We start from the raw sequence: 72089 nt of genomic DNA, 5'->3' as shown, positions 1-72089 counted from the left end.
CCAGGCAAGACTGCCCCCCCAATACCCTCATAAAATAAATGATACATAGGTGAAATCATTTGACTATACTAACCTACTGGATCTACTAATGGTCTGAGGGCATAACGATCACATTACTTTGTGGCTTACTGCTATTATGTTTATACCACTTTTCAACAAACATTCTCCCAATTTGAGTCCTGATAACACTCGCCTCCATAATCTTCATATCATATTAATTGCGTCAGGGCAATGCATAATATTTTATTAGATTAATGCAGTGTAACTTCACCATTTAGTGTATTTTAGTGTATTTTACCATTTAGTGTAATTCCATGTAACTTTACCATTTTTAGTAATAGTCCAACTTATGGCAACCATTATAGTTTTAACCATTCTTAATTTTAATTCTAGCTTTTTACCACATATGAAATCATTTTCAGCTATATTATTACTATTATTCAAATTCCCCTTCTATCTTTTCGGTGCATTTTATTATGGAAAAGTATGTTTAGCAGTTTTAGTTTCTTAGTAGCTTGTTTCTTTTTAGTAGCTTGTATCTTTTAAAATTATAATTATTTTAAATTATTTTGATTTTTCACAATAGCTATCATCGTATTTGCAATCACCTCTATCAACATGTAACTTTTCTCCAGTATCACCTTCATTTAATGTGTAGTGTTATGCTGGTCTCTGACCGTAATAAAGCTTGGATGTTCTCAAAAGTGGTTTACATAGAAAAAGAAGATGATGATTCCCTGTCCCAAAATGGGCCCACAGTCTAAAAAGAAACACGAGGTGAACACCAGAAATAACCACTAGAAGGGTGCAGTGCTGGGATTGGATAGGGCCAGTTGCTCTCCCTCTGTTAAATAAAGAGAATTACAGCTTTTAAAATGTGTCCCCACTGAACTGGAGGTGTAGGGAATTAAAGCCTTTGTCTCAGAGCAAGCTCACGTGAGGAAAATAAATACTGAATCATCCTTGCTGAACTGCCTGGCTAGGTTTCTCTTAAAACTCTTCTGTATTATCAGTAGGTTCAAAAAGCTGCCACTGCCACCCCTCTTTTCAACAGAGCTTGAACCTCCCTGGGCTTTGGAGTGGACTCCCACAAAAAAAATCTTTATTTTGCTATTAGATATGTAAAACAATTTTCAATGTGCAAGCCTACACGTGGTGCAAAAACTGATAGCTGCTGAATGCCTGAAGGCGTGTTTGCACCAGATAAATCCTCCTCAGATAAATCCCCCTTGCCCCCATTTCCTGGGTTAAAAACCAACTTGGAGAGGCTTGTAAAAAGAAAAGAACAAAACCAGTTTTATTCAGTTACTACAGACTGCTTCCATCTGAGGCGTTATCAGCTTTTAGATACAGTTAAGAATACTTAGTAAGATTAAGAATACTTAGTTAAGAATACTTAGTAAGATTACAAAAATAGATCGACTTAATGCACGCTCAAATGTTTATAGAGTCTTTTGCAACATGCTAGGTATAGGCATAGGCTACTGTTTCTTATTTTTATTATGTTACAGTAAACAATAATAGAACAATATTAGGAATATGCAAAAGCACTCACCAAAGTAATATAAGTTTCCAACTGTCAATCTAAAAAACTGTTCCCTGGGCTGAATTCCCTTTTCCTTGAACTCACTCAATTCCTGAGGAGAAGCAAATGTCCTGCAATCCTTTCTTTAAAGGATCTACAGAGTTATTCCATGAGAGAAACCTCCATGCTGGCTTCGACCATCAGGTAGCAAACTCCATTATCCCTCACTAAGCCTTTCTGCACATGCTTCTCTCCAACCAAGACTGCCCTTCTTTTCCCCAGAACTCCCAGCAACCACTCTCTAGGTCCCACCCACCTGATGTCCTGATTGCCTGCCCTGGAGTTCACCAGCCTGTCAGTCAAGACAGGGTTCACTTTCAGTTAACTCTTTAGAGGGAGAGGAGGCTGGTGACTACAGTAGGAAAACTCCACTTGGTGACCGCAGATAAGAACAGGGATATTTTAGCTGCCATTTTACATTTATTGTATTTTCCCTACACTTCCCTTTTTTAAAAAAAAGTCCTGAGCTACAGAGAAAAATAAATTTGAGACAATAACATATATTGTTAGAAAGAGACATATTAATTTCAGATTCTCAATATTGGGGTCTTTCTGGATATATGTTTGCCCTTTTACTGACACTTTAAAATAAAATAATGCCAATGTGATTCCCACATTGGAAATACAAAAACTGCAAGAGAGGTAAAAATGTGAAGACTTTTTTCTGGCTTTAATTATTTTGACATGATTTTTTTTTTTCATGGAAAAAATAATCACATATTTTATTTTCTGAAGTTTTCAATTTTGTACTGCTATATAAATAACTGTAAGAAAGTGCTTCAGGGTATGAATTACAATGTAATAAGTCATATCTAATGTTTCCAAAGGGCTCAGGTTTCAGTCTTGTAGCTAATAAAGCAATGAGCCCAATATAAATTATTAAGACCATAATTCGTACCTTGTTGTATCTTATTAATTAAAGAGCAATACGAAAGAAATAAGAGAGGCTGTATGACATATTGATGTGCCTATGGGGCTATATTTGTTAAATCATTTGGTCTGGAATCAAAGTTTCTTTTTCTCATAAAACATGGGTGATGAGGGCCTAATTAATTCACTATAAACATTTGAGCGTCAAGTATTTTTTCCCCCCAAGAACTTTTATGTAAGAATTAAATAACACTTAATATGCCAAACTTTATAAAAAAAATAATGAAGTTTTGCCATCTGTGTAGCTGGATGCTTCGATAACATTTAAATGATTTACCATGAAGAAAACATCTTTTCTGATGTATATTAGGGTTAATGTAGGCTTTTGGTTAATGCATCGGATATATTAAATATGATTTAAATATTCATAAATATATTAAGTGTATGTGTCACTTCACAAATGACGAACAGAACATTATAAGTGCAGAAGCAGATTGGGAAATTACCATCTCTCAAAGTCTTGACCATTGATAGCCACTTCTGCAACTGTCAAGGATTATGGTAGATTACTGCAAAACTACTCCTGGTAGATTTCTGCAAAACTGGAAGGCATCTCAAACAACAAGATCAGGGATGGAGCTACCATTGAGCCCTAGGGTTCAAAGAATCAGGGCCACCAATGGAAAGGGCTGCACGAAATGTCCCATGCATGTGACATCAAATGCACGTGGGCATGGCCCAATCTCCAGAGGGCCCACCCTCGGCCTCCCAAATTTATTTATTTAACATATTTATATACTGTCGAAAACCTGCATCTTGTGACATCATGTGTGTGACGTCATGTGCAAAGGGCTGTGTAGCCTGGAATCCAGGGCGTCTGGGTGGACTGTACTGAGCTCATTTCCAGCCAACACTTGCTGGCTGCCTCTGTTTATTTCACTTCCTCTCCTTCCAGCAAGGGAGAGGAAGTGAGTTAGATGCACCCAGCCAGCAAGCCCTCTGGAAATCAGGCCGCACCCACATGTGTATGACATCATACACACAGGGTGTCACTGGCAGGGCCACCAGCGGGGCAGAACACAGGCTGCCATTCTGCTGGCTCTGCCAGTGAATAAGATCTAATACAACCAAAGAAAAATGGCTGGAGAGCAGAGATGGTCTCGTGGTAGCGAGCATGAATAGTCCCCTTTGTTAGGTCGGGTCCATCTTGGTTTTCATTTGGTTGGGTACCTGCATGTGAGTGATTCAAGATATTCCCCTTAGTGGGTGGGGCTCAGTGGAAGAGCATCTGCATGCATAATGTCTCAGGCTCATTCCCATGCCTCTCCAGGTTGGGCTGGCAGAGACTTCTGCCTGAAGCCTTAGAGGGTTGTTGCCTCCAAGTACACTACACTACAACAAATATGTATATACTGCTTTTCAACTAAAGTGTCCAAAGCAGTTTACACAGATATAAATAAACAAATAAAATGGCTCCCTGTCCCCAAAGGGCTCACAAACTGAAAAGAAAGAAAGAAACATAAGATAGACACCAGCAACAGCCACTGGAGGAATGCTGTGCCAGGGATGGATAGGGCCAGTTGCTTTCTCCCTACTAAATAAAGAGAATCACCACTTTTAAAAGGTGCCTCTTTGCTCAGTTAGCAAGGGATACGGTCACCTTAAGTGGCGCAGTAGGGAAATGCTTGACTAACAAGCAGAAAGTTGCCGGTTCGAATCCCTGGTGGTACTATATCAGGCAGCAATAATATAGGAAGATTCTGAGAGGCATTACCTCATACTGTGCGGGAAGAGGCAATGGTAAACCCCTCCTGAATTCTACCAAAAGAAAACCACAGGGCTCTGTGGATGCCAGGAGTCGAAATTGACTTGATGGCACACTTTAGCTTTACTAGAACTAGGGAACTACAGTAGATGCACCAATGATCTGATTGAGTATAAGGCAGACTCCTATGTTCCATTCCAGAAGTTTTGGCCACCCCTGTCATGAAAATGATGCATTCACCATTATAAGTTCCATACAACAGGCATAAATGCAAAAACAGATACTACAAATTGGTAATTTATCAAGGGGGCATTATACCTATGGATCAGTTGCAGGCCCTCCGTTTCAGGGACTATCTTCAATGATATATATCATGTTTAATCAACCTTGCCCACACCCCAGAGTTCTAAACAAATTGCCCGGCCTGGTCAAATGACGGTGCACAGAACAAAGATCAGAGCCTATTGCATAATTTAATACCAAATTCCTTGGATAAGACAGGTGATTATTAACCTTTAGTACCATTGCTTTTTTAGGGATTATCTTCAGTGATGAAATCCTGAAGTCACATAGCAGATGGTGCTCAAATGTTCCAGCAATCTGATCTGCAACACTTCCCTTTAGCAGCTTCCCAGCTACTAACCCCTTCATGCCCTCCACAAATATGAATTGCTTGCTAACTTATTTGTTTCTAACTCATTTATATACCACCCAAAACCTGTGTCTCTGGGTGGTGTACAACAAAATCAATGCAAATTAAACAAAATTTTAAAAAATTAAAATCATTTAAAACCCAACATTAAACGTTATTAGAAATATATATCTTATTAAAAGCTTGGTTGAACAAATGTGCCTTCAGTGCCTTTTTAAAAAGTTGCCAGAGATGGAGAGGGGGCACATTCCAGTGTCTAGGGGCAGCAACAGAGAAGGCCCATCCCCAAGTAGCCACCAGATGGCAACCACAAACAAACCTCTCCAGATGATTTCAACAGGCAATGGGACTCATAGAGAAGAAGGTGTTATCTTAAATACCCATGGTCTAAGCTTTATAGGTAATAACCAGAACCTTGTATTTTTGCCCTTAAACTTATTGGCTGCCAGTGTAGCTCTTTCAGCACAGGAGCAATATGGTCTCTGGGAGATGATTCAGAGACCAACCTGGCCACCAGATCCTGTACCAAGAGCAGTTTCTGGACAAAGTACAAAGGCAGCCCCACATAGAGTGCATTGCAGTAGTCCAGTTCAGTGGTTACCAGAAGATGTACCACCGTTCTGAGGTCATTCATCTCAAGAAATGGATGCAGTTGGCGTATCATCCAAAGCTAATAGAAAGCACCTCTGGCCACCACCTCAACCTGGCACACCAGGGAGAAGTTCATATCCAGACACATTCCCAGACTGGGTATCTGTTCCTTCTGGCAGAGTGTGACCCCATCCAAAACCGGCAGATCAAAACCGTCTCCCAAGTTCCCACCCCACACAATAAGTACCTTCATCTTCTCTGGATTCAGCCTCAGTTTGTTATCCCTCATCCAGCCCATCACTGCCTCCAGGCAGGCATTTAAGGTGGTTTGTTGCCTATCAGTTCCTCGTTTAGAATATAACTATTTGCATTTCTTGGTCCCTTGCTTCTAGGTGTCTGTAGTATCTGTCCTGCATTTATGCCTGTATTGGGGAACTTTAAACAGTGTTGGGAGCATGTTTGGGACTGGGGTAGTCAGGGCTTCTGGAATGGAGAATTTGTACTGAGGTTTCACTCTTGGAACCTTTTATAACTGCTTCCCTTGTAACCATGAAAAAATATTATGCTGATTTAACTAATGCTTTATCCAGAAGCAAATCCATTTTTTCTCCTTCTTCTTTCCCTCCTTTTTCTTTCTGACTCCACCTCCACACTCTTTACAAGATTCCAACTGGGACAAACATCTAAACACCAAACACAGAAGATTAATAAAAAGAATACAACAAACAGAATACTTTGTGCCTGTCATGTACAACATCCCTTCCCAGCTACTAACCCCTTCGTGTAGGATCTTGGGTGTTAAAAAAAGACCTTATTAAATGAAATTTATTTTCTAGCCAATGGATATAATCTATTTTCAGATGTTAGAATAAAAGGGAAAAGTTTAAGCTTCTACTTAAGCTTAAAACTTCAATGCTGCCTCTGCTGGTCTGTGGCAAATAGGTGCAATCCACTCCATTGAAATTATTGTCTTTATTAAAAGGTGGGTTGAATCCATCTGTTTTCTGTCTTCCAAAGGCATTTCTACTAATATCCATTCTGAAATAAATTAGCATTAGAAAAAATACAAAAGCCATTTGTAAAGTTGCTTGTAGCCTTTGTGGATTTCCTATTTTACTGATTAAATTACATGTCTGACTGATTCTTAATTACATGTTGCCCAATGATTCTGAAAGCTTTCTATCTTAATGTCGGTTAGTAAACAAAATTATGGGGAAAATATAGCCAATCCAATGCAAATAATGTAAAAGATTCATCACTGTCTTTTCGTGAAAAGAAGTTACCATTATTAGTCCAGTAAAGTAAATGATGCATTTGCTCATGCTAGGTTTGCCATAGACACTCCATAAATAACAATGGTGTAATGGATAGATTTTGTGCCACTTTCAAAATTGAAATAGCAGGATTTGGGCTGCAAATCCTGTGGAGTCCTGGATTCAAGGCAGTAGGCACCTAGGCTGATGGCTTAACAGCAAAGCTTCAGGACGTTGTGGGCTGAATTGAAAATGGCAGTCTTGAGGCTCAGTCACGTGACATTTAGATTGGGCAGTTCATAAAGATGAGGGGGTTTCTTCTGCTTCATTCCTCTCACTCTGTCCTTGCTCCTCCTGAATTCTGGTTTAACTGGGAGAAGTTCTATAATTAATTCCAGAATTGCATTTCCTTCTGTTCATCTGCAACATTTCTCCCTCTATGTTACCAATTTACCTGTGTGCAGGTAGATAGATAGATAGATAGATAGATAGATAGATAGATAGATAGATAGATAGATAGATTTTATTATAGTTGTTGACCAGTACACATAGAACAGAACAGAACAGAACTTTATTACGGTCATAGACCAATATACAAAGAAATACAAACAATGCATCATGTAAATAAAATAAAAGAAGAGAAGAGAGAAATGTATAAACTACTTATGAAATGCATTGCTAAAGATCAGATCGAGTTTTGCAGATTATAAAACAAAACCTGGCCACTATATTCATAATTTTTTCATCTGGGTTAAGTAATAAAAACGTCAAAGAAAAATCATCAGTGTGTCCTAAAAACTTAGACAATAAGGGGGAGATTAGTCTCAAGCAGGCTTCCTTAAAAAAATCACAGTGTAAAATTGAATATGTACTGGTCTCCACTTGGCCAGAACCGCAAGGGCAGAGGCAGGCAGGGAAAGGGATGCCCTTGAACCTGCCTTCTAAAATGGCAGATGGAAGGGTGTGCATTCAGGGCAATGTCAATGCATGTCTGAAATTGGGGATAATAATAGAGTACAAATAGCCTGCTGGCTTGAGATTAAGCAATTGTGCCCCAAGGTGGACGGTCTTAGAAATAGAAGCAGCTTCCTCTTGCAATCCTATATCAATGATGTGTTGTTTGATCTCCCCCTTAGCCTGGTACATATATACAAAAACAATAGTGACATCATACATTTTATATTAACATGTTGTCAACTATGGATAGCAGCTGAACGTAACTTGGCTGCATGATATGTAATGTTGAATTGGCAGTCTGACAATAGGAAAAAAAATATGTTTCATCACCTCTGCTCAGTAAGTCCTTTATTAAGGGGGAGATTAGGGTGGTTCACAAACCTCGGTAGAAATCACAATATAAACTAACATGGCCAATGCTCTCTACAGCCTTAACTTCACATGAACAGCAATGTTCAGAGTATGGAATATTCCAATATGTGTGCATATATAAAGCACTGCCAGAAAAGCAATTTTGATGGGATCACATACAATCCTTCTCTTTGTGCGCAGAGCGTCTGCACAAACAGTCCTGCATATGTCTTCTCAATACCAAAGGGAATCTTGATACCATTTATGTACAATCACATCACATTTGCTTTTTTTTTTTTAATAGCCAGTGCACACAAGTGCATGTACAGCGTACAAAAAGAATTGTGATGAAATCTGATGTATGATCAAATAAAGATTGCTCTGGGGGGGGGGAGGGTGTGTGTTAACTGTTAACAGTTATAGGATGGATAACTTGAGCTGGATATGTATGGGCCATCCCCAGCACAGTATCCATTCAGCGGCTGTTGTTGGTGTCTACCTTATGTTTCTTTTTAGATTGTGAGCCTTTGGGGGACAGCGAATCATATTATTTATTTATCTTTCTGTGTAAACCCAACCGCACATTAATCCCCACCGCACGTTAAGGTCATCTGAGGCAGTCCGTCTCCAGATACCACCCGTTCGTCTGGTGGTGACTCAGAGGCGGGCCTTCTCTGTAACTACTCCTGGGCTATGGAATGCACTCCCAGCAGAAATCCATAATCTGAATTCATCATTGGCCTTCAGGAGAGCCCATAAAACCTATCTGTTCAGTCTGGCCTTCCCGAGTTTTTAAACAGCTGTAAAGTGTTTTAAATTGTTTGTGCTAGTCTATGACAGTAATAAAGATTGATTGATTGGTTGCTTGTTTTAAATGGTTGTCCGGATTTTCCAGGGGTTCTTAACTGTTTGAATGTTTAATTGGTTTTATTCTGTTTTTATAGTTTTGATTTTAATTATTAACTGGTTTTAATTGTTTTTATTCTCTTGTAAACAGCCCTGAAGCATTTTGGAAAGGCGATATAGAAATCAAATAAATAAATAAACTGATTTGCAAACTTTTGTTGAAAAGTGGGATATAGATAGTAGTAGTAGCCACCTTAATTTGCACAGTGGATAAATGGTTGACTAACAAGCAGAAGGTTGCCGGTTCGAATCCATACTGGTACTATATCCAGCAGCAGAGATATAGAAAGATGCTGAAAGAAATCATCTCATATTGCGTGAGAGTAGGCAATGGTCAACCCCTCCTGTATTCTACCAGAGACAACCACAGGGAGTCAAAATCAACTTGATGGTTGTAGTAGTAGTAGTGGTGGTGGTGGACAAGAGAAGACTGATATTATTGTGGAGCAGTCTTCAAATATCTAAAGGGAGAATGGAGAAGGAGGAGCAGATGTTCTCTGTTCTCTAGAGCCAATAGGTTGGAATGATGAGGAGACATCCAGGTTAGAAATGAAGAGCAATTTCCCAACTGTTGGACATTCCATTACTGGAAGCCTTCAAACAGAAGCTGGATGGCCATTTGTCAAGGATGCTATAGAAGTTTCCTAAGCAAGGGGCTGGACTTGGAGGCCACCCGGGTCCCTTCTAACACAAAAATCCTATTATTCTGTGCAATGATATTAAAATCCCACCTGATAATAACTAACACCTTTTTTTCTGATGGCATGCCCCTGTTGGTGCAGAAACCAGAGGGAAAAGGTTAATTTACTCTTCCTCCAAGCAGCTCAGAGCACCATACACTGATCGTTCCCCCCAGGGGAAAGGGAGACTGGTAAAATCTCCCCTTGAGCAATCACTACTGCATTATCCATGTGCACATCTCACACAGCACCAATGCAGTATTAATCACGTATCGTGAACTGATAGCCTGGCTATCCCTACAGGACTTACAACCCCCCAGAGAGAGAGTAAACAGAAAGCAGCAACAAGACTGGATGAAGGAAAATAAAAGGCTCACAAAGAAAACAGTAAATGAATTAAGTCCCCTGAACTGAAACTAGGTACCCCCCACTAACAATAACTGAGTAATAAGTAGAAGAAAAGACAAAACAAGGAATGAAACAAGCAAAGGACACAGAACAAGGAATTAAGGGAACAATACAGGGAAGTACAGACAAGACAAACTGGAACACAGAAAAGATATAATTCCAAGAGCACAGTATCTGCTGCCAGCCAAGTTGCAAACAGCAACTCAGCCATGAGAGACTGTTGAATATATAAGGCTCAACAGAACCAGGAACCAATCAGGCTTCCCTGAGTCAGCAGTTTGGCTTTCTTCCCTGTTATCTCCTGCACCTGTGTGAGTCCCTCTGAGCCTGCCTCTTGATACTTCGTCTCACTATAGGTGGAATCCCAGGCTCTTCCCCATCAGAATTCAAGTCTGGCAGCTATTGAGAATCCTCAGGTCCCGAGTCTGGTTTCTCTGCCAAATCTTGCTGCTGTGGCTCACTAGCAGGTGAGTCTTCCTGCTCTGAGTCTTCTGATTCCGAAGTCTGAGCCATGACATCACGTCAGCCACTCTGTCTGATATCAGGCAAACTAGAAAGCAAGCTAAGGTAAAGGCAAATTGTGCCGTCAAGTCGATTCCAACTCCTGGCACCCACAGAGCCCTGTGGTTGTCTTTGGTAGAATACAGGATGGGTTTACCATGGCCTCCTCCCGCACAATATCTTCCTGTATTGCTGCCGCCTGATATCATATACCAGCTACATAATATACATTGCAATGTACTGTTTTGAGGTTTGCTCACACCAGGCAAGTTGGTAAACTCGGAAGAGGATATTGGAAATCCCGGCCCCTCACTTTGAGGAGGCAGCAGAAGGCAGGGAAATTGCCGCTTGGAGTGCGGGGTGGTGGAGGCTCTTTAATTGCCAACACAGCACTGCCATGGGGGTGGCTGAAGAGAATCTTGGGAGCATGGGGGGCAGCATGTGGGGCAGATGGGAGGAAATGCAAGATGGCTGGGTACTGTAGTTCTGCTCAGAGCTTCTCCCTAGGCAGCACATGTCCCTGCCATCTAGCTATCCCTGCATCAGTTCTGGGTTGGGAGTTAAAGATCAGGACAATTGCCCCCCATTCTGCTGCCTCCTTGTTGTGAGGGTCAGGATTTCTGAAATCTTCTGACCTTACCCACTTGTATACTATCCAGAATAAAAGCATGCAAAAATGTGAATTGCTTATTCTCTGTGAGTGTTTGTGTGGTGTTGTGGGTGGTGGTTTTTTTATGATCGTGTGTGTGTCTACTAATATGTTATTAAAGATTGCCAAAGAATCTTTGGTAGCATGTTGCTGAAAAATGTTTTGCAAATAATTATCAATTCTTATAACAAACAACCCAGAGAAAGAGGAAATGCATATTTGAATAAGGTCATTAGCACCAGCACTTTCTTCTGCTGAAAGTTATTTGTGGGCCCACCACTTTCCAGATTCTTTCAATTGCTGCCATTGAGTGTATCATATTTTATTTTAATGCCCCATTTTCAAAACTAGTTAGAGAGCATGCAGATATTCTCTGAGCAATTCATCAATATTTATTTATTCTGTCAATGGCAGCCTCCTTGCCATAATTAATTACTCAAGTAATAAATAGCCTTATTAATAGGAATAGATGACAAGAGCAGAATGATTTGCTTGATAAAGACTGATGACACATTCTACTATCTGACACGATGCACAGAATGCTGTACAGATTGAATCTAAGGCCTCCTGCATGGATAATAAATTGTTATTCCAGAGAATAAAATGATTGATACATTTGCTTGGTGTGGAAAAAAGCACCTGGGGAAAAAGATTCTACTCCCCAATTATTTAAATAGACTCTGGCGAAACTTTCTTTCCTTGTGACAAATTTAACTTTGCACAGAAGTGACAGCTCCTTGGCACAAAACTGGGAATTGATGTGTTCGTGGGTGCTTGACTTCGAGGTTTCCTCTAAAAGTCAATTTCATTTGAAAAAATCCCCCAGCAGGACCATCCCTTGGCAGCACCTGAAAGAATGGTGGCAAGAGAGGAAAGGACTGCTGGGAAGCCATAGCACATGACATCACAGCAATGGCAACTCAGAGACAAATGAAGTCTGTCACATGTCTGCAGAAAGCCTGTCATCGTTTTTATCATTGCTTGGCTGAGCTGACCCATAGGATAAGCTCCTTGTATTTTCCTCTTGGTTTGCACTTACCTTTTATGACAAAGCAACCCTAGAGACCATCTGTCTTTTGACAGCCTAGCAAAATGGTGGTCTGAAAGGAAGAAGAGATGCTCTTCTACAGAATAGAAAAAGGTCTGCTCACTACATTAGGAAATATTTTACTCATCCTTATTGTTGCAACAATTAAAGTAATCTCCTAGGAAAGAAGTGGGGATGTTCTTTCTTCTTTGATGTATGTAAAAGGAGCTGCTGATTTAACATATCACAGCACAGTGAGTCACCGTGGCTCAAGGTCATCAGTTGCTTTTCACTCTTGTGTTCGAAAGAGGTTTAAGTGTCTAAAGGAAAGAAAAGTGTGAGCCACCCAATGGCACAGTGGGAAATGACTTGCCTAGCAAGCATGAGGTTGCTGGTTCAAATCCCCGCTGGTATGTTTCCCAGGGAAACACCTACATCAGGCAGCAGTGATATAGGAATATGCTGAAAGGCATCATCTCACACTGCAGTGTGCCCATTGAGTCGGTGTCAACTCCTGGTGACCACAGAGCCCTGTGGTTGTCTTTGGATTGAGGACAGACATAGTTTTGTGGCCCTGATATACAGAGTGGAGAGACAGAGAGAGGCACGGTGGAGGGGGGAGCATAGGATGCTGCCATATAATGGGTCAGATCATAGGTCCATCAAGCTCAGTATTGTCTACACAAATAGTCTCCCTTTCATATGCAACCAGAGTGGACCCTACTTAGCTAAGTGTACAAGTCATGCTTGCAACCACAAGACTAGCTCTCCTCTACTCAATAGATAGATAGATAGATAGATAATGAATAGTAGTAGTATTGGATATTTGAAATTCCTTGAGGGGCTCCCTTATACATTTCATTGCTTATATTGACATTGGGTATTACTGATGTGCCCGGACTGGTTTGGAGGCCATTCTACAGGCCTCAGGACCGGTCCAGACATGGGGCCGTCCGGTTTGGAAGGATTGGGGTGGGGGGTTCCATTAACGGCGTATTTACAAATCAGGCAGCAGGATACCTCCCTGCCGCCCCTTTCCCCGCTGACTCCTTGTTCTTTTCAAATCGTGCAGCAGGATACCTCCCTGCTGCCCCTTTGCAGGCTTGGCTGCAAAAGGCTTTAAGAAGCCTTTTGCAGCCAAGCAGGGAAAGGGGCGGCAGGGAAGTATCCTGCCGCCCGATTTTGGAAAGCAGCCCAGCGGAAAAGGGGTGGCAGTAGCCAGGGATGATGGGAACTATAAAGGTCAAGTTGTGCCGTCAAGTCAGTGTCGACTCCTGGCTACCACAGAGCCCTGTGGTTTTCTTGGTAGAATACAGGAGGAGTTGACCATTGCCATTTCCCGTGCAGTATGAGATGATGCCTTTCAGCATCTCCCTATATTGCTGCCCGATATAGATGTTTCCCATAGTTTGGGAAACATACCAGTGGGGATTCGAACCGGCAATATCTTGCTCCCTAGGCAAGTTAATTCCCCGCTGTGCCATTCGGTGGCCTGATGGGAGTTGTAGGCATATGGCATATGTACAAACTATAGGTACATAGTCTGGGAGTATTTCTTGACCTAGGCCTCTCTCTGGTTTCTCATCTTGAGACAGTGGCCAGGGGTGCCTTTTATCAGCTTAGGCAAATATGCTAGCTATGGCCATTTTTGGAGGAGAACAACCTAAAAACAGTACTACACTTGCTGGTAACCTACAGACTTGACTACTGCAATGCACTCTATGCATTGCATGTAGTACGGCAATGCTTTACCGCCAGGGAGTTATTCGCACACGGTTTCTTGCTGTGGGGTAAAGGTTGAGCGAAGCCACTTCTAATCACACTCGCGACACTGAGGGAAGCAGCCCCTCCCCTCTGCTCTCGGTTTGCTTTTGATGCAAGTTCACGTAGTTTTTTATTTCTAGCCAATGGGGGAAGGGGAGAGAGAGATTTCTAAAGAGCTACATCTGCATTTGTAAAGAGAGTATCCCTCTTACCATGCTAATGATTCTATGTCAGTGCCTCTTCCTATTTGTTCTGGCATTTTCAGAAAAAAGTAGCTTAAAACCAGCATTTTCAATCAATCAATCATGTTTATTTACGACCAAAATTTAAAACATACATAATAATACACATGATATAGTAATAATATATACATAATATAATCAGGAACATGGACTCATCTTAATCAGCAGTTTCCCCTTTGCATAATCTGGTTTATCATCTGATGTCTAGCATTCTTAGCTGCCTCACAGAATTTAGCAACTTTAAAAGTTACTTCCTCCTTCTGATCTGAGAGCAGATAGTTGACGTAAAATGCATCTGTATTTTAAAAACATTTTAAAAACCCGGAAATACCTCGAGATAAGCTAGAATTTGCAAGACAAATCCCTATTTGTGTGTGGAGTGGGTCCAAGGATCTCAAAGGGACTTGGGGGTAAGTTTGGCTTGTGTGTGAACGCACACACTCTCTTCTGGAGGAGATTTAGGGTAGAAGCCCTGTCTGTAAAGCCTGCTGTGCATGTCGTCCAGAAACTGCACTTGATGCAAACTGTGGCAGCCAGACTGGTCTTTGGGGCAACCCAAAGAGACCATATTACTTCTGTTTTAAGAGCCATACCCCAAGTGCCCATACATTTACAAGGCAAAATATAAAGTGCTGGTGATGACCTATAAAGCCATAAAAGAGTGTCTTCTCCTGCAGGTCCCCCACCACTTGTTAAGATCTTTGGGAGAGGTCGCCTTTGGCTGCCTTCCACTCATCTGGCCTTTTCTATCGCCGCTCCAAGATTTGAGAACTAACCCCTCTTGTTAACAGTGGGGCCGAGTGGCCCAGCACTGACCACGCCCCCTACGTCTGATGTAGATGCAGGGGGCGTGGTTTGTGCATGTGCAGAAACACCTCTAAATGGGAGCCACAAGAAGGACCTTGTCCGCAGGCCATTGGTGGGCCATTGGCATGTCACAAGCTGGTTTTTTTTTTTTCAAAAAAACGTTCCTCATTTTTAAAAGATTGTTGCTATCCAGTGAAGTGGCATGAGGGCTACTGTTTAAGAAAGACAAACGCAGAGATTCTGTGGGCACTTTGAACTACTTGTATGGTTCTTAATTGGCTCTAGGACAGTATAACTGGAAAATGAGTAGCCATCACTATGTATATTTGTTCTTAATTATTATTTTATGGGTTTTTTAAAAAATGGCCAGAAGCAGTAGCCTTAATAGTAATAATCATACCTAAAGTTAAAATGATGAAGGGTGTTGTTGTTTTAAATAAAAGGAGAGAATGCTGTCTTATGATTGTTTTGCTTTACATTGACAAAGCTCCATGGCTTTGCAGTATACATTATATATAGTTTTGTCAAATGCTCATATGGCTTAATGAGATTATTATATTTCATGGAGCTTTTTAATAGCATGGAAATTCCCAGACCTCTCCTTAATACAAAAGCACAGTTATCTACCTAGAACCATAGTGCAATTTAGTTCTGTCTTCTGCTGCATTGCATGTGGTTTTCACTAGCACATGTTTAAATTATGTTAAAAGACTAAAGAGTCATTCACTTAGGCAGTACAGCTGAAAATAAAATAAAGGTTGAGGAAGGAAATATTGCTTTTTACTTACATCCAGCAGGGTGACTACAATGACCCTACTTCAGTATTCACCCTTTGTTCAGGGCTTAGACTGCAGTTCTTAGACTTTTGGAAAAGGTCAGGCATTGTGACTTAAAGCTTCCTCATATCATAGAGAACTCCAGAAAGCACAAAAGCTCAGGACTGAGATAATGGGAGGCCAAAGGCCTTCTGTAAATTTCCTAACCCTTGCTGACTAATTTGTAAGTAGTGGTTCATTTTAATTTGCCAAGGAGGCATCAAAGGAGGTGCAACCGCCTCTGTTTCCTGGCAGCTGGGCATGCTCCTCTCTGTCCCAAACAATCCGGGAGCTGCACTGCCAGCAGGTTGGCTATTCATCAGGTAGAGCTGCACAGTTCACAAATGATCACCTTGCAAGCACATGCTCCCTGAACTCACCAGCTCCTTGCCTTCCTACATGGTAGAGAGGAGAGCTGGTCTTAAGGTAGCAAGCATGACTTGTCCCCTTATAAGCAGCGACCACCCTGGTTGAATAGGAAAGAGAGACTAGAAGTGTGAGCATTGTAAGATATCCCCCTTAGGGATGGATCTGCTCTGAGATTCTGAGATTACCTAACTGGGCACTGAAAGGGGGAAGGTCTCATGATAGGTGACTGCAAAACCTGGAGCACAAAGCTGAGAGAGACAACCCTGCCATCCCCAGCTCATCCAACTAGGTCTCCCTCATGCATACCAGGTCAGCAGGCTCATCCACAATCAAATTGTGGATGAGAGATGATTTACTATTTATTGAGCTGGTCTTGTGGTAGCAAGCATGATGTGTCCCCTTAGCTAAGCAGGGTCTGCCTTGGTTGCATATGAAAGGGAGACTAGAAGTGTGAACACTGTAAGGTATTCCCCTCAGGGGATGGGGCTGCTCAGGGAAGAGCAGAAAGTTTCAAGTTCCCTCCCTGGCTTCTCCAAGATAGGGCTGAGAGAGATTCCTGCCTGCAACCTTGGGGAAGCCGCTGCTGGTCTGAGAAGACAATACTGAGCTAGATAGATCAAGGGTCTGACTCAGTATATGGCAGCTTCCTATGTCCCTATGTTCCTAAGCAGTTATAGGGGGTCCTCACAATGGATAAACCAGATTTATGGCCTTGTCCCATTGTGTGGATGAGTGTGAAACGTCTGGTGTGGTCTATGGCCATGTTCAACCATTAATTCGCATTTGTTGTTAGTGTGTAAGCCATGAGACAGCTAAAGGGAGTCTTTGAACAGCAAAACTGCACAGTGTTATATTGTAATAATATCATCAGCAACCATTCTTCCTATGTGCCTTCTCCATCAAATTATCACCCAATTACATTCCGGGAGGAGAGAGAGGGAGGGAGAGAAGAAAAATAAAATAGAAGAAAAATCTTCCTAAACAGTTTCGCCAGCAGGACTGTGAATATCTCAGAAGTTTTATTAAATGTGGCATACTATGTTCAGTCTGGTTATTATACCTAGCATATGTGAGGGGTGGAGGAACTCATTTTGTATGTATGGAATTAATAATAATATGAGTTTAAAAATGAGAATTACAGGCAATAAAAGCCATCACTGAAGTACCGATTACACAGATAATAGGTGGCCATATGAACAGTTTTCCAAGTTAGCCTAAGTAATGAGAAAGAAGGTTGCTGCCCAGCAACCATTTGCATTGTGAAGGCAGGAGAGCAAAACATCTTGCCCATCGGCATTGCAAAACTGGTCTCAATGTAAATTCTGTTTAGATGTGAGCACTGGCAGAAGGTCCCCATTCCTTGGTTTTATTGCAAACTATGCCTGATATGGTTTGTAATGTAATTGGCTTAGGGGGAAAGGCAGCTTCTGTGTAAAGGTCAAGATATCCTCTCTTTTACCGTTTTGCAGAGTCTCTCGTGACACATCGGTAAAGTTAACTGCCTGAGTTCCAAAGCGCAGAGCACGGCTAACAAATATCGTTGCAGTAATTAAGGGACCATGTGGCTTTACAGAAATAATCTGGACTGCCATAGGCAAACACACCAATATATACACCCCTGCTAACTGGGCAAAGAGGCACATTTTACCATGGTGATTCTCTTTATTTAGCAGGGGGAGAGTAACTGGCCCTATCCACCCCCAGCACAGTACCTCCAGTGACTGTTGCTGGTGTGTGTCTTACGTTTCTTTTTAGAATGTGAGCCCTTTGGGGACAGGGAGCCATCTTATTTGTTTGTTATTTGTCTATGTAAACCGCCCTGAGCCATTTTTGGAAGGGCGGTATAGAAATTGAATTAATAATAATAATAATAATACACACGTGTTGTGAATGGCCCTTTCCTCCCCAGTGTGTCGGGGGGGGCGTGGTTTTTTGCCCCAGTCTTTAGAAAGGCACGAGGCATGAGTTGGCCAGCCATTGGCTGGAGGGCCATCCAGGGGCAGGACTCGGACTGCCTATGCTGCTCCCAGCCTGCCCTAAACTCAGTTAGACCCCTCCCACCCATCTCTGGCTGTAGTGTGGGTTTCTGCTAGTTGCCCTTTTGGAGTCTGGGTAGGAATTTTTTTACCCTTGGTGAATTGGCTTTGTTTGGGTGGCTTTTTTGCGCCCAAACAGTGGGAAGTAGTCCCACTATATGCCCTAGTTAGTTAAGTTAGGTTGGTTTCCTTGGTCACAATGGCAGGTGCAGTGAGGTTTCTTGGGTCACTGAGTTCTGGTGAGCACCTTTCAGGCACACGTTTGGCATAAGGAGGAGTCTTTGCCAGTCAGTGAGCGCTGGTTGATGGCTTACTCCAACGTGCTAATGGAATCAACACCCTCTAAGGCTTTCCGGCTTGGGGATGGTGAATCCTGTGGCAGGTGCCTGCACATCAGGTGGGCTAAGATGGGCAGCAGGTGGCCTTAGGCCGGATGCTGCCTGGAGTGTAGGTGTCTCCCCCTAGGTCTTAGTCCAGTTGGCTCGCGCATAAGCAGCAAGTCTTTGGCACCACACTGTTCGGGTGGAGTACCAATCCTCTATCTTCTCATTATTTGCAATTAATAAAGTTGTGGACCTATTGTGAATCCATAATGATGTCTCATGTCTTTATTGTCCGGGTGCAATGTATATATTTGTATGAAATGTGTACCTCTAAGAACATAAGAATATAAGAACAGCCATGCTGGATCAGGCCCAAGTCCATTGACCTGTTTCTCATAGTGGCCCACCTGATGCCACTGGAAGCCTACAGGCAGGAGATGAGGTCATACCTTCTCACCCGGTTTGAAACTGAACCTGTTTGACATCGAATAGGTTTGGTTAGATGGCTTGATGTTGAACCAACCCCCCCCCCCCAACCTGTTCAGGGGGTTCAAAGTTTTTTTTAAAAAAATAAAATCTACTTACCCCCTCTGTGGGGGCTTCTCTGAGGCTGGGGGTGTGGTCTCCAGAGATTCCCCCTTCCCCACCGGCCTCCATTACTGGATCCATTGGGCATGCACAGCAGCCTCCAAAATGGCCACCGAGACAGAGGGAAGGCCCGGATCAGCCTGAAGACCACCCAAACCAGGTGATTTTGGCAGTAATGGAAGCTGTCAGGGGGAGGGGGTACCTCCAGAGACCCACCTCAGAGAAGCCCCCTTGGAGGGAGGGAGTAAGTTGATTTAAAAATGTTTTTAGAAAGAAGCATGAACCCCCCTGAACTGAACCGAACTGGAGGGAGGGTTCGAGGGGGGGCAGAATCCAAATGGCCCGGTCTGATTTGGGTCCAGTTCAGACTCGAACTGAACCATACCAGCTGGTTTTGTGCACGTGCCTATTTCGGGGGACCCAGGAGTGTGTGGAGGTTCTCAACTTCGGACCAGAAGTCCAGGGGTAAGAACACAAAGTAATCTTATATAGATTTAGCTAAGAGTTTATTCAGAAACAACTCCACTTTCTCCTCCTCCTTTGCCTACCTTTTCTTTTCTGATTCCACCCCGCCTCCCACTCTCTACAGGATCCCCACTGGGACAAACTTCTAAACAACTAAACATAAAAGATACTGGATAGAATACAATACTTTAGGCCTGTCACATCTTCCAGTGTACAGTTTCTGTGTAGCAATTGCACACAGTTGTACTATTGGTTCTCCTCCATTCTGAATAAGGGATAATGTATTCCCTTGCACACATTACAGTATAATCTCATTCATTGATTCCAGAGGCATACATCTCATTGATTGCCGACTCTGCAGTGTGTAGGTCAAAGGTCAGGCTGCTGGCAGCAGATTCTAGGATCTGGAAGAGCTGTCTGTTAGTCCAATTGATCCTGAAACAGGGTCGTGGTCCAAAATAGGCAGGGTGGTCAAGTTCCAAAGACACAAACAAAGTAGAGGGTGAGGCAGAATGCATAATACATGCCAGTTAGGGATCAAGATGCAAGGTAGCAATCAGGGAAGGGAAAAGAAGGCAGGATCCTCAGACCAGATACAAGTTGACCATACTGAGGAGGAAGTTCTTAGGCAAAGGAGTCAGAGGGCATGGTGGTCTGGAATTGGCCTGTTGAGCCATCAGGCAGGGTGCTCAAGCTTGTTTTGCAGCCTCAAAACTCAGGCTTCCAAATTTGCATTGGAAACTGATCACTGGTGGCACAAGAGGCAGGGGGTAAACTGCTGGGGCCTGACTGCTCGAAGTCCTAGTGTCACATACACACACAGAGGTGTACCTAGGTACTTTTTGGACCCAGGGGCTGTGGAGGCCCTGGACTTTGGCCCCGAAGTCCAGGGGTAAGACCACCTCTGCTCACATGGCACATTGTACAGGGAGAGAAAGCTACAACGTTTCTGTTCATTGTACTTTTCAGGGGCATAGCAAGGGCCATGGGATAAAAAATAAAATGGTCCCCTCTTGTGTCTTTGCTGCAGAAGAAGTGTAAGGAAGGACATGATGAGAAACAAAACATTCTCAGCATGCCCTTTCACTCCATTGCAGATAACATTACACATTCCCCATGCACACAGAACTTTCACATATGCATTTGCACCTGTGCATTCCCCAGGTCAGGAATATTTCACCATACTACTTACTAAGGATGTGCACAAACCTGTTCAGAGGCCCTTTTATGGGCCTTTGAACAGGTTCGAACACTGGGTGGGTTCGAGGTTCGAAGGCAGGGGGAAAGGACTTTAAGGGCAGGGAAGGTACACTTACCCATCTCCCCACTTTCCCCCTGCTGGTGCTGGAGTTAAGTAAAATCCCTAGGGGCAGCAGTGTACCTCTCTGCCGCCCCCTTCTGCTTCTTCGACTGGAAGTGGCCAGAAGTACCGGGTCCGCATGCGCATGCTGGCCACGTGCGTGCAGGTCATGATTCTGCACGTGCCCATCTGAGGTGCGATGTGAGCACATACACATGGCCGGCATGTGCATGTGTGCCCGGAATTTCCAGCCACTTCCGGCCGAAGAAGCAGAAGGGGGTGGCAGGGAGGTATGCTACTGCCCCGAGGGATTTTACCTAACTTCAGCACAGGTGGTGGGGGGAAGTGGGGGAGGGGTATGTGCACCCTCCCCCACCCTTAAAGTCCTATCCCCCACCATTTTGAGCCACCCCCACCCAGTTTTGTGCACATCCCTACTACCTACATATCCAAGGTAAAGGTAAAGTGTGCGGTTGAATTGGTGTTGACTCCTGGCAACCACAGAGCCCTGTGGTTGTCTTTGGTAGAATACAGGAGGGTTTGACCATTGCCTCCTCCCACACAGTATGAGATGATGCCTTCCAGCATCTTCCTATATCACTGCTGCCCGATATAAGTGTTTCCCATAGTCTGGGAAACATACCAGTGGTGAGGTAGCAATCAGGAAAGGAGAAAGAGGGCAAGATGGGTCCTTTTTTGGGGAACTCATCTTGGCCTTTATTGAAACCAAGATGAGTCCTCCAATCAGAAGCCAACAGCATGCCAGTGTGTCAAGGAGGTGGGAGGGGAAAGTGAAGAGTGAATTGTTACCCAGCTAGTGTGCCCCCCTCAGGGGCCCATTAACATTTGCCCCCCGTGTTCAGTTATATCTATAGCTCTGGTATTTTTTATACTGCATATAGGAGAGAAGAGAGGAAATCTGATCAGTGAAAGGATATCTGTTAGGTATGCAGGTTGTGAGCACTGTCCCAGGTATGCAGCTTCTTCTTCTCCCTTGATTTTTGTACATCAGGTGATTATATCATAAGATGGGGTAAAAGGATCATGTCACCAAGCAATCACTCCTGCCAGTCCAAAGGTCTGTATATAGGATACCTATTTCACAGTTTTATGGCTGACTGTACAATCTAGATGCAGTCGAATGGATGCCTAGCTGTTTGTGAAAATATCCAGCAGTGTGAAAGCAGAAAGCACTCACATAATCTATAAACAGCAATGCCAGCAATGCAATGCCTCAGATCATCCTCAAAATGTAATAACAGAAAGGCATTTTCATAGTGCGGTAGCCACTGGATAATTTAATATACTTTGGAAAGATCCATTAAAGCAAATATGTCTATTCCAACCACACAAAAAGAGCTGGAAATGTATTAGCAACGTATTCAACAGGAAGTAAGTTGACTGTTACTGTTATAATTGTACCGAAGGATTCTAATTGAATACATTTAAGGTAATATGGGACAGGCTCTATTAAAATGGAACCCAGTGGATTAGGTTTTTAGACTAATGGATAGAATTCCCAGCTCAATAGTTATATATCCAAATTTCAAATTCACTGACAGTTTTCATGATGGGCTGTGGTATTGAAATTATTATTTCATTAGAAATAATGCCTCTTACCTATAGTTAAACATGATAAATGCATTAGTAGAATCATCTTTTTTCATCATAACAGCTCTCCTAATACTTTCCCCCATTTCACTTTCAAACAGTTTCTGAAGTTGATGACTTAATAATTTTTTGCAAGAAACTTTTTTTTTTTTGGTCCCATCAGTTACAAGCAAGTAAAACCCATGGGTGGAAATGTGCTAGCGAATATGCAGCTGAAGAAAAATGAAAGCTAAATATGTTTTCAATTCTTAAATGAATCAAAAGGTATAAAACAAAGGTGATTTTGAAGAGATATGAATGCGTATGTCTGTTGTATACGCATGAACACATTATGCCCGAGCACAATACATATGGTCACATTATGCCTGTTCTTAAACAGTTGCACTGGCTGCTGATATGTTTCTGGGCAAAATGCAAAGTGCTGGTTGCCTTTAAAGGCCTGAGATCTGGGTTACCTGAGAGAGCACCCTTCTCTACAAGATCCCTACTGCTCATTAAGATCACCAGGAGGGTCCTGTCTTTGGGTGCCACCAGTTCATCTGGTGATGACCTGGGATTGGGCCTTCTCTATTGTTGCCCCGGGTCATGGAATGCACTCCCTGTGGATAGCCTAAAAGGCCCATCTTTTCAGTCTGGCTTTTAATATCTAGTTTTTGTTTTCGTTTTAATGAGTTTTAATCTGGTTTAATTTTTTATTTAATTTTTTGTTTTATTTTAATTGTTCTATTTTGTGTTTTTGAGTTTAATGTAAACTGCCCTGAGCCACTTTAGAAAGGGCAGTATATAAATTGATTGATTGAATGAATTAATGAACAATGCGCAAGTCTAACAGTGACAACCACTCTTCCTTGAAATAGTATTTCATATTCAGTAAGAAATGTGGCATTCTTCCTAAATTGTTTACATCAGTGTGGATACATTTTCCCCCTTTATATTTAATCTTCTTAAAAATAACAACATCCTTCATTATTCTTCCATTAAATAGCAGCTCAAGGAAATGAAGAGGATTTGATTAAGTGGTGACTGGCCAAAAATGAACCTGAGATCTTGCATAATGTGAAATAGTTATAGGCTGTATTCGCACATAACATGAACCTGCAGCTAAACGGGGCAGAGGTTGGAAGTGCATTACATCTGAATGTGTGCAACCACAAGTTTGCAACAAAAGCAATCTGAGGTTTGCCTCGCCAAACTCCAATTTGAACCTTCGTTTTGTAGTAAGTTTCACCGCCATAACCTGAGGTTGTTTTGATGGTAGCATTACGTCTGAACATGGATGGTGTCATAACCATGATTTTGTTCACTTTCTGGAGCCGTAATCATAGAGATGGCAGTGCAGACCCACCCGGGATTGTGCCCACTCTATGCCTGCAGCACTTCTCTGTGGCCACCTCTCCGTGTACTCACCCCACCCCCTGTCCTGTATTCAACAAAGCAGTTGCCCAGCAACAGGGACACCACCACGTCCCATCCCAAGCTTGTCAGCCTGTCAAATGGCAAAGTCACATGAGGACATGCCCTTTCCCCACTCTGTCTCTTGCTTTCCCTTCCTGGAAATCAGGAGTGAAAGGGGAAGGGATGGCAAGACAGGTACTACACGCTTTGGTCTATGAAAATGAAGTGAGAAAGATGTATGTTCACAAGGCAGGCAGGCGGGCAGGAGGGGAGAGAAGCAGCAGTAGTGGTGGGGAGAGAAAGTGAAAGCGATGCAGGGGGAGAGAAAGTGGTGGTGGTAGGGGAAGAAAGCAGTGGCCAGCCAGAGAGAAAAACATTGGAGGGGGGAAGAGGAGGGGGAAGGACTGAGAATAAGGGGCTGAGGGAGGGTGGGTGAGAAGAGGGAGAACTAGAGGCAGATGCTCTGTACCCGGGCCAGCTAGTTATATATTATTTTACTAACATATTTTATGTATTTTTCATTTTTATGTATGCACTTTGTTCCATATATATTTCTATTGTTCAGGTACCATAATAAAATTGATTGATTGATTGATTGATTGATTGACATCTATAAGAACAAGAAGAGATGAATCTGTGCCAAGACAGGTACTCAGGATAGAAAAATGAGGTGGTGGTGGTTGCTAGCTCCCTTGAAGTGACGTCTGAGTAGCATAATCCTGTTAATGAGTGTGGAAGATCTGAGGTGACTTCTCTGACTTTTAGATTAGTCAGAGAAGTATCTGGAAGAGAGACAGCCATGCAGATATGTAGGGTGCACAGAGAACGGAAACCTGGCAGCTATAGAAACTGCTGGGGTTAGGGGGAAGGTTCCAATGCTCAAAGAAAGCCCTGGTTAATCATGCCACCTATTTTTGAATAGGATCACCTCATCCAGATGTCATAAAATTGCCCCACTGTAACCATGTACACAGACAGCCCTGTTCTGTGCCTGAACCTTTCTCACTTCAGTAAAAAGAAGACATCCGAAGCTCCCCTGATCTTTGCATCTCTGTTGAGAACTGCAAGCTCCTGCTGTTAATGGAGCTCTATCAAAAGATGAGTGGATTGGATTTGCTCTAAAGAAAATGAGATCTCTCTAGCAGTGTTGCTTCTAAGGTAAAAATGAGTTATGGGCTACAGCCTTCACTGCATTACAAAACAGAACAAAGGGAGGGAAGGGGGACTCTGTTTCTATTACAAAATGATGTTCTACCACTATCGCTAAGTAAGCAATGTAGCTGAAATGCAACTCAAGATTGGCTACCTGTCCTTTCAGAATTAAGCCAGGCTGCAGAGGCTGTACCAGAAGCCAGTTGCTTTGGTGGAGCTGGGAGGAGATTTCATTAGGAACACTCTACTAAAGTTAAAGAATCATATCCCCTTCCTATTCTCTCACTTTCCTTGCTATATCTGTGCTCTTTTCTTTCACAGTGTGGTACTTGTGCTGCATACTGATTCAACAGTGAAATGTGAGCCAACGACTATTATTTTCATGTGCCTTTGTGAATGCCAGTAATCTTAGATAATTGTTTCCCCAACCCTAGACCATTTCCCACCGAGTTAAAAATTACCAGTACCCATGAAGCTAATAGTAGCCCCTGGGAGGGCAATTTAGATCAGGGTGATAGTATGAGGGACATTATTAAACACCCTCTCCTTGAGCGTTGATTTTCTGATCAAATTATGCCCTTCTCAATTCACAGCTGCTTTGAAGTGAAGAGAAAGACATTGGTTGGGAGATCTGATCATAGACTTTTCCACACATCGTTCTTGTGAAATAAAAGTGGGGCAAAAGGCGAGGAAGGATCCTGTCTCTTTTCAGGTGATGTAAATTTTGGAGCAGGGCTGCATAACTTCTGCTGCAACTACTTCTCTAATCATCCCCAGCCATAGGGGCCAATTTGCGATGATGGGAGTTGTAGTCCTACAACAGCTGTGAAGAGCCAAAATTGTGCAGTCCTGGTTTAAACAATGGGAGCAATCTTTACACAGGCATATTTGAATTTGTTCATGTAGTGTTATTCAGATCTTTAGGCCGCCTTCAGACATAACACAAAACCGGAGGCAACCATGACAGAGGTTCAAGAGTCTGTTCGTCTGAATGTCACCAAACTGTGGTCAGTTTTAGTCCCAAACCTGAATCGGAACCCTCGGTTACCTTTAAATTTCACTACTGAAACCTCAGGTCAAAAAGTGGCATCATGTCATCTAAACAATTTAACAATAAATAAAAAATTTGGGCTGCAGTCTCCAACTGGAGTTGAGGGTGGGGAAATCCTCTCTCCTTCCTACTCAATTGGCTGCCACGGTTTTCCTTCATGCCTTGAAGGAAGCCAGCACAGCCAGAACCTCCCCGTTTGCGGTCTCCAAGACTGCAGATCGGGGATTGTCTGGGAGCTCACGGTGGGAATCGAGGTAAACTGTGGGTCTCTACAAAGGTGGCCTTAGCTTCATAATGGGTTTATTTACACTGAAATCCTGTGTGTGTTAGGGATTGCTTCTCCATAAGGGTTCTCACTGAAATTTCACTGCAAGCAAAACTAAAATAAAGTTTCAAGGTTTTCCTAAGAGAAAACATCTGAGGAATATTGAGGGAAGTTTGAAGATGTTTTTTAATCAGATGAATGCATCTCTGAGGAAGGCTCCACACATCCCCTTGTCATTACCACATTTCACGTGAAGTGAAACTGAAAGCATTTTTGTAAGTTGCTCCACCTCAGAAAAAAACATCTGAGGAGATATGACAGAAGCCAGCAGATTTTCCATAATGTTAGTGAAAACTAACAGTGGCAGGAGGTGTTTTCTCTCATCGCTATGTTACTGCATTTACCTAATTTCCTGAGGAGAAAATTCAAAATGAACTTGAAATTTCCTCCTCAGGTGAAATGTCCAGGAAATTATGAAGGAAGTCAGAAGAATCTTTTTATAAGATTCTGGAAATGTCTTGTGGTGGGGAGGGAGATTCAGACATCCTCACTACTCTCTCTTGACAGAGAAGAGGTATAAACATACACTTGGTAGGGATAGAGAAGAATTCCCCTTTGGAATTCATGATGGGACACTATTCCAGACTTTCCCCACTCTCCAGTGGATTTTCTTTTATAAAATACAGATGTTTATGCACATTTCTGGAATATCACCATATCACCAATCTTGTGCTGAAGTAGGGAGCAGCTCTGCTCCACCTGGCCTTTTGAAAGCACCTGAGGCAGCAGATGAAGTTAGGGCAGGCACAACACTGGGGTACCAGATTTGTTGGTCATCATTTGGGGGGGGGGTCAATTGGAATTTTTGCTTTCCCACCTACTTCCAACATTTCAAAGTTTTAACCTAATTGAAGTGTTACTTAATCTACTTTATTCTGTTCCCTTCAGTTAGTTTTTAGGCCACAACTGGCAGGTTCGGTGTGGGCAGGGAGATAGGGCAAGAAAGGATCTATGATCAGTGAGCATTCTTGGGTCTGTTTAAGCAAGAGTAAAATAGTGCCCTCGAGTCGGTGAGGCCAGGCAGAACAAGTAGGTCTTTAGGGCTGTCCTAAATTCCAATAAAAACCATGTGCAAATAATTTCCTGGCAGCCACAGAGAGGGAATGATCATTCAGTCTTTAGAGGATTGGGGGCATGGGGGCTAGGATTGGGACCGCTTCTTACTTCAGGGACACCACCAACCTCAAAGGCTGAACAGTTTGTGTAGTGGGTGTGGGGAGTTAAGCTTCTGATTTTATCCTGAGCTCTTCTTAGGGGTTGGCAAGGAGGAGCATGGGTCTAAATTGCTCTGATTCACTGTTGTGAGTCAGGATGTTATCACCCAAATTGGCTTGGGAAGCACACTATCATCTGACCTCCAGCCTGAAAGTAGTGCCCACACTGCTTGGGGGACAAAGGGTTAGACGCTGCAGTTCAGAGTTATCAATGTTATTTAATAAAGTTGTGGCCCTTTCACCCAAATATACAGTAGTCTGTGTTGATACTGTCTTTCTCAGTGTGGGGATGAAAATACTTGGAAATGGGGCCTCACACCAGCTTTTGCGGGGTAGGAAATATGAGAAAATAGTTTTCATGGAATTTTCACTGAAAAAAAAATTCAGCAAGGAGGGGGAAATATTCAATTTGTAGTGCAACACATCAAAGCAAAATTGATGATATTCCAATGGAATGGAAATCTACCTACATTTAAGCTGCTATTTTTCACAGCAATATGCAGGAAAATGGCACTTGGGAGAGGTTCATTCACAAGCATGCTTTACCCTCCATCACTGAAATTCATAGCACACTAATGTGCTTAACTTTGGCTGGATTATGCATTATTTTTTGTTGTGATTATTTTTGTGTAAATTGGAAGCTTAAAAAAAAAATTCAAAAGTTGCTTGCCCCACCCAAACAGGCATGTCGCTCCTACTTTGGAACAAATTGCTTCTCTTTATTGAATGCATGAAAAACCATCATTGCAAATTGGTATTTTGAAGACTGTGGTTCAGAAATAAACGTTTCTCTGGGGGAATCAAACAGTTTTCCACAAGTAAATTTATTTTGGTATTTAATAGGAGTTTGAGTAAAAATCTTTACCTGAAAGCTTCCGCATGTGAAGGCGAAATATAAAATTGCCTAAAATTAGAAATAAGAACAATCTATTTGTATAATTGAGGTTAATGTATGGAATATCATGCTGGAGTCATGCTTTTTTCTACTTCATACTAAAAGGGCTTTTAATATTATGGGAGACATGGCAAAGCGTAAAATTACAAACACAAAGAATTTGCAGGCATGAGATCTTAGTTAATTTATTTCCTCTAAACCCACACTTCTCTCCTATAAAGATCATTTCACTCTAGCTCTTTTATCTTTTGGAATATAATGAAGGCAACCAGTGAAAATTATACTTTCTTTTTTTTATTATTTTCTGCTCTGATATGGAGTTTCATCCCTTGAACTTGATCAACATTCAGAGTATTTCTGTGTGGCACAATGTTATTTAGTATGCTGAATGATCTTAAGTCAGTAAGAGCAAATAAGATTATATTAATGTCATTACTAATGGAGTTCTAATGTCAGTGTTCATTAACACAGAAGGAAACACACTCCACTACAAGAAAGGCTTAACATTTCCTGTTAGAAAACAAAGTCTCAAGTGGCAATGCCACATTTTCCTAGCTGGACACCTATGCTTTTAAGAGCTGCATGCATGCTAGACAGAAATTCAAAAGGTGCCGTCTTTTCCAGTGCGACACAAAGCTCCCAAGTAGTGAGCTGGCAGCAGCCATGTCCACGATCACAACTGTTCTAAATATGATCATGGACAGAGAGATAGCTTCTAGTTCGCCAAGTGTGCAGCTATGTGTGTTCACATTAAAACTGCACCACATCAGGACACATTACTCCAAGTTTATTTATTTATTTATTTGATTTTTAGACCGCCCTTACAAAATAGCTCAGGGCGGTTCACAAACATCAAAGACCCTTTAAAACAATTTAAGAGCACTGGAAGGCCAGGCAGAACAAGTAGGTCTTTAGGGCTCTCCTAAATTCCAATAAAGAATTCAAATTACAGATGTCTGCAGGGAGCGCATCCCACAGTCCAGGAGTGGCTACAGAGAAGGCCCGCCTCTGGGTCACCACCAGACGAGCTGGTGGCAACTGCAGCCAGACCTCCTCAGATGATCTTAGCATGCGATGGGGATCAGACCGAAGAAGGCGCTCTCTAAGGTAACCTGGACCTAAGCCATTCAGGGCTTTAAAGGTAATAACCAGCACTTTGTATTATGCTCAGAAACATATTGGCAGCCAGTGCAGCTGTTTCAAAACAGGCATAATATGGTCTCTCTGGGTTGCCTCGGAGACCAGCCTTGCTGCTGCATTTTAAACTAACTGAAGTTTCCGAACAACGTACAAAGGCAGCCCCATGTAGAGAGCATTACAGTAGTCAAGCCTGGAGGTTACCAGCTGGTGCACCACTGTTCTGAGGTCATCCTCCTCTAGGAATGGATGCAGCTGTCGAATCAGCCTAAGCTGATAAAAAGCACTCCTGGCCATGGCCACGACCGGAGATACCAGGGTGAGGCCTGGGTCCAGGAGTACTCCCAAGCTGTGTATCTGTTCCTTCCAGGGGAGTGTAACCCCATCCAGCACAGGGAGATCTAACTCATCCCTCAGATTCTGAGCCAAACACACATGGAGGAGGTAGTGAGATAAAGTCTGCTGATCCTACCCCCGATTGTACACACATTTGGTGTGACTTGTGAAGAGTTGCTGAAGAGCAACATTATGTTCACCTCGCAATATAACATTCACACCATTGCGCAAGAGCACTGTTGCGCGAATTGCAAAAATTGATCCAACACAATTGGCACAACCATGTTCTTGCATAACTGTGTGAATGTTACATTGCAAGTTGCATAATTCATCTTTAGGTCAGCCATGTAGTCTTTTTCACGGGTCATACTGAACAGGTGTAGGGGTGAGACCAGTGGACATACGTAGGCATTATCTTGCCCCCAGCTACAAATGCTGAGCATAAGATGTGAAAAAATCCCACAGTCGCATACCCAAATTGGGAAAGTACTTCTTCACATAATACATAATGAACTAATGGAATTCACTGCCATAGGTTGTGTTGGTGGCGACTAGTTTGTGAGGAAAAATTCAGTGTTGTGAAGTGAACCTTAGAACTTGGCCCACAAATTTCAGGTAACTAACATGTTCTTGGGTTCCTAAACCTTCTGAAAAATATATTATTGCTTTTATTTATGTTCAGCATCAGTGTAATTTGTTCGGTGGTACCATTGTTATCATTATGGGAGTTGTAGGCCAACATCTGCAGGAAGGCGAAGTTGAGCAGACCTGGTCAATTGCCTTCAGTTTCTGCTTCAAATTGGCATTTGCTACTTTGAGAATCAAAGTACTGGGCTTCATGGACTTTGAATCTGATCCTTCGGATGGTATATATGTTAAGTAAGATTTCATTTAGCCATCATGTATTCTCTTCAATATTTTTAATGTAATAGAAGGAATCACATTGTTGTTATTGGGTGGACTCCGAAGGGCTGTGTTAGGTGCTCTTGTTCTGTGAAAAGCAAACCACAATGACAGGAGCAGAGGGAGACCAGCAGTGGCCCGGGTTCAGCCCACCGCCGCAGCCCCCTAGCTCCGCCCCCTGCATCAAGACGTTAAGTGTCTGATGTCAGATGAAGGATGCATAGTTAAGCCATGCCCCCTGTGTCTCAGACACAGGGGGCATAGCTTAGCTCACAAACGGGGCTGTGCAGCCCCATTTGCAAGCTAAGTCCGGCGTTCGCAGCACAAACTTTTCAAGGCAGGGAGAGTCACTCCCGGTCATGCTGTGAACATGGCGCTGGTCAAACTCACATACGGGGCCATGTGGCCCCATTTATGAGCAAAATAACACTCTTGTGTCTGACATTAGACACAGGGGCGTAGCTGGGGCACGAGGTGCAGGCCCCGAAGCGTGGTGGCCCAGGTCCTTCGAACCTGTGCACGCAATGGTGACTCTGTCCATGCACACTGATAGGCAAAAAATAAAAAATAAATCTTTTTTGAGGCTTCTCCATTTCAGAAGCTGTTTGTCATGTGTTATGTGCAGCAAATACTGAAAAACAGAAATCCAAAGCAGACAGGCAGAATTAGTTGTGAAGTTATTTAGACCCGAACCCTTTCTGCTTTGTACAGAAGGGCTTCTCTTTAGACCCATGGTCATCTTGGTTCTTATGGAACTCCATTTTCCCAAGGTGAACAGATCACCGTTGCCCTGAATTTTCATACCCAATAAAATGGAGGTAATAATTGTCATCCTGACAGATATTTGGAGTAAATAAATGGAAGAAAGCTTATCGTCCCTTTGTTTGCTGATTGATGTAGTGGCTGAAAGAATGGCTGACCCTCTTCAGATTCCTCAAGATTTCCCTTTCTCAGAGGTGCCAGACACTTAGAACCAGATTTCTGTTTGACGTTTACTCTTTAAGAGAGCTCCTACTTGTTTGTGTCTGCAGTGTTCAGCTCAGGGCTAAAACTGAGGGATCTGGAAGTGATTCAGAGCTCCTGAAAAGAGCAGGGTTCCTTTTGCTTCTGGTAGACCTTCAAAGAACAGAATATTCCAATACACATGGAGAGCATTTTTGCAGTGGATGGCATGCCAGTCAATACCCAGGGGCAGTGCAGATCTACAACATCTCCTGCAATGTATGTATGTATTCATTCATTCATTCATTTATTAAATTTATACCCCACCCAAACTTACATCTCTGGGCAGCTAACAATTCCTGCAGGAGGGTCTGGAAAGAGTCTTAAAACCAAAAACTCTGAAGTGACAGGCAGCATCCAGAGGCTTATCTAGGGAAAATAGCACCTAGGGCAAGCACTGAAATTGCACCCCCTGTACAAACATCTCACACCCATCTTTCAGATAACTTTACCATAATATCAGCTCAAAAATACAAGTCAAGCTCGTTAATCATTTCATATTTCAAAAACTATTTAGCAGTGGACGTAGCCAGACCAAAAAATGCTGGAAAACTACACATTTCAGTATGCTGGGGCTCATGAAATACCCAAATACTATGTGGAGATGTACTTGGAAAACTAAACAGAAGTGCCTGTCTAATTCTCTACTATGCATTGTAGCATCACTATTACATAGGTTTTAAAAATAAATGGAGAATTTGACTTTTCCCAGATACTCTGAAAATAATTAAAGAATATGCAGAGGAAACTGTGTCACTGCTTGGAATATATTCTAGTATTTCAGAAAGACAGTTAAAATGAGAGAAAGAGAGCAAGAAACTTGCAGTGGGCCTTACTACTAAGGATTTCACACTGATTCAAAGACAAACTCACCATTCCCCATCCCCCCGCTGGTCTCTTAATTCAACGCCGCAGCCCATCCCGGGCTGATTATAGGGCCTGTTTGGGCCTGCAAAGATCAGTGTGGTGGCAATTTTCGAGGCTTCAACGCATTCTGAAATGGCCTCTGTGAGGCCTGGCAAGGCCTAGGGCCTTGCAGGGACCATTTGAGCATGTGCGGTGGCCATTTTAAAAAATATTTGTTTTTGTTTTTTTAATGGCCACTGAAAATGGCCTAGGGCCTTGCAGAGGCCATTTGTGCATGTGTGGTGGCCATTTTGTTTTCGACGACCTTTTTTTAAATTTTTAATGATTTTAAGAAATTGCGCTCCCCTTCAAGTGGCGCCCGGGGCATGTGCCCTGTCTGCCCCACCCTAGATACGCCCCCTGGCAGCATCATTAGTAGGCCTCATTTCTGGCATATTGAAGCCCTGGCATGCACATCTTCACCTGAAAAGGTTCCTGAGAGGGGCTACCTTGCTGTCTCCTCCAACTGTTCATAGATTTCCCACATGGGATTTACATACTGTGTTAAAGGCCTTGCAGTTTCCTCCCTTTGAGCCCTTGGCTTGCATCCCCATAAGGGTTTTGTCATTTAAGCTGGCCTTTTTAATTGCCATTACATCTGTGAGATGCGAATCAGAGTTGTGGGCACTATCAATCCACAAATCATTCTGTATATCCCAAAATGACTCTGTTTGTCTCTTCTCGGATCCATTTGTATGAACTAAAATAGCATTGACCTTCCACCAGACTCAGGACATTTTTCTACCCTCCTTCTGTCCACACCCAGTTCACGTGAAGGAAAAACAGTGGCACAAATTAGATGTTCGATGTTGTCTAAAAAAGTATATGGAACGCTTAGCTACGTTCAGAACAACAGACTCATTATTCATCTCCTTCCAGCCTTGATCAATGGGAACGGCCGTTTCATCAACTACAATTGCGAGATGGATCAGGGTTTGCATAGCCATGGCGTATGAGACACAACATCTCAGACCTCCTACACACGTAATGGCTCACTCTACAAGAGTGGCAGCAACTTCAGCCTCATTTGCCACAAATGACCCTGTACAGGAGATCTGCAGGGCAGCAATGTGGAGAAGTCCATCTACATTCACCAAGCATTACAAGACAGACTCTCATGCTTCAGCCCAGGTGGCCTTTGATAGGAGAGTTTTACAACAGGTGCTTCCCCAGGAATAGACAAGTGAGCCCCTGCCCTAGTGTGAGTCAAGCTGTGGTATGTCTCAAGGAGATGTCCTTGACCCCAGCAACAGAGAATGGAGCATTGGTTCACTGACAGTGAAGGCTTCTTCTGGTTGCTTGAGTCAAGGACATCTTGGATCACCTGGCCTGGCGCGTGTGTCTGTTCCTGGTAAAGAGTATCTCTTCAGTATCAGTTGTTTTAATATGACTAGTGCAAATGTTTATAGAACATGTGGTTTCCTATTGTGTTACTGTTTTCTTATCTCATTTAATTTGTTATGATTACCTTTTCCTAACTTGGTCCAAAAGAACTGGGGTGGAATTATCCCCCTCAGGCTCAAGTAGGTGTAAGTAGGTGTGTTTTTCTCTACTTTAACAAATCAAAACTGTCCTGCCTTGGAGCTCGTGAGGGGCATGATGGATTTGAACCAACAGCCTCCTGCTATCTAGGCAGGTTACTTCCCCTCTGCACCATTAGGTGGCCTGAAAGGGGACATACCATTTGACGTTTCAGTTTGGGGAAGTCAGAGGTGACCCCAGAAGGCATGATCCTGATTGCTCCCATTTCTTCCCATTCTGACTGTCTGTGCAGGTTTTCTCTTTCTAAGGAATCAGACCCTTCTTCATGATGAAGGCAAACATCTTTAAGGAATGCTTTGGCATATGGCACCACTATATTGCTAGGTTGTCTAGAGTATGATTTTGACAGGACAGCTTTGAAAAACTGACATCAATTAAAAAATTTCCCTAGAACACATTGCATCAGATGGGATTAGGTTATGATTATACTGAAGGTGTTGTAGCTGCTGTTGATTACCATATGAGAGCTATTTTTTTCCATCTTAAGCTTTCCATTCAAGCTGCTGATGTGACATTTCAGTATGACTGTGCACAACCTTTTAAAGTTATCTAAATGTAGTTTGAAATTAAAATGCATTTCATGATCTATATATTATTCTTGTGAGCTAACGCTAGCAACTGAAGAAGCAACAGTGCAAAAAAACGCATAAGAAGGGTTTCAGAGATGCCTGCAGGTGCATATGTGCAAGCCTCATACTTTTGGTGTCCACTACGATGGACAGTAAGTTGACTGGAAGGAACTGTTTCCTTCACTGCCTTCTCATTCCCTTCCATGCTCAGCACAAACTCCTTGTGCTCCTTAAAATCTCCTCATGGCCTCACTCTATCCTATATCTGGCATGAGAAGTCTAAGTTCCACTTGGAATCCTGTGTCCAGTTCCGAGCACTATATTTTAAGAGACACATTGATCAACTGGAATGGGTTCAAACAAGGACAACAAACATGGTGAGAGGTCTAGAAGCCAAGTCTTATGAGGAATGATTGAAGTCAGTGGATATCTTTTTCCTGGAGAAAAGAAGACTAAGGGGAAATACGATTGCTCTCATCAAATATCTGAAGGGCTATTACCTAGCAGATTTGTTCTCTCCTCATGGGTGGAGCCACCAGTGTGCAAGGAGGTTCAAAGAACCTGGGCCGCCGTGCTCAATTTTGCAGAAGTTTAGCTAGCGCCAGCTTCCCAGGCTGGCTGGGAATGCATTTCCCTGCCTTTTAAAGCAGGGAGTGCCGCTCCTGGCTGAGCTGTGAGCAAGGTGCTGGCTGGAATTTGCTTGCAAATGGAGCACACAGCCCTATATGCAAGCAAAACCATACCCCCGCATCTGGCATCAGATGCTGTATCTGATATCAGATGCAGGGGGTCTGACAGGGGGGCACTGGCAGCGTTCCAAACCGGGGCCACTGCTGGCCTCCCTACACCACTGTCTCTCCTGTCACCACTGTCTATATCAGGCATCGCCAAACTGCGGCCCTCCAGATGTTGCTGAACTACAACTCCCAGCATCCCTAGACACAATTTTTTGTGGCTGGGTATGCTGGAAGTTGTAGTTCAGCAACATCTGGAGGGCCCCAGTTTGGGGATGCCTGGTCTATATGGAGAGACCTTCAGAAATTTGAAGGCAGGACTAGAACAAATGGACTGAAGTTATAGGGGGAGTGTATGACCATGGACTGGGAGAAGAGAGTGACCAGCTGGAACCAACTGGAGATTTTCCCCCCGGTTCCCCTACCTTCTCAGGCTAAGTCCTTTTATTTAAAACCTTTTATTTTTCAGGGTTCTCAAACTGTTTTTATTGTTTAATTGTTTTATGGTGTTTTGTTATCTCTGTTTTAATTGTGACTTGATTTTATTTGTTTTGTTTTAATTGTACACTGCCCTGAGCCATTTTGGAAGGGCGGTATAGAAATTGAATGAATGAATGAATGAATGAAACCTGAAGTTTGGTAAGGGTTCTCTTGGCAATGCATTTGGAGGCACTTGGAATCCTGGAAGTTTGATTTCCTTTCCTTTCTTTCCTTTCCTTTTATTTTTCTATTTTAATCAGGAGTCATTTAGTAAGGCTATGGGGGAACCTAATTAAGGAGCACAACTCTGAAGTTTGTTAGAGCTCTGAACTCTAGGATAAAAATATAACTCTCTCCTCCCCCTGTTGCTTCCAGTTTTGCTTCTTTGGTTTTTTTGGACTGAAGTTTAGGAAAAAAAGATTTAGGCTAGGTATTAGGTAGGATTTCCAACTGTAAGAGCTGCTTGACAATGGAATGGTTTGCCACTGAGCTCTGCTTCATGAGAGGTTTTCAAACAGAGACTGGATGGCCATTTGTCATGTGCCTTGTGCAGGGGCAGCTAACACCTGAGTGCTTCCCCCCACAGAACCCACAATCATGTCTGAAAGACCTGCATGGGGAGTGTGAGCATTGCCAGTTACAGTTAAACTCCCAGCAAACCAAAGGACATTGAACTCCCTGGGCGCCTGCCACTGAGGCAGCTGGCACTGCTGGAACCTTAGAAATCAAATGGCTGTTGTCCACCCTGTCTCCTTGAATGGGCCTAGCTGGGGTCATAATAAACAGCCAGAGCTCCTGATGCTGCTTATCCCAAGGTATCACCAGATTCAGTGAGGCCCTCAGGTGGAAGGAGTGATCATAATGCTCCCAGGCATTGCCCATAATGTCCATAAACCTCCTATGGATAATGTAGAAGGATTTAACCAGTGCCGGTCCCTTAGTAGGATGCATCTGCCTCACAACGCCCATGTAAATAGTGAACCCTGACACCCAATTCACCCAGTTGTGTTCTATAGGTTCTCATTTGGTCTTTTCTTTATCCTTATCCTTCTCCCCCTCCTTGTCTACTAATTCAGGTTCTTGAAAGAGGAGCTGGAAAATGTCAATGAATTCCCCCCTTCAGATCCGCTCCTTGACTGCCGGGAGGAGATGATCCCCTAATGACATCACCGTATCTCCTGGGGGATAAGGTCCCAGTGTTGAAGCAGATGGCCCCATTGCCCCTGTTGTGAAGAGTATCCCCACCACACCTTTTACTGCCCCCCCTTGCCAGACCTGGTTACAGGCAGCATAAGGTGAAGGAGCACCAAAACCACCCAGGTACCATCCATAGGGGCTAGGCGGGATGCCATATGTGTACATGCCCCAGAGCCAAAGACCCTGAGGGTTCTCACCTGTTCCTGCTTCGCTCGACTCACGTCTGTCTCCAGTATGCTCCACAGGTGTTGGCACAGTCTCGCGAGAATCAGTGTTCAGGTCAATAGGCGCCGGGCTGGGATTCAGCACCGCTCCCACCGAAACATGTACAGCACGCCCCTTATCCTCCTCCATTTCTGCCAATCTATCAGAAAGGCCTTGCATCAATTTAGCTCACTTCACCGCCCTAGCAGGATTTTTTGGTTGTGTCGGGACCCCAGATGGGCCCCCCTTTTCCGGAACCCCTTCAGGTGCCTTGCGCTCTCTGTCCAAGGCTTCCAAATGGGGAAGGGGGCTGGGGCAAACAAGCCACGCCACCCTTTCGGGCAGCAATCGGCTGGATTTTAGCCAGCACAACAAAGCCAAAAGGCCTGACTGGTCCCCATATCATTATAAACATCATCATCATCAGATGAGGACCCGAGAGGAGGAGCAGGCCTCCTGGGCTGACAAACAGCTCCCAATCACAGCCCCCAAGCCCTGTTACCCAATCTGTGTTGCAGCCCCAAACAAACACTTTCAAACCCCCATTGCCAAGGCCTCCACAATGCAAGGTTTCCCCACGGGTAGCAGAGCAACCCCTCTGCCTGCACATGCTCTAAAACTGGGCTGGGCAAGCTCGGCGAACAGTGTCCCCCGAGAAGCCAAGTCCAGCTGCCACCACCACTCTTGGGCTCCTCAAAATGCCCCACAATCCCCGCAGCTCGCGGAATCTTAAGCCGTCTTCACCGCTGAGCTCAGGGCTTGCCGCCCAAATGCTTGGCCAAGGCTTCACTGCCAAGCCCGGGTCCAGCAGCTCCCAACACCACGTCCACTCTCCTTGCCTGTGAGAGATGGATTGGTGGGGAAAACACTGCTGCGGCCATTGTGCCCCTAAACCCCGCCCCCTAGCCTAAAGGAGCCAATCAGGTATAGCCTCGGCCTCATGCTCCTTGGCGAAGGGGGCTGGGGAAAACAAGCCATGCCACCCATTCGGGCAGCAATCGGCTGGATTTTAGCCAGCACAACAAAGCCAAAAGGATCACAACAGCAGCAACCACATATGTCAGCTTCAGTAAGCCTGGCATCAGTGGATCAACCATCCTCAGTATATCCCACAGGGACTTTTTTGCTGGTCCCAAGTAGAAATATCCTGCAGCAACAGCAGGAGCCAAGATCTTGGCTTGTTTGCTCTTCTCTGGGGTGGGGGTGGGGGACCATTTTTTTTAAATCTCTGGAAACTGCCTTACAATGCCCTCCTCTGCATGTGTACTCAGATATACATCCCACAGTGTAACAAGTAAGACAGACTCCCAAGTGAGCATGCCAAGGATGAAAGCAACAGCATTTTAGGGAGGAGAGGACTCGGCATTTGTTTGGGGCTGGCATGCACTCCAAGTCCCCCACCAATTGAGAAGGTCAGGGCCTATTTTTGTCCCTTTCCTTGGTTAAAATTGTGGGTCTTATGATGGGTGGAAAAGATTCACAAGTGGCTAATAGTTGCTTTCATTAATATTGTTAATGAATTTTGATGTAACAACTAGAGGCTATTCTCATGATCAGTTAAAATTGGACTAGGGGAGCCTAGCCTGATTTTAGCCGATCATGAGAAGCACCGGGCTCGCAAGTGAGCCCGGTTGCCACAAAGTGAGTAACCCGCTTGTAAAGCCCTCCCCTAAGCCCAGGTTAGCAGAGCAAGCACTCCACTAACCTGGGCTCTACGATTGTGTGTTGACGCGGAGCGGGTCCGCGCCATAGCAACTCAGGAGGACACCTCCAACCTGGAGGCTAAAAAGCAGCCTCCCGGCTCAGGGGTCTTACCAGCATGCTCTGTGCACTCATGCAAAGCATGCTGGAACTTCTGGGGGCCGCACGGCCCCCAAACTCCCAAGCCCCCACTGGCTCCGTGACAGAGCCGGAAGTCATGTGGGTAGCCAATCCGGCCGCCTGGGGAGGGCTTCGAGATGATCTTCAGGGAGAGCGGGCTTAGTTCGTTCTTCCAGCAAACCCTCGGGAGGCGGGTCTCACCGATCATGAGACCCGCCTCTTAAAGTGCTGAGAAGGGACCTCAACCCCTGCACACCAAGTCATGGTCAGTTCCGGTCCACTGGGGCATTGGAGTTGTGCATCCCATAATCAGGATTTTGAAATAGCCATTTCCAAAGGTTTTGGAGCAAAGGTTTCTCCAAACTGATTGTAGGGTGAGAGTTTGTTTTTCCAGGTTTGTGGGGTTTTCAGCATTCGGATTTGTGCTTTTGAGTGCAATTCTGTTTTTCTGGATTCTTTTCAGCTAGAGCATGTCCCTAGGATTCATGCTCAGCTACCAGATGTGCTCCTGATGGTGCATTATGCATGAATGGGGCAGGGCTTTGCCAGGCAAGCACATTCTCTTGGTGAATTGAGTCAGTACAGGCAGCAGTTGTCTATCAGATGAGGAGTGGATTATTCCCTAATATTTAGTGAACTGAGTTCTACCTTTGCCATTTACTCATCATTTTATTGCTTTTCTTTTCTACTCAGGGTAGTGATCAGTTATTTCCTTGTCCTCTCTCTTTAATCTTTCCCACTGGCATTAAAGGATAATGAACAGCTCAGTTATTATCTATTCAGGTAATCCATGATACCAAATTTCATACCACCTGTACAGATGGGGTGGAAAAATAAAGCATGCTCCTTACTCAGGAGTCTTTCAGTTTATTCCCTTAACAGAATCAAGGAAGTTCTTAATGAAAAGACATCCACCCAGCACAGGGGGTGGGGGTGGGAATCTATTTGCTTACACAATTGATATTAACATCCAGAAACCAACCTGTACAATAATGTTCTTGAAGGCTTTGATGGATCGTTTCTTAAGACAAGATTGCTACTGAGCAGTAGCGTTGATCCAGTAACACCCTGAAGCAAGGTTTAGTTTGGTTTGGATGCCAAGCCAAAGAAAGCTTTGGCTTGAAGCCTGTAGGAATGAAAAATCATTTCCACACAAAAAGTCACTGCCACAAGATGTGGTGATGGCTACTAGGTTAGATGGGTGTCAAAGGGAATTAGACTGTAGAGGAGTGGTGTCTGTAGCTCAGTGGAAGAGCATCTGCTTTGCATGCAGAAGGTCCCAGGTTCAATTCCTGGAAGCATCTCCACCAGGTAGGTCTGGGAAAGACTCCTGCCTGAAACCTTGGAGAGCTGCTACCAGTCAGAGTAGACAGTACTGAGATAGATATACATAGCTTACTTCCTATGCATGTGTACTCATAAATGCATCCCACACCGTACCAAGTAAGGCAGAAGGAAATACTTGTGGAGGAAAAGATATCTACCTTGTATCATGGCTCTCTGATCCTAGAGAGTGCCTTCTTCTGCATGATCCCCACTGCATGTTAAGGTCATCTGAGGAGGTCCGTCTCCAGTTACCACTGGTTCGTCTGGTGGCGATTCAGAGGCGGGCCTTCTCTGTAGCTGCTCCTGGGCTGTGTAATGTACTCCCGGCAGAAATCCATAATTTGAGTTCATTACTGTCTTTCAGGAGAGACCTTAAAACCTATCTGTTTGGCTGTGCCTTCCTGGGTTTTTACACTATTGTAAACTGTTTTAAATTATTTTAAATGGTTGCCCTGGTTTTCCAGGGTTTTGGGGGGTTTTTTTTAGCATGTTTGATTGGTTTTATTCTGTTTTTATTGTTCTGATTTTAATTGTTAACTGGTTTCAGTTGGTTTTATTGTGTTGCAAAATGCCCTGAGCCATTTTGGAAGGGTGGCATATAAATCAAATAAATAAATACATGCATAAACAAACAAACAAACAAACAATAAATTAGCCATGGTGGCTGCAGAGGCAATGAGGTTATTCATACGCATGTGCAAAACTGGGGTAAGGGAGCCCAGCCCGGTTTTGCACACACATGTGAACTGCCGGGATCAGGCCTGATCCTGATGGCACCATGGCAGCAAACCCACCAACAAAGCCACCCTTCAAAACATTGTTAGGAGAGCAAGCATTTTTAAGTGTGTTTCAGCCACGGCAGGCAGACTCAGGGAGCGGAGGAGGGATCCCCATAATGCACCACACTCCAGGGGGTGGTGACACATGGTGACGTGTCCTGGCAGCCAGTGCTCATGTGGGTGGGCAATCTGCCCACCCAGGGACATCAGATTGATCGACATCAGATTGATCACTCCCCGCTTCGGGGGAATGATGCTTCAGGCAGATGCCTGATATTAGGTTGGCTAGGAAGGACACCTTCCACCATAGGGCATTGGGGTGGCCTGCAGCCAAGGCACGTTGCCACCACTGGTGGCAAGCCCATAATTACTACACTGTATGGGGGTGGAGAGACCACCCTCTTCCATTTTAAATATAAGCAATAAAGCTTTGGTCCTTTATTAACATAGTTACTACTACTACTAAGGATATTTATACACCAACCAAAGTTCTCAAAGTGGTTTAGATAGGAAATACCTAATTCAGATGGTCTCCTGTCCCCAAAAGCCACCTAATGGTGCAGCAGGGAAATGACTTGACTAGCAAGCCAGAGGTTGCCGGTTCGAATCCCCGCTGGGATGTTTCCCAGACTATGGGAAACTCCTATATTGGGCAGCAGTGATATGGGAAGATGCTGAAAGGCATCCTCTCATACTGTGCGGGAGGAGGCAATGGGAAACCCCTCCTGTTTTATACCAAAAGAAAACCAGAGGGCTCTGTAGTCACCAGGAGTTGTCACCGACTCGATGGCACACTTTACCTGTCCCCAAAGGGCTCACAATCTAATAAGAAACATAATTTAGATACCATCAACAGCCACTGGAGGGCTGCTGTGCTGGGGTTGGATAGGGCCAGTCGCTCTCCCGCTGCTAAATGTAAGAGAATCACCACCCTAAAAGTTGTCTCTTTGCTTGTTTAGCAGGAATTCATGTCTCGTGTCTTCATTTGTCTGGGTGCAAACACAATATATGCTACCGTGCATTTACAAGCTCTCAGAGCTGGTGGAGTCATTGCTTTCTCCTTGAAACCAATTGCTTTGAAGTTACCTACAGTAATAATTGAAGAATAGCTTTTTAAAAATGTATGACTTTATACCCTACCTTCATACCAATGTTATAATTAATATTCCTACATTCTTTGGGTGTTGCATTCGATATCTTCTTCAAGCACTTGAGGCCGTAGAGAACCTTGCTCCAAAGAGCACACTTTCATTCTAGTCCGTGAGAACTTTGGTACTTTGTTCTGTTGTTTTATTCTTATGAGCTACCCTGAGCTGTGTTGTACTGGACGGGCAGGATATAAATATTTAAAATAAATAATGAGGTTATTCTCACGATGGAGAGAAACTGGTCTAAGGGAGCACAGCCCAGTTTCCCTCCATTGTGAGAACGGTGGATAGCCCACCTAAGCACCCCTTAGCGGATAGCCAACTATCAACTGTGGATAGCCCACCTAAGCACCCCTCCCCTAAAACAAAGTTAACGGATCACTCGCTCCCCTAACCCTGTTTTACTGATTGTGTGCTGCCGTGGCACAGATTCATGCCACAGTGACACAAGAGTAGCCCCCCGACCGGGAGGCTATAACAAGCCTCTTGGTCTTGGGGGTCTTCCCAGAATGCCCTGTGTACTCATGCGGGGCATACTGGGACTTCCACGGGCCGGATGACCCCCAATCCCCACTGCCCCTACCAGCTCCATGACAGAGCCGGTAGTTGTGTGGGTGGCGGATCTGGCCCCCCAGGGATGGCTCTTTGCTTGTGTGCGGGGAGAGCAGGCTAAGCCCGCTCACTCCACCAATCCCGGTTAGGCTCCAGACGTTGATCATGTGTAGAGGCTCAATAAATAGTCTAGCCTGGCTCTCCGGAAGGTTGTCAATTACCACAGTTTTCTTATGTTCCTTAATACACTTATTCTTTATTTTTGAAGAATCCATGCTTGATTTTGTTACTCCCCTTTGGGGCACCTTAACACTGAAGTACCTTTATCCATGGCCAGCTATCCCAAAACTTACTCTTGTATGGACATTTGCAAATATGCATACATAGTCACAGGGCATCATAACAAAGACTCACCTGAGCAAACATGGCAATATGTCATTCAGGATCCTCCAGTGATCTCAACAGGTGGTTTGTTTGATCATAGAGATTGTCTTTACCCTGTCCTAGACCAGGTTGCCTTCCCACGAAAGAATCAAGATCACAGAGCCACCGTGGTACCCGAGTTCAAATCCCCATTCAGCCATGATACTTGCTGGGTGACTCTGGGCCAGTCACTTCTCTCTCAGCCTAACCTACCTCACAGGGTTGTTGTGAGGAGAAACCTAAGTATGTAGTACACCGCTATGGGCTCCTTGGAGGAAGAGCGGGATATAAAAAATATTTTTTAAAACACCCCAAACAGTTTGGTCTTTTGGAGAAATCCAACATCTTCATTAGAGGCCCAAATGGCTTCTAAAGTGCACACAATCTCTCATCAGCTAAAACAGGTGTGCCGGCTGTAACTACCACCACCCCAGATAGACAGTGATAGCTTGGCCACAGTTATCCATGCCCAGACAACCTTCAGATTAGACTGCACTCTAATCTGAAGAAGGCTGAGAAGCCTCTGAAGACTTCTCAGACAGTTCTAGGCTCACTGACTGGGCTACAATAAACATATCTCGCTGGTTCTTAAGCACTTGCATTAACAGCCAGTTCATGTCAGGACACAATTCAAAGCCGATGTTGGTAATCATGTTTGTATTGCAGAATCACTTGGGACTCAGCTCAGAAAAGCCATACATTACAAGAGCCCAAACATTCCTACCATCTACAGAGACCCTCCTCTGAGTTCCTCTGCTTTCTGAAGCTATGGGGGCAGCAATGGGAGAAGAGCTTATTGTAGGACTCTTATATGGAACACCTTCCCCAGGGAGGCTCACCTGATACTTTGACATCTTTCCAATACCAAGCTAAGATGCAGACCTTTGGTCAGGCCCTCCTGCTTATTATTGAACCTGATTTTAAGGCTCTGCCAGATATTGTCATCTTCTATGAATAGTGGTATGTTTTATTGCATTGTACTTTGCCTTTAAAAACAAACAAACTTTGGTTAGCTTCCTTGAGAGTTTTTAACAGAAGGTTGGCATGTAAAGTGTCTATGTAACTAAATAAGCACACAAACAATCATGTATCCATATATGATGAGGATGGCACAGAAGCACCCATTTTTCTGTGAGCTATTTGCCCAGCTAGATTTTTATTCATTCATTCATTCATTCATTCATTTAACTTTTATACTACCCAAACTTTTGTCTCTGGGCAGTTAACATAAAAACAGTTAAAACACATATTAACGTTAAAACAATGCAACAATCTAAAAACAGCCATAAAATTAAAAACAGACACTTTTTAAAAGCTGGGAAAGCTTGGGTGAAAAGATGGGTTTTCAGGTGTTTTTTTAAAAAATTGCCAGAGATGGGGAGGATTGTATCTCAGCAGGGAGCGCTTTCCACAATCTCGGGGCAGCGACCGAGAAAGCCCGTCTCTATGTAGCCACCAGATGAGTTGGTGGTAACTGGAGATGGACCTCCTCAGATGACCTCAATGGGCGGTGTGGGTCATAGTGAAGAAGACTCTCTCTTAAATACCCAGGGCCTAAGCTGTTTAGGGCTTTATAAGTTATAACTAGCACTTTGTATTTTGCCCGGAAACCTATTGGCAGCCAGTGAAGTTCCATCAGCAGAGGAGTAATGTGGTCTCTCCGAGATGACCGAGAGACCAAACTGGCTGCCACATTCTGAACCAACTGGGAGCTTCCGGACTACATACAAAGGCAGCCCCACATAGAGCACATTACAAAAGTCAAGTCTGGCGGTTACCAACAGATGTACCACTGTTTTGAGGTCATTGATCTCGAGAAATGGGCGCAGCTGGCGTATCAGCCGAAGCTGATAGAAAGCACCTTTGGCCACTGCCTCAGCCTGAGAAATCAAGGACAGGTGTGGATCCAGAAGTACTCCCAGACTGCGAACCTGTTCCTTTTGGGGAAGTGTGACCCCATCTAGAACAGGGAGATCAAGGGATGGCTTGGAGACCTGGGATGGGAGACCTGGGATGGCTGAATTTTATCATCAATATTGTTGCTTATTATAGATATCATCGCAAAATATAGGCTGTTCCCAGTAAAGTTGCTTTTTGTAATTGGATGATGGTGATTTCTGTGGCCCCTATGGTGCTGAGGTGCTCTTCAATTTGTTTTGGAATTGCACCTAGGGTGCCAATTACCACTGGGATTATTTTGGTCTTTTTCTGCCACAGCCTTTACTACTACTACTACTACTACTACTACTACTACTACTACTACTACTATTATTATTATTATTATTATTATTACATTTATATCCCACTCTTCCTCCAAGGAGCCCAGAGCGATGTACTACATACTTGAGTTTCTCTTTCACAATAACCCTGTGAAGTAGGTTAGGCTGAGAGAGAAGTGACTGGCCCAGAGTCACCCAGCTAGTTTTATGGCTGAATGGGGATTTGAACTTGGGTCTCCCCAGTCCTAGTCCAGCACTCTAACCACTACACCACGTTGGCTCTAATACACCAGGTTTTGTCAACCCAAAGGTTTCATACTGATAACAGAGTCCACAATTTGGCTGTGGGGCCATATGTTCATTAAGCAAGGTAAAGCCCTGAGCCATTTTTGGAAGGGTGGTATATAAATCAAATAAATACATTAATTAATAAAATAAAGCAACCTGCTTTGCATGTAGAATGGCCCAGATTTCATCCCTAGTCTCTCTAGGTAGGGCTGGGAAAACCCCTCCCTAAAATTTAGAGTAGACAATCCTGAGCTAGATAAACTCAGTCTGACTCAGTATGTGCAAAGCTTTCTATGTACGTATATATCATGCATACCCCAGTCCCTTCTTCACCTAGAGAGCTCCAAGTCTCTCCACACAGACCCAGGCTGGGTCCTGTCCTCTGACCATGGGTGTCCCATATTAAAACCTCAAACTCTCTGATAGGCTGAGGCTCTTCACACAAGCAGTGTGAAGAGCCTACAGGGGGGTTGTGGGGAGAGTGGGTTTTTTCCACTCTCTGCACAGATGCTCACCTAGCCCACCCTACAACCTAGAAGATTACCGGATCTGTCATGGAGCCAGTTGGGGTGGTGGGATTCGGTGGGGGGGCTCCCAGCCCCCAGAACTCCCAGTATGACCTACACAAGTGCATGGAGCATTCTGGGGGGCCTCCCATTGCTGGGAGGCTACTTGTGAGTCACTGTGGTGTGAAGCCGCGCCATGGTGACACACAATCTTTTAACCTGGTTTTCGGGCACTCTCGTGGGTTAAGTGGCAGGCCCCCTTAGCCTGGTTCCTGCTACTCATGAGAATAGCCTCCCTTTGACTCAGGCTACAGTTATTGGACTGATGGAAGTATATGCACTTGGGTAACCCACTCTATGCCCTCTTTCTATAAAGGCTGTGTACTTTAGTCTTGGCTACTATTAAGCACCTGGCAACATTAAAATGGTATTTAAGAGGTAAATGTGTAACCATATACGAAGAAGCCTAAACATTAGAAAATGTCATTCACCTGCGGTAACTGATTCGGAACCAAGCCCTTATGAAACCACTGTTAATGCTGAGCAAATTGCAAAAGAGAGACAACCAAGTTGCAAGATGCACTGTGGGAGCTATACATAATTAGAGTTTTATTTTTATCACTGGATGAAAATGACAGGACTGTGCTTCTAACATTTCCATATAACACAGAAATAGCCTCACTAACATGGCACATGTATTTTGTAAGACAGCATGTACTTTAAAAAATACAAGTTTGGCTACAATCCTCGCTCTGCTGCTCAATTCCTTTTAAAGCACTGATTTTCCTGCATCTTCAAATGGCTTAGGAAGGGATATTTGATAATATGCGTTCTCTGTGACATGTGGAATGTATCTCAACTTGCTCCAAAGTTAGTCACTTCTGGTGGAATTCTATCCTCCCCTTAAACTGGTTAGATAAAGAAAGGATCTCACTGAAACCCTTCAAAGTCATGCTGGGGGAATACTGCTGTTGCAACAGTGTCACACTAATGACTGTAACCTTAAATAGAATCTCAGTAAACGTCTTCAAAGTTATGCTGGCATACTCTGCTGTAGCCCAATAAAGACTACAGGATGAAGTTGCTGGAGAGAGTGCCTTGTCCTTATGTCCCGAGTTGAACCTTAAGATCTTCTTTGGAGGTGCTGCTCCAAGTTAGGGATGTGCGAACAGGTTCAGAAATGAACCTGTTCGACATCAACTGGTTCAGTTTGATGGCTTGATATCGTACCAACACTAACCTACCCAGTTCAGTCTGATATTGAGCTGAACTGTCCGGCCTCCAAAATGGCCAGCAGTGGGGGAGGGGAACTTTTGGAGGCACCCCCCTCCTGCAGCCTCAGAGAAGCCCCCAGAGCGGCGGCGGTGAGTTTGAGTTTGAGTTTGAGTTTGAGAGAGACTCACAAACCCCAGAACCCAAATTGAACCGGAGGGGTTTGAGGTGCACAAAATTGAACATGCCTGGTCCAGTTTGAGTCCAGTCCAGACTCGAACCAAACCAGGTAACCCAGTTTTATGCCCCTGCCAAATTAAGTGAAGTGGGTATCTACCAGGGAGAGGGTCTTTTTGGTGGTGACACCCTGTAAATAAACAACAACAACAACAACACAACAACAACCACACCGGCTCTTCATGGCCTCCGTGACCCAGGCCCCACAGAGGCCCATTGCAAAGGCACAGCAGCCTCCAAAATGGCTACCGCACCTGGAGAAAAGGCCCAAACTGGCCAAAGAATGGCCGAATGGGCAAGTTTTGGACAAATGGGAGGCCGGTGGCAGGAGGGAGAACCTCTGTGGGAAACACACACCCCACCCGCTGCCTAGGAAGACTCCCAGGAGGGGATAAGCTTAAAAAAATTAAACATTCTGTTTTGAAAACGCTTACGAACCCACCCACCCTGTGACCGAACCAGGTGGGTTCAAGGGGGTGCCAAACTGGCCAGGTCCAGTTTAAATAGCAAGTCTGAACTGAACCATCCAGTTCCATGCACACACCTAGTTCTTTCTTGCCACAAACAGCTTGTGACAGGAGCACTGAGCCAGACTTTGCCCACTGCTCGACTCCTTGAGAGTACAATGGGTGAGCTTCAGACCTCACTGACCACTGGGGAAGCAATCACCTTGACAGGTCAGCTGAGGATTGGAGTGGTGGATCATCTCAGCAAACCCTTGGGTGCATTGACAGTGCAAATTTTGTCCTGCCTATGTGACCCTAGGATTCAGGGCAAAGCTGCCCAGCTGCCCAGGTGGAAGGACCTCCTCGTTGAACAGGTTAGGCAAGCAGAAGAGAGGAGGCTGGGGCACAATCAGGATGATGATGCTGGAGCACCTACTGCTAGTGTGCAGTCCACCCCTAGCAGCCACATCACCGACACTTCCTAGTCCAGCAGCGTGGTGTCCCTGGCAAATCTACGAGAAGCAGCAGTTCCACCTCTGCGTTCCATGCAATGGTTCGTGGAGGGGTTCCTTGGTGCCCTGCCAGAGAGATGGGAGGAGCCCACTGAGCCCTGCAGCAGTGCTGAGCAGTGTTTGCTGCAATGCCTTCAGCAGCCGATGGCAGGACAGGAGATGTAACCAGTCAAATTTTGGGCAATGTGTCACCAAGTCTGTCTGTACTTGACAGCAGTTGCTGGATAGTTACTGGAGGTTACTGAATGGTTCCTCTTGTGCCTCCAGCCAGCATCCAAAGTGAGAGGGTGTTTTCCATGGCTGAGGCGTGTAGTGACACCTCATTACTTACACTTGGATGCTGACATGGTGGAGTGGCTGGTTGTCCTGAAGGCCAACATCTCCCTGCTGGGTTATCCTGAGCTAGCCATGGAGAATGAGTGACTCGTAGTCATCTCTACCCACTGCAATGACACTGGCAGCTTAGCCCACCCTGGCCAACCTCAAACCCAGATGTGTCACAGTCTGCCTATTAGAGCTGCTGACACACAGAGACATGTATGCATATCACTACCACAGCCAATGATGAGATAGGGACTGGTGTGTCCTGACCCATGTGTCAGGCTGTCAGCCAGGGCCCAACACCAATCTGAAGCCATGGTGTTATCCAGACTCAGACAGGAAGGAAGGAAGGAAGGAAGGTGTGCTTATGCTAAAGAAGAAGAGAGAGAAAGAAGAGAGAGAAAATTCTTATGGTAAAAGTCTAGAAACCTTTTTCCTTGTCCGGCCATTGGTCCATGAGACCATGACTCCTCTGTCCTCTGTCCTCCTGTCTCTCTGTGGCAGGCAGGATGGAAGGAAAGAAGGTTTGATTGTGTGGTTTTCTCAGCATTGATAACTATAATATGCTGCGGTGCTATTGCTTGATGTTAACTGTCTGGTTTTCCTGGATCTCAGATTGACAAAGGCAGAACTTGGGTGCCTGCCTGCCTGCCTTGAGTTTTGGTCTGGTCTGTCTGTGAGATGGTGTTGTGGTGAGAAATGGACAATGGCAGCTCCCTTTGTAATATTTCTTGATGATTGTTGTGATGAGCTCCATGTCTGGTCTTGAGACTAACTTGTGCTCCTCTCACTGCTCTATTCTGCTCTGCTATCTGCATTCTGCATTGCAAAGTGTACCCAGTCAAAATGTGGCTGAAATCATTGTTCTAGCTTATGGCTATGCTTGCTGGCTGCTAAGGGTGCTGCTGTGGCAGCTGTTGCAATGCTGAAGTAAGGAATCATGGTTATGTGTGAGAGAGCAACTGGTGTCAATGATGTTACTGAATCACAGGCACTATGGATTCACGGTCAGTGATACATTTTTGGCCATTTTTGGACTATCTGTTTGGCAAAATGTGGTGCTCTGTGTTGGGAGGGACTGTGTGCTTTTGTTCTGCAATGTTTTTCAAAGACAGAGTTGTAAAATGTGCACTCTGTTTCTTTCAGCCATCAGGGATAATGGGGAACTCAAAAGACTCCATTGTTCCCCCTGGGTGGGTCCTGGGACACCAGAATGAGTTGTGTGTTACAGTGTGATGGGTTCTACCTACCACCCAAACCAGAAATGAAATGGGCAAGTGGGTGATTTAATTTTTTAAAAAAATCTTGCCCCCGCCAACCCCCATAGGATGCTATGGGGTTTTTTTTGGTGGGGGGGGGATTAATTATTTTTATAAATAAATGCCTGCCTGCCCACTTTGCCACTTCCATTATCATGGTGCTCCCCCAAGAGATGTATGAGCTGGCTGTGAGTCAGGTTCAGAATCAGATCCAGAATGGATTCAAACGAACCCGGCCTGGTCTGGGCTCGGTCAAACCATGTCCGGTCCAGTTCAGTGGTGACCAGGTGGTGATTTGCTCATGTGAATGCACGATGAGAGATCAAATGACACAGATAGGATTTCCAGGTAATGTCAAATGAGATTCAGTTCATAAATTCAACTGTGGCTCATCAGCTGTTGAATAATCAATACTTTATTCATACTTTGTGGCAGCTTATGCACAGGTGTCTTCACTGCTGAGATTGTCTATCTGTCTAACTATTTTGTATATTTGTATAATGCTCCAAACTTTATGTCTCAGGGTGGTTTACAATATACAACAGACATATGTAATAAAAACAGCAATTAAAACAGTGTGAAACAATTCAACATTAAAATCAAGTTAAATGATTTTAACTTGATTAAAATAAATGATTTCTTTTACATGATCCCCACCTCATGTTAAGGTGATCTGAGGAGGTCCATCTCCAAACCGGTTTGTTTGGTGGCGACTCAGAGGCAGGCCTTCTCTGTAGCTACTCCTGGGCTGGGAAATGCACTCCCAGCAGAAACTGGTAATCTTAATTCCTTACTGACCTTCAAGAGAGCCCTTAAAACCCATCTGTTTGGCCTGGCCTTTCAGGGTTTTAATTAATTTTAATTGTATTAATACTAACCTGGTTTTCAGGGTTTTAATTGTTCTGATAGTTTAATTGTTTTTAAAGATGTTTTTAAATTGGTGTTCATATTTATATTTCTGTTATAATTGTTATTGGTTTTAATGGTTTCTGTTTTTAATTGTAAACTGCCCCGAGCCATTTTGGAAGGTGGTATAAAAATCAAATAAATCTTATTTATTTATTTATTTCTCTGTGTAAACTGCTCTGAGCCATTTTTGGAAGGGCGGTATAGAAATAAAACAAACAAACAAATAAATAAATAAATAAATAAAATGCTTGGGTGAACAGATGTGTTTTAAGCATCTTAAAAACTGTCAGAGATGGGGAGGCTCTTCTTTTATTTAAGGATTTTGCAATTGTTACCTGCATTATGTTGCATTTGCAGAAAAGGTGGGATGAAAAATCAAATCAATAAATAAATCTACCAGCTTGCTTGGAAGTTAACCCCACCATTTCAGTAGGGCTTCCTCTCAAGTTGGTATGCTTAGGTCATAGCTTTAGGCTGTAATTCCTGGAATTCCTTCAGGCCAGAATATCTGCTCACACAACTGGCTTCTGTGCATGTATGTATGCCATTTTAGTGACCACACCTGCGCAGAGACCTGAACTGGGCCCGAACTAGCCCTGCCTATCCTGTGGGGGGCTGGTGGGTGTGGGGTGGAGCCACCGCTACCCCTGCTGCCTCCCATGGCCTCTGCCATACCACACCCGCTGCTCCCCTCCATGGCCAACACTGCCACACAGTAGTGACCGATGAGGGGCGGAGAGAGGGACCTTTAAGAGTAAATGAATCACCTCAATGCTGCTTGGAGAAGCAGCCTGCCTCCCATCAACCTTGGGGTGCAGGATTGCCTCCACCACTCACCTGGCCGCAGGTGGGGGATCAGCTCTGTGGAAGCCAGGTGAGTGGCGGAGGTGATCTCCCGCCGCAGGGGGTGCTGGGCTGCTTCTCTGAGCAGTGTTCAGGTGTGGCGAAAGCAGAGGTAAGCACCATTTTTTTTAACTCTTAAAGGTGCCTCTTGTGCCCTCCACCAGCGCCCTCACCAGCGCCCTCACCGCAGCTGGCAACACTCATAAGTACTTTTCTTAGTCCCCTCCCGACTGCTCTATGGGGAATCCTCACAAGATTCTCCTTTACTAGTAGATCTTCAAGCCCTTTCAAGCCATCTCAGTTTGAACTTGAACTGGGTACAATTTGAGTGTGCACAAAATTGTACTGGGTCAGCTCAAATCCGGTTTGGATTCGAATCAAACTGGCAAAACTGATTTTGTGCACATCCCTACTCAATTATTTTCTCAGGAAGGAATGGCCAAATTGCCTTTGAAGAATAATATGAGAAGAAATTGATGAGAATGAATAGTTTTACTGCTGCAGTTCCTAAAATGCTGGTTCGTTTGAAAATGGGTGGAGATTTTTTCCTTTAACAAGTCCAGAAAATTCTCTTAAGATATAATCTTCAGGAGACAGCAAGTTCAGGTATGTCTGCTTTATGTGGTGCAGTGATGTTTTGATCTGATCCGTTCTTCTGTATATCTTCTACTAATGAGATGAGTACAAATTCCTATGGCAGAAAGAACTATCAGGAGTTTTTTGGTGGCTTTGTTCCTCCATATTCTTTGAATTTCCATTACTAAAGTGAGATACCTTTTTTTGTTACCTTTAATATTTTCCCCTCTTCAAAGTTCATTGTGAGAAGAATAGCAATGTGTATTATCATAATGTGTAATTCTATTTCCTTAACAAGTATAATGTATGGTCTATTACCATCGATTGTTTTGCCTGCATTTATTTAAAGGTTATCTATATGGATAAATCTGAGGAAGCAACATACAGTTACTAGGGTACAATCCTGCTTAGCTAAGCTTTTTGCAGTTTGCCTTCTCAGAAACTGTTTTTCTCGAAAGGATGGCATGCTTCAAGGTCTTATTTAATGTGGAGAAAAGAACTTTGATTGATATCTGTCAAACTGGAATGAAACCTTGAATGAATTACTTGTTCCATGACTGCACTTGTAGCCCAACAAGAAATTGTTTCATTATGAAGAAATGAATTTCAGCCAAAGGATAACATTAAGATAATTATACTATTAAGAATTAGAAATTAGTCTTTTTATCCTGAAGATGACATGCATGGCATTTGTTATTTCTACATTGTCTTCATCAATGTGAGCTTGTCATATACATTTTACTATATGATTTATGGTTATAAATGTGTGTGTGTCCCCTATTCCCATTTATTATGTGGTGTCACATTTTATCACAACTGCATTTAATCATATCCTGTCTGCATACTAATGGTTACAAATATGATACCTGTATAGGACCAGCAAGCCAATGTCTATAACTATCTGCGAATGCAGAGCTTGAACACTTTTAAAAAGTTGGTTAGCTGAGGAAAGTTCAGAACATCTCAAGCAAAAGACCAGAGCCTCCTTCTAGACTCAGGTCACACACCCTTCTAGAACTTATATGGATCTCTAAATTTTTCATATTCTGATCAAGCAAATTGCAAATTGCCCTGCTCAGCTACATCTATATGTTCAGTTTGTATTCTCCTAAAAGGGCATAAGAGGGTTAAGTCTGTGACTGATGACTTCTACACTCTATTGAGGCTACGTTTGATGTGGCTTTTTTTGGTAATTTGGAATTTCCACTACTGCATAGACTACATTGAACCTCGCCCAGTTCATTTAGCAGCCCTATTTTTGCCTTGCTCAGTCACACCTGCTCTGGAAATCTCTGACTGTCATTGTACAAGTTAATATTTTTGTATCATGTGATGGCTTGAGTATCGTTGTACATATCATTATTCTTGTTTCATGTTGAAGTGTTTGTGTTTGGTTTAATGATTTATTGTTCATTAGTGTCAGTAATCAGAGATTATTTAACTATTGGCCCATTGTTTGTCAATATACATTTTCACTGTTTGGCTGCTTTTTACTATTCTTATATATGTTTGCCGTAGTCACGGTAGGATTCCCCACCCCACCCCACTTTTTTGCTTGGTTGATTCCGTGATTGCCCTTGCTTGTGTTTTGGTTTGTACTTATCTCTAGCAAGACAGCAGTTGGAGGCAGCACTCCAAGAAGCTACTGATGAACCAACAATGGTTCATTCGTGCCCCAAATGGAAGAGCCAGGAGCCCTGTTCCTTTCCTGAAGCTCAGTGTGGCTCTGATTCAATCAGGTATCTGAGCTGGCCTCCCCCTTCTACTGAGTCGGCCCATTGGGAGGTAGGCAACAGGCAGCTATTGTAGGTGAGCACAGAAGAGGAGAGCCAGTCTTGTGGTAGCAAGCATGACTTGTCCCCTTAGCAAAAGCAGAGTCTACCCTGGTTGCATATGAATGGGAGACTAGAAGTGTGAGCACTGTAAGATATTCCCCTCAGGGAATGGAGCCGCTCTGGGAAGAGCAGAAGGTTCCAAGTTCCCTCCCTGGCAGCATCTCCAAGATAGGGCTGAGAGAGATTCCTGCCTGCAACCTTGGAGAAGCTGCTGCCAGTCTGTGAAGACAATACTGAGCTAGATAGACCAATGGTCTGACTCAGTATATGGCAGCTTCCTATGTTCCTACGTTTCTATGTTCCTTCAGTGTTGGATTTGAATCCTAGCATGGAATCAGCTCTGCTTCAGGAGTGATGGTAGGGCTTCTGAGAACAGAACAGGAAACTTGCTGGGAGGGAAGGTCACATGGTTCCACAGAGCTCCAGGCCTCCTCCATGGGGGTGACTGCAGGATGGGCAGCAAATCTGGCTGCTCAGGGCTTTTCAGATCTAGATGGCTTTCATCTGGCCTGGGGTGTGCTCCTTTTCCAAGAAGGCCAGTGTCTGGTTGGGTCCTGAGACAGGGCTGGAGTCCATAGCTTTATGCACAGCTACTATGTGTGGAGAGTCACAATGGCTACAGGTTGGAGCATCTTCCTAGGCAGTAATAGATTTCTAGCTACTGCAGTGACTGCTGTTCTGCCCGGCACCTAATGACTGTTGGGCAGGACAGAGTTTGCCCACAGGCCTCCAAAAGGCAGGACACATGTGTGCATCCACCTTCCTCATGTGAGGGGGTGAGGTCATGCGGTTGTGCTGGCCCACTGGGGCAGAGAGAGCCACGTTCAAATTCCCAACAAAGCAGGCAGGGTTGAACCCCCTGCAGGGGCGTAGCTAGGGGAGGGGAGGGGAGGCTCTTTTCACCCCTCTCCCTGGCGGCCCCTCAGAGTGAGGGACATAATGAAGAAGATAGGGAGGGTGGACCTGGTGGGCCCTCAGGAGCTTGAGGGCCTGGGTTCTTTGAACCCATTCGCTCAATTATAGCTACACCTTTGACCCTTTGCCTGGTTCTGTGCCGACACAGCTGAAGACCATCCTGCACTGGCCAGTTAGGCATCATTATCTGAAACCACAGCTGTAGATAGTGGAAATCCCCGGGGGGCAGGGGGGGGTTTGATTTCTTTATTTTTTTATGTTATTTAACGTATTTGTATACTGCCCAAATCACAAGTCTCTGGGAGGTTTACAACAAAAGAATAGAACCAAATAAAAAGGTTAAAACATTACAATTTAAAACCAAAAAGGTTAAAATTATTAAAAATCAAACAATTAAAATGGTATCTAGTTAAAAGCCTGAGTGAACAAATGTGTCTTGACTGCCATTTTAAAAGTTCTAAGAGATGGGGAGGCTCTTATTTCAGCAGGGAGTGTGTTCCAAAGCCTCACGGCAGCAATAGAGAAGGCCCATCCCCGAGTAGCCACCAGACGAGCCGGTGCCAACTGCAGACAAACCTCTCCAGATGATCTCAGTGGGTGATGTGGTTCATAGCAAAGAAGGCATTCTCTTAAATACCCAGGGCCCAAGCTGTTTAGGGCTTTATAGGTTATAACAAAGACCTTGCATTTTGCCCGGAAACCTATCAGCAACCTGTGTAGATCTTTTAAGATAGGAGTGATATGGTCTCTCTGAGATGGCCTGGATGCTGCATTCTGGACCAACTGCAGATTCCAAACTATGTACAAAGGCAGCCCCACACAGAGCACATTGCAGTAGTCAAGTCTGGAGGTGTCCAGCAAATGCACTACTGTTCTGAGGGCATTTATCTCAAGAAACGGACAGAGCTGGCGTATCAGCCAAAGCTGATAAAAGGCACCTTTGGCCACTGCCTCAACCTGAGACACCAGGGAAAGTTTTATGTCCAGAAGCACCCTCAGACTGTGTACCTGTTCCTTCTGGGGAAGTGTGACCCCATCCAGAACAGGCAGATCAAAATAATCTCCTGAGTTATGACCCCACACAATAAGTACCTCCGTCTTATCTGGATCCAGCCTCAGCTTTTTATTTCTCATGCAGCCCATCACTGCCTCTAGGCAGGCATTTAGCGAGGTTATGCCTTCTCGCGATGATGTTGACATGGATAAAATGATGCCAAGCACATGTGAAAAGTCTCATTATAGCACACCCCAGCAAAGGGTGTGCTATGATGCTACATTCTGAGAATGCATGGTAGATAACGTCCAAATACTTTACCAAAGGACTACGCCCAAGCTGTTTCTGTGAAACTATACCTATATAAATTAAGTAGCCCACCAGTTAATTAGACCAGTTCCTGACAACCATTTTCTTCCTTATCTAGTCCTGGTCTTTGTTTCCACCTCTATCTTTATCCTTAATTTCAGGCTCACACATCCAAAGAGAAAATATGTCCATGAATTCATTTCCCCAAATTTTCTCCCTTGTGGATGTGAGCAGGTGATCTCCCAATGGCATGAATACTTCCCCATTGGAGTAATGTTCAACACGGCCAGAAGACATGGGAACTGAATTATCAGAGAGCAGAGGTGGGGCGGTATAAAAATATGTTAAATAAAAAAACTAAAATAATAAAAAAAAACACCTAAATGGATTTTCATGAAAATAATAAAATGAACAAATGGCTCTCCTTCTCCCCCCTCCTCCCTACACCTACACATACAAACACCCCAGAATGCCTTTGTAGGAATTTGAATTCATTAAGAAATTGGCATAGGCATACCTGGTAATTATGATTCCAGGAGTTATGCTTTTAAAAGTCCCCTGCTGTTGCGAAAACTTTTCACTTGCCTCTGTACAGATGTACAATTACTGTGGTTAAAAACCCACCCTTTTGTTATCGAGCTGAATTAACAAAGTAAGTGTTACTCATAGTGTGTGTTACTGGGACTTTCTGCAAACTTCATTATAGATTACATTGTTTTAATGAAGTACTGCAAAGGTGGCAACTCAGGAGGCTTGTATTTAGTTCATTTACAATTATTATTTTGTGTGGCACTTGGAGGGGATGGAAAATATGAACCTTTGCATGTTTGTGGAAAAGGAGGATTTTTTTTTTTTGGAGCTGCAAATTACAGTACTTGATAATCAATAGCACTGGGGCATTAAGAAAGGCTGCAAGGTTTTCATTAGCTTGAAGAAGAGCACAGTTAGAAGAATGCTAACAGGTATTGATGTTTAAATTTGATTTAACGATGTTATTTAAACATATCTCTGCATTGCATCAAGTTTATTTTTCCACTTTAAAGAATATTCTGTGATATCTCCTGAGCTTAAACAAGATAAAGCACTGTGTGAACTAATTCCTTTGGAAAAGAAACCAAGAAAAATGCTATTTGTCTTTTCTTTTCATTAAATTATCCTCTAGCCTATTGATTTAACCCAGGTTGAAAACTTTACTTAGCAAAGAAACAAAATAAAGAACAAGCTCATTCTTGATCCACCAATCCCTGTTGGGATGCAGTGCATGTCTGCACATACAGCCTAGGGTGACAAATTTGACAGGCCTCACCTAAGGAAATAGGATGATATAAAAGAAGAAGCCCTATTTCAGAATTCATAAACTAAAGGGAAGGATACATCCATGACTATTTTGTGACAAAATCACACTGAATACATTTGCTGCCTGAGGTAAAAGACAATATAGAACAAAGGAGAACATAGGAAGCTTCCATATACTGAGTCAGACCATTGGTCTATCTAGCTCAGTATTGTCTACACAGACTGGCAGCAGCTTCTCCAAGGTTGCAGGCAGGAATCTCTCTCAGCCCTATCTTGGAGATGCTGCCAGGCAGGGAACTTGGAACCTTCTGCTCTTCCCAGAGCTGCTCCATCCCTTGAGGGGAATATCTTACAGTGCTCACACATGTAGTCTCCCATTCATATGCAATCAGGGTGGACCCTGATTAGCAAAGGGGACAAGTCATACTTGCTACCAAAAGACCAGATCTCCTTCTGCAGCCTCTGCAGTTCTTCTCGAAGTCCAAGCTTAGGAACACAGGAAGCTGCCATATACTGAGTCAGACCATTGGTCTATCTAGCTCAGTATTGTCTACACAGACTGGCAGCAGCTTCTCCAAGGTTGCAGGCAGGAATCTCTCCCAGCCCTATCCTGGAGAAGCCAGGGAGGGAACTTGAAACCTTCTGCTCTTCCCAGAGCACCTCCATCCCCTTAAGGGGAATATCTTACAGTGCTCACACTTCTAGTCTCCCATTCATATACAAATAGGGCAGACCCTGCTTAGCTAAGGGGACACGTCATGCTTGTTACCACAAGACCAGCTCAGTAAATGCTAAAACATCTCTCATCCATGATTTGATTGTGGATGAGCCTACAGACCTGGTATGCATGAGGGAGACCTAGTTGGATGAGCTGGGGATGGGGGGGGGTTGTCTCTCTCAGCTTTGTTCTCTAGCCACCAGCACCCCCTCCCTGGGTTTGGAGCCCTTGGTTACTACCAAGTTCACCTAGTGGATGAGCCAGCCCTGCTCAAATGGCTCACAATTGGAAAGGGAGACATCCACAACAACAACTGGAAGGACTATGTGCTGGGGTGGAACTAGGACAATTCCTCTCCCCCTGCTAAATATAAAATAAAGCAATCACTTTAAAAGGTATCTCTTTGCTCAATTAACAGGGGCTTACTTACCATAGGATTGCAATGCCATGGTCCCTTATGTAATTTCCCAGTATATAAAAATGGAACAAATAAAAATGGCTGCTGAAAAAAAAGTCAGCAAGTGCAAAAGTGGAAAAATTCTTGTGATTAACAATTAGAAAGCGAACTTTAAGTACCCGGTGTTGCTCGGGCTTATGGTGTTTCTCTTTTTTATTGCATCCATTGTTTTGTGGATATACCCATTGTATACCTGTCTGTCAGTGTGTGCAAGGTGGTTGTCAGGGTTCCTGGGTACCCTGTGTTAGTCATAGGGCTCTAGGACATCACTGTGAAAGGTTTGGTGCCTATAGCTCAAAGGGTGTTGGAATGTATAGGGAAAAGACAGACAAACAGATATTCAATTTAATATATAGAGAGAGGAGGAGTAAGGGCTTTTTGGTTAGGAGGTATAGTCATCCACATTTCTCTAATAATTTGTCGACTGAAAATCACTGCTTTTGAGGTGAGAATTGATATCAGAGAACCTTCAGCTGGTTTCTGCTTCACAATGTCTGCATGAATTAAAGCGAAGAAACCCCTGACAAAATCTGTCAGCTAGTCCAGAAGCCAACTTGCTAGCAATTTTGCTCTCTCTTAGCTGAAAGTCTATTTCTGTGGCCTTAGATGTACAGTTTCTGATATTGCCAGTGGTATACGTTTACCTTTTATTGCCTTTCAATTTCAGAGAGTTTTTGATGGGCTTTCAAACAAGAAAAATTCTGATTGAAGCTTTTGGATACTGAGGTCATTCTCACGACCAGCCCTACCTGGACTCGCATTGGTAGCTAGGTACGGCAGTTTGTGAGAACCACTGGGATCGATCCAGTGTTACTCCACCAGGTAGCCTGAGTTTTGTACTCAGGCTCAAAGCGAGGTAGGAAAACATGTGCATGACCTCCAACTCCACTGCTCAGTCATGTGGGTGCATGGGCAGCTGGCAGCCATTACTATCTTAGATGCCAGGGAAGGAGTGACCTGGCCTCAGGAGTGCTGTGCTATGTGCTGCAATGTGAATCATGAGGCCACACAAGTCGCATGGCTGGGAAGAAACAGGAGGAAGGTGGGTGTGATCCTGCCTCCCCCACCCACACTCTCCCCAACCCCATCCCAATAAGTCAAGTGAACGACCTTTCTGTATTTACTTGAATCCAAGATTAGTCCCAACCCCAATTTCTTTGATGTTGGAAAACAGGTGGTTGTCTGAAATTCAGAGTCCTCTTCCTTTCAGGTAAATACAACATAACCTGTATTTAACCTGTATTTTTAAAGGGGGTTGTCTGAACTTCAACCGCTGCTAACTGAGCAAAGAGGCACCTTATAAAAGTGGTGATTCTCTTTATTTAGCAGGGGGAGAGCAACTGGCCCTATCCATCCCCAGCACAGCATCCCTCCAGTGGCTGTTGCTGTGGTCTGTTTTATGTTTCTTTTTTAGACTGTGAGCCCTTTGGGGACGGGCAGCCATTTAATTAATTAATTAATTAATTAATTCCTGTATGTAAACCACTTTGGGAATTTTGGTTGAAAAGCGGTATATAAATACTCATCATATTCGTATTCGTATTCATAAATACATTTGTGAGAACATTGGGGTTTCTGCTTCTCCACACATCTGAATTGGCTCTCAGTTCCCTATATTCCCAGCTGCATATTAACCTCTCCACCGGTTCTGAATTTCCTGTCTTTTGAGAAGAAAAAATATGCTATTTAGTTCAGGAATGGCTGGATTTATAGATTTGATGTAGTTTGAAGTGAGCTCTTGGGGAGACAAGGCCCATACCAGAGGAGGCAGCAAACCTTTGTTTTCTTTCTGGAAGAAGATAATATAAATATAAATATAAATATAAATATAAATATAAATATAAATATAAATATAAATATAAATATAAATATAAATATAAATATAAATATAAATATAAATAAATAAATAAATATGTATTTATCACAAAGGAGAAACTCAGCATAAGGAGAAGGTGAATACTACCCCAGTTAAAATATATATTTGGATGACAGAGCCAGCATGGTGTAGTGGTTAGAGTGCTGGACTAGGGGGTGGTTTGTATACCATGTCTCGCTCTGGGCAACCCTGGTGCCCCCCCAGTGCAGTTTTGGGGCTGCTGAAACCCCCATTATTCCCATAGAACTACAGGCTGGTTAGCTTAAACTCTGAATCTGGTAAATTGATGGGAAGTATACTTAAGGACAAAATGGTTAAACATACACAAGAACAGGCCCTGCTGAAGGAGAACCAGCTTGGCTTTTGCAAAGGTAAAGTCTTGCCTCACTAACCTTTTGGGGTTTTTCAGTGTGTCAACAGGCATGTGGATAAAGGTGATCCAGTTGATGCAGTATACTTGGACTTCCAAAAAGCTTTTGACAAAGTTCCCTGGTTAACACCACTTGGACTTCCAAAAAGCTTTTGACAAGGCTCTTAAGTATACTTAGGGGTCATGGGATAAGGGGGCAGGTTTATGTGTGGATTGGTAACTTGTTGAAGGGCGGGAAACAGAGGGTAGGAATAAATGGACAGTTTTCACAATGGAGGGAATTGAGAAGTGGGGTTCCCCAGAGAACTGTACTGGTCTAGAAGTTGGGGTAACCAGTGAAGTGGCCAGATTTGCAGATGACACTAAATTATTTAGTGTAGTGAAATCCAAAAGAGATTGTGAGGAGCTCCAAAAGGATCTCCCCAAACTGGGTGAGTGGGCAACAAAATGGCAAATGAGGTTCAATGTAATCAAGTGTAAAGTGATGCATACTGGGGCAAAAACCACATATCCACTAATGGGGTCTGAGCTCTCTGTGTCTGAACAGGAGAAACATCTTTGGGTTGTGATGGACAGCTCATTGAAAGTGTTGGCTCAGTGCACAGCAGCTGTGAAAAAGGCAAATTCCATGCTAGGGATCATTGGGAAGGGAATTGAAAAATAAAATACTAATATTATAATGCCTTTATACAAATTTATGGTGAGGCCACATTTGGAGTAATGCATGCAGTTCTGGTCACCGTATCTTAAGAGGAATATTGTAGAACTGGAAAAGTGCAGAAGAGGGGAAACATGATAGAGATTTATAAAATTATGCATGGAGTAGAAAGAATGGATACAGATAAATTTTTCTCCCTCTCTCAGAACACTAGAACCAGGGATCATCCCATGAAACTGAAGGCTGGGAAATTCAGGACCGAGAAAAGGAAGTACTTTTTTACAGAGTGCATAATTAATCTATGGAATACTCTGCCATATGTGGTGATGGTCACTAGCTTGGATGGCTTTAAAAGGGGCTGAGACAAATTCATGGAGGACATCAAATTCATGGAGGTCTATCAATGGCTACTAGTCTGGTGGCTATAGGCCACCTCCAGCCTCAGATGCAAGGTGCCTCTGAATACCAGTTGCAGGGGAGCAACAGAAAGTGAGACGGCACACCTCTTGCCTATGGGTTTCTCAGAGGCAACTGGTGGGCCACTGTGTGAAACAGGATGCTGTACTGGATGGTCCTTGGGTCTGATCCAGCAGTGCTGTCCTTGTGTTCTTATATTCAACCAACCAGTTTATCTAATCTGATCTCTGAAGAATACTTGCATCCTGATAGTAGCATGGGGAGATTCTGCAAGCTATCATTGCAAAGTAGCCTTTGCAATTAACCTGAAATATTATACACAGTGTTCAGTTACAGTGAAATCCAATTTTCCATATTATCCACACCAGGCAGCTTTGCTCAATGATATTAGATTTTAATGAGATGCATGACCTTATTAATAATTTACTTTTTTAAGTTAGGAAAACCTTTAAAAATGGAAGTTGAGAAAGAATAAAATCATGAGATAGAACACACACTGTCTTGTCCAGGTAAAAAAAAGATGCCCATCTTCTCTTGAGTGAACCAAAATTGAGATGGGAAGGGGGTGGGGGGAGGGGAACTGCCTGCTAACTAGGCAGTGAGGCACTTTTGAAAGTGATGATTTTCTTCTATTTAGCAGAGGGAGAGTAGTTGGCTCTTTTCTGCCCTAGCACAGCATCCCTTCAGTAGTTGTGGCTGGTAGCTACCCTGTATTTCCTTTTTGGACTGTGAGCCCTTTGGGAGGCAGGGAACCATCTTCTCATTATTAATCCCTTTCTCTGTAAATCTCTTTGAGAACTTTTCACTGAAAAGCGGTGACTGACATGCAAGTTTGCAATTTGTGAAAACATGAATGTTGTGCGGTGGGAGTTGTGCATGGATAATCCCATTGGAAATAATGGTCTTGCTCTTGTGCAACCCCAGCTGTACATTTGTCATGTTTTCACAAATTGCAAACACACAAGTGCAAACATACAATGTTACTAGGCTGATGTAACAATGTGTTGTATGTCAGCCAGGTTATAAATAATAGGAGGAGGGAGAGGAGGAGGAGGAGGAGAAGGTGGGAGGAAGGGAGGGAGAGGGAGCAACTGTAACTGGACCTTTCCAGATGATCTTAATAGGCGACAGGGAGATGGAGAAGGTGCTCTCTTAAGTACCCTGGACCTAAGCTGTTAAGGGCCTTATAGATAATAACCAGCACTTTGTATTTCATTCAGAAACCTATCGGCAGCCAGTGCAGTTCTTTTAGAATCGGTGTTATATGGGCTCTTTGTGTTGTCCCAGAGACCAATCTGGCTACCGAATTCTGTACCAATTGTAGTTTCTGAACTATGTACAAAGACAGCCCCACCTAGAATACATTACAGTAGTCAAGCCTAGAGTTACCAGCATATGTACCACCATTTTGAGGTCATTTATCTCCAGAAATGGACACATCTGGCATATCAGCCAAAGCTGATAAAAAGCACTCCTGAACACAGCCTCAGCCTGAGAAATCAGGGAGAGTTTGGGATCCAGAAGCACTCCCAGACTACGAACCTGTCTTTTAGGGGGATGTAACCCCATCCAAAACAGGCAGATCTAAACCATCTCTCGGATCCAAACCCTCTACAGACAGTACCTCTGTCTTGTTAGGATTCAACTTCAGCTTGTTATCTCTCATCCAGCCCAATATTTTTAGAGATGCCCTAGGACTAAACTTGGGACCTTCTGCATGCAGGGCACATGAGATATCATGAACTCTCTCATACAGGTATGATTGTATGGGGATAGCCTATACACATGATTCCTGCATATGCATAGCCTCTGTGTTACAGCTGATCATTGTACTGAGGTTGAGATTTGGAGTTGCCTGCACTGGGTAGTAGATAGATATATTCAAATGAGGTGGGGGGGATACAGTTTGTTATGAGCCTCATCTACATTTTGAACTTAATTACAATCCTTCTAGGTGATATACCCATAGTCATGCTGCCAGCTTTGACATTTTTTGTGAAAATCCATAATTAATTTCTTTAAATGGATTCTGAAGGTGGGAGGAGGATAAAAAGTAGAGAATAATGAGACAAAAGCAGGAGACAATAGCAAATGGCTGTTTTCCCAACACTTCGGTGAATCACAAATATTGCCTTTCTAAATTTAAAGAGCTTACTAAGATATGCAGCTGCTGTGAGATTTTTCTTGTAGTCTGTACATGTAGGGCTTGTGTCTAGCCCTAATCCACACATAATTGCATGCAGCAGCATACTGCAAACATGCCTCACTCATTAAGGGCTTTACAGGCTTACCTGCAAAAGTTGTCACATCACCACAGTGACAGCACCAATCACCTGGTAACTGGAGCTAGAAAGCAGAGGGCGGAACACTTCTCTCCTTAAATAGGTGATCAGTGCTTTCAGAGGTACCTGTGCATTATCTTTCTATCCAATCCATATGTATACACATCTATATATATAATTCTCTATGGCGTACCCGCCGCTAATCCCCATGTCTGGCAGCTCTCATGAGAGTTCGCAAGCAAGCTGCTGGAAAGGGCAGAGGAAAGTGGTGGAGGAAAGGTGTGTGGGCAGAGGGTGGAAAGAAAATGACAGTGGTGGTGACCAGCAGGGAGAAAATGGTGGCAGTGGGAGGGGGGAGAAAACAGCAGTGGAGGAGAAAACAGTGGCGGGGAAAATGACGGGGGGGGAGGAAATGGTGGCTGCGGTGAAAGAGAAAGCGGTGGTGACCATGGAGGGGGGAGAACTGGGAGTGCAGATGCTCTGCACCCTGGCCAGCTAGTTAGTAAAATAATGCTGATGGGAGCTTGAAAAAAATTAGAACATGGCATCCTGTCTTTTACGGCATGTATTTGTGGACTCAGTCCTCACACAAAAGATGCTATAGAATGGACTTAATGGATCATATCCTGACATTACGTTTTATGTGCATAAAAGAGTGTGTGTTCACATGTACATAGTTTTGTGTGAATGCCATATATGTGCTCCTTTTAAAAGCAAACCTGGTGACAGGCACCCTTAAATGCAGGGCACAGATAGGAAGTATACTGCCATATGCTCTCTGAACAGCTCTGCCAGTCCACCTAAATGCCAGCCGGTAGTTTTATAACCATGCAGAAATGCAATACGTAAACAGGGGAGGGATCCATGAAGCCCCTGTGATTTGCATTATTGCAGTCTTAGACCCAACACAGACACACTCTATACTTTTCATGATATCAGAGGAAGTTTGCACAAGGTCGTTTTTGAGGAGGCAGATAGCAAAATCTATCCCCCCACAAGCTGATATTTCCCCTAGCTGCCTGTAAATTAATCAAGAAGAAGAATTGTCCCCCCACCCCCGCCAAAACTCTTTAGAGAAGAGCCTACTGTATATTGTTACCTAGGGATTCTTTGTTAAATAGATTCTTGGTTAATAGCCCAGAATTGGTGTGTTGATGTCTCTTGATGGGAGCGTATTGTTAAAAGATATCTGAAGATCTCTCAAGTGTTAACCATCAGAACATGAGGAAAGTGATTTCCACCCCACCTAAGGAAAGTGGGCTAATTTAAAGTGTACACTTGAAGAAGCAAATGCTTATAGTTTGAAAGAGAGTGAGACAGAGACTCTGTGTGTGTTTGTGTGTGCACACGAGAGAGGCGGGGAGAAGGAGGAATTCCTTAATGTATTTGGGGTGCAGCACATCTTTCCTGGGAATCTGAAGGGGGTTAAAAGATCTGCTTCCTGGTAGGTGGCAGGAACACACACTGCTTACCTCAACTCTGCTTGCATATCTGTAAATAAGGCAATTTTGACCCAAAAAAAGGTCAAATCTCCTGTTTGCTCTTCTCTAAAGAAACCAGTTGTTACCTCTCACCACTCAGGGAAATGCACAGCGCTTTATGTGTTTCACATTGTGTGTTACACTAGTTTATGTGTTTTCATTAATGTTATGTGTCACACACAACGTAATGAGGTCATTTGCACAATCAAAAACTGTGCTCTACCCAGGCTTGGGAGCTGTGTGTGCTCAGTTGTGTGGAATTTTTGGTTGTGTGGAAGCAAGGTAGGAGGAAAAGCTACCCAGGTCTTCCTCCTACCTTCCTTCCACACAATCACTTCTACCCAGGTTTTCCTCTTAGCTTGCTTCCACACAACAGAAAATTAGGAGCACCCACAGTGCCCAAACCTGGGTTGAACACAATTTTTGATTATGTGAAGGGGCTCTATATGTCTGCACAACATATTACGGTCATTTTCACAACCATAATGAGGGTAGGTGGCAGGTGGGGGGAGGGAGGGAGGGATCTACCTCCCCCACCCCCGACAATCAGCAATGTGTTCTTTGGTGCACCACTGTGCAAGCACATGATCCACGCTGCTCCATGCAGCATGGATCTCTGGAAGTTTGGACTCATTTCCCCAGACTCCAGCAATCTCCCAATGCACCGCATGACATATGGTGCATTGGGGGATTCCCCTGGGAGTCAGGTTCACATAAAGGCCCAGAAAATCCTGTTAGCACCCCTGCTGATTTTAAAAGGGCCCTAACACAATTATGCTTGACATCCTCCTGGTTTTGGTTGGTTGGTTGGTTGGTTAAGTGCCGTCGTCAAGTTGGTGTCAACTATTAGTGACCACATAGATAGATTCTCTCCATTTTATTTATTTATATTATTTATTTATTACAGTAAGTACATTTATATATCGCCCCATACAAAAATGTCCCTGGCCACTTCACACTACAGAACCATTCAAACATTAATATAATTAAAACAATTTGAAATATAATAGCAACTCTAAAACCAAAGCTTTAAAACTACAGACTAAAAGCCTGAATAAACAGAAATGTTTTTAGGTCCTTCTTAAAAATGTTCAGAGAAGGGGAGATTCTAATTTCATTAGGAAGTGCATTCCAGAGTCCCGGGGCAACTCTAGAAAAGGCCCAGTTTTGAGTCACCACCAACCGAGCTGTCGGCAACTGCAACCAGACCTCCCCACATGATCTTAATAGGCAGTGGGGTTGATGAAGAAGAAGGTGCTCTCTTAAATACCTCTGCTTTGATCTCACCAGGCTCAGGCAAGCCACTCCTTCTGTAAGGATCGCATCGCATCAAGGTAACAGCAGAAAAACACTCCAACTAAAAAAAATAAAATTCTACACAGATCCAATATTTTAAAAGGAACTCAGGTAGTATGGCTGGGAAGGATCTATAATGAAGGCTTGAAGAGCTCCCATTTTTAAAGGGGATGGAACCATAGGTTAGTGGTAGGGATGTGCATGAACTGAGTTGACCATGCTGACCACAAAAATGGCACCCACGCATGCACAGATGCCATCCCAGTGTATTCCAGCACCGTGTGTGGGTTCTTGGGGGGTGGGAGAGTGCTTTCACACCAGGAAGCTGCATGCAGCAGTGGAGAGCTCTCCTACTTTTTAAAGATCCCACTACCCAGTCCACAGCAGTGCTGTACCAGTTCAAACCATGCCCAAACCGGTTCAGCTCTGAACCTGTGCATGAATCTCAGTTCCTGCACATCCCTTTTCAGTGATAGAGCATCTGCCAGGTTCATGTTTCTCTCCAGGTAGAGATGGGAGAAACTCCTGCCTGAAAACCTGGAGAGCTGATGTCTTTCATTGTATACAGTACTGAGCTAGATGGACCAGTATACAATCTGGTGGACCACTATAAGAAGAAGGATGCTGGACTAGATTGGCCTAGCACCTGATACAGCAAGTCTCTTCTTAGATTCTTATATATTTATTGTAAACAGCCCAGACCTATTAGATGGAGTAATAGAATAATATAATAAATCTAAAATATAACAAATGATAATTAATAAGTCCACCAGGATTGTCCCTCACTATTCAGAAATAGAGAGCGTTCCGATGAGGGACAATGAAGAAAATCATGACTCAACTGCAAATGTAGATGGAATATTTCTCGGTTTCTCAGACTCCAGTCAGTCATTTCCGCGGCTTCTCTCTCTTATAGCAATTTAATTTTTCATGTGTGGTGCATTTCATGTCTGACATTGGGAAAATATTGTGTGACTTTGCAAATCAGCCCACCCCTCTTTCAAAATTTGCATAGAAATGTTTGTTTTCAAGTGACTTTGATAAAAGTTTAATGAAAAGCAGGCTATTAGATTCAGTGATTTTCCTTATGTAAAGCCGTGTCGACTTTGGGAACATGTGTTCTGTTTACATTTTCAAGTTGCTGTAGCCTATCAATTAGTAAACATGCCTGTGAAATTGCCCATTTAGAACAACATCTTTACACCATCTACAGTCTTGTAAATCAGAACGCTGACAACAGGAAATGGCAGCTGGGGAATGAGAAACTGATGAAAATGCAGCAATCCTGAATTTTAATATAATGTAAACCATGTCAGCAATTTTGGGTGAATAGCAGGATTCGGTCAGAACACCACAGATTATGTTATTTTTATGTCGGCTTCTTTTCTGGTAAATTAGATCACTTCCCCTGTTTCTGTAGGATAAGGCTTTAAGTTAGCATGGCAGCCTAAAGAACAAGGTAGGTGACTAAACAGCATGAAATTAATTGCCCACAATGTTTAGACAAAACAATAATCCTAAATATTTGATATGCAACAAAGCCGTGCACTTCAATATCCATGATAAGTTTTATTTAAAACACTCACTATATTTTGCCCTATGGAGAAATCCACCATTTTGATATAGATAGCAACAAGGAGATCCCTGTCACATTGCACTCAATTTGGGTTTCAAACATGCAGTCCTTGATTTTGAAAATAATGACCACATCAGGTCCTTATAGAACAATTCAATTGATTTGAATGGACCTTTTCCAACTAGGTTCTACACTGACTTGTCCCCTTTGCTAAGCAGGGTCCACCCTGGTTGCATGTGAATGGGAGACTAGAAGTGTGAGCACGATAAGGTATTCCCCTTCGGGGATGGAGCTGCTCTGGGAAGAGCAGAAGGCTTCAAATTCCCTCCCTGGCTTCTCCAAGATAGGGTTGAGAGAGATTCCTGCCTGCAACCTTGGAGAAGCCACTGCCAGTCTGTGAAGACAATACTGAGCTAGATGGACCAGTGGTCTGACTGAACACACCTGGGGGATCATGAGGTGTTTTTTCTAAACTTACCTCTTACTTACGCAGAGCCACACAGAGGCCAATTGCACAAGCGTGGCAGCCTCCAATACGGCTGCCGTGCCGAGGGGTAAAGGTTGAAAACCGGACGAAGGAGGGGGAACCTCTGCAGACACAGACACACACAGACACACACACACACACCCGCCGCCTCGGACAACTCCCCCAGTGGGGATAATTTTTTTAAAAACTTTTTCTAAAACCTCATGACCACTCCCGAACCGCACCGGACCAGTGGAGGGGTTCGAGGGGGTGCCAGACCGAACTGGCCTTGTCAGGTTCAGATCCAGTTAGGACTCAAACTGAACCGGACCAGCCAGTTCCGTGCACACCCCTAGTTTCTACACATCACCAGCAAAATATGATAGGAAGTTACTCTGCAGTGTCTTGCTGACATAAAAGCAATTTTACAGCCAGTTCACTTGTGATAGTAGTGCCAAAGTTTTCATTTCAGGAGAGGATACAAGACTGGTTTTGCCATGGAGATGCTATTTGAGTGCACTACTGGGCCCGTTCACATGTACACTTTAACTAAATTTAAAGCTTCCAGAACTTTTAACTCTAGTACTCCTGAATGCACAAAATTCCTGTTCAGCCTCAAAAGTTAACATCAGTTTGCCCTGACAAACTTCAATTGGACCTGAGGTTTTCTCAATGTTTTGCTGCTGATAACTGCAGCTTTGCTGCCCAAGAGTTACACCTCAACTTTCACTTTCCCATAACTGCAGTTAAGTGCTTCTGTCTGACAGCAATCGCCTCTCGGAGATATAGCACTGCCCCCACATTCTTCCCTCTCCCCCCTGTTCCGTCATGGAATTTAAAAAGACACAATTCCTGCTGCAAGACACTGTAAAGTCTCCCCACCACCATCACCCATGAAGTAAAACAGGCCTTCTCGGCTGCTGCCCCGAGATTGTGGAATGCGCTCCCTGCTGAGATACAATCCTCCCCATCTCTCGCAATTTTCAGAAAACACCTGAAAACACACCTCTTCAACCAGGCTTTTTCAGCTTTTTAAAAATTGTTTTTAAATAGTTCTGAATATTTATTTGTTGTTTTATGATGTTTTTAATTGTTAATTATTGTTTTATGTTTTATAATTTTTGTTTTAATGATTAATTGATTTTAATGGTGTTTTAATGTAAACCGCCCTGAGCCTTTTGGAAGGGCGGTATAAAAGTTTTAATAATAAATAAATAAATAAATAAATAAATAAATAAATCCATTCTTTCTATATCCATTGTATTTCTTTGAATTAGAAGCGTGGAGCCAACACACATATACCTCTGCGACACACACATACACATTACAGCTGCAATCCTATGCACTCTTACTGAAGAGGAAGCCCAATAAACTAAGTAAATCATTTACTTCTGAATAATCCAAACAAGCCTGCAAACTGTGATGGGATTACTCAGAAGTAAATGGGCCTCCTCTCAAAGTAAGAGGAACAGTTCTCTCTCCCTGCCCTGTACTGCTCCATTGCTTGCTTGCTCAAAAGGGAGAACAGAAAGTAGGTGTGGGAAAGGACTGCATTGAATGGCTCTCTCTGCTGCTATGTCTCCTTAAAAAACCAATCAAAATAGACAGAGGAAGATGGGGAAAAGAGGCGAGGAAACGTTAACTGCTTTGCAGAGAATAAGGAGGGGGTGCTGCATGCGGTGTTTAACACCACCCCCTTCCCTCTCTTCGTCTTTGCATTTTGTGGAGGAAGCAGCCCAGGACTGCCGCACCACCGCACACCCCTACGGATGGCCCTGCTGGAGGATGTGCCCCTCTGCTGCCAAGTATTAGTCCCATGATCCACGGCCTTGCAGAAAAATTAATTAGGATAACATAGCTAGGAGCAGAGTGAGGAAAGGTTTAAGCTGTCAGCTGCAAGCTATCAGAGCACGAAGGACTTGCCCCCTTTGGCATTGTGGCCAATCACAGCCACTTTGCTGACGTTGTGACACTTTGCCCAAAGCTTAGATGTGGAGCTTGCTGGGACATCCTGGAACTGGATATTTGCAGGTCACAGTTAATTGTATGTATGTGGTGCGAATTGGAGTTTGGAATTTTAACTCCAGTTAGTGTTTGCCGTCAAGTTGGTGTCGACTCTTAGCGACCACATAGATAGATTCTCTCCAGGATGATCTGTCTTCAAGTTGGCCTTTAAGGTCTCTCAGTGGTGCATTCATTGCTGTCGTAA

Source organism: Hemicordylus capensis, chromosome 9, assembly GCF_027244095.1.
Source record: "Hemicordylus capensis ecotype Gifberg chromosome 9, rHemCap1.1.pri, whole genome shotgun sequence".
Lineage (NCBI taxonomy): Eukaryota > Metazoa > Chordata > Lepidosauria > Squamata > Cordylidae > Hemicordylus > Hemicordylus capensis.
Note: the sequence above shows the minus strand (reverse complement) of the source record.